We start from the raw sequence: 72,089 nt of genomic DNA on the forward strand, positions 1-72,089 counted from the left end.
TCCACACTTGTAGTTATTTATGAACAAAATAGAATGATCATTTATGTAACAGTTCTTGTACTTTAGCAAATCTGGGTTAGTTCACAGTTGAAGTCAGTTCAAATTTCTTACAGGAAAGCTTTGCTTTTTGTGGCAACATTTTTATATAAGCTTGTGTGAATTCCTTTTTTATTTAATGATCTGAACACAGTATTTTTGCACAATTGTGACCATGTGTAGTGGTGTCACTATAACCAAAGTCTATGCACCAGCCCTTGTGCATTTATTGTTCCCTCTGGTATTATGCATTTAAAATGTCCAAATCCAAACCTTTGTGACTTTCTTTGGAGGACCTGGCAGCACAGCATGCCCCCGTGACCTGCCCGCTGTGGTGTGACCAGTAGCAGGCTTCCTGCCCTGTGACGTCCTGAGTTGCTCTCAGGCAGGGGATTACATTATGAAAACTAACTATGTAACATTAAACCTACCCTAGCAGAAAGAATATGTTTTATGTGAACCTGTACAGTAAATAAAGTGGAAATTATGAGTAATATTTTGACTAGTTTTTCTTAGCAAAATTGACACAGATCAAAAGTACCTTTCCTTCAAATTGTCCTGTCATTGTCTAAGGCCGTGCCATTAATATTCTGTAGGCTCTTTGAACCTCAGTCACTTGATGGCACCTTGGAGCACTGCAGTGATTTTGCAGGGTGAGCTTTTTTTTTTTTTTAGTATTTTTTATATATATGGACCTTTATTTTATTCATTTATTTATATGTGGTGCTGAGGATCAAACCCAATGCCTCACACATGCTAGGCAAGTGCTCTACCACTGAGCCACAATCTCAGCCCAAGGGTGAGCTTTTTTATTTTTATTTTTTTAGTTTTAAGGACACAATGCCTTCATTTTATTTATTTATTTTTATGTGGTGCCAAGTGAGCTAGGCAAGTACTCTACCGCTGAGCTGCAACCCCAGCCCCCAGCCCCAGGGTGATCTTTTTAGAAGGAAGCCATGGTGCTTTCTTGTTGATGAAGGACATAGTATGCATAGTAACTGCTAACTTCCCCTTCTCGTCCTTCTTGAATCCTTTGGGCTCTGTAGTTACTTGCAAAGTTGAGGGAGGAATCTCTTTGCCAGAAAACTGTTAAGCTGGACGAGATAAAGGAACCCCCAAACCAGATTGCCCCCCGCCTCCCCAAGAAAGTAAGGTGATTTGGGCAGTGTGGGCATTTAATTGAATCTTACAGGTATCTCTATAGGGACAGTAGATGCCTCTGGGAAAGGGTCATGCTCAGTGACCACTAGGACCTGAAGTTCTGGGGAGGAAGAGGACCTGTGGGGGACAGTATAAGCCAACTTATCCTATCATCCTGTCATGGAGCATTAACTTTGGGTCCTAGAGCATATTCACAAGCAGAGCACAGCAACACATACCTGTAATCCCAATGACTTGGAAAGCTGATGCAGAAGGACTTTACAGTCCAGGCCATACTTGGCAACAAAATATAAAAGGCTAGGGATGTAGTTTAATGGTATACTACTCTTAGATTCAGTCTCCAGCACCACAATATATATTATACATATATACACATACACACATGTTTATGTGTGTATGTGTGTATATATATATATATTTATATTTATAAATACATATATTTATATTTTTAATCAAAGTGAATTTTTAAAAAATGAATGGTAGAACAGACCATTCCAATAATTCTGAGAAGTTGACATTTGAAAGTCTAATCTTCCATATGTGTCTTTTCAGAGTCAGTTTCCTAACAGAAGTCTTGTGCACCTTCATCAGAGTTCTATACTGATGGTCATAGTGAATGGTTTCTGAGGCTGTTCAGGGGACATGCTGGATGGCTCTGGCCTTCTCCTTTCCATCTGCTCCTGTTCAGTTGCATGTGAACAAAAGCCCTTTGCACGAGTACACTTCCCAGCTGAAATAGGTGACTTCACTGCCCAAGTAGTGAATGCCATTGATTTCCAAAAATGTTGAAGTCCTCGTATGATAAGTATATGACAGATTAGTTATAACAGGCTAAAACTAAGGTATAATAACTTAAATTTAGAGAATCTTACCAACAGCCAAATCCTATGAAATTTCCCCCCACTTCTTCCAAACTCTATACAATAAAATACTTGATCAAACCAAAGATTGCAGAGCCCTGCAGAGTTTGGGCTAGTATTATTTCACACAAAATGGTTGGAATGGTACCAGATCACCTCCTCAATGACTTTTTTTTTTTTTTTTTAGTTTTAGGCGAGCACGCTACCACTTGAGCCACATCCCAAGCCCAGTGACCTTTATTTGACATCCTTTAGAAGCAACTTACATACCAGCATTCAGACACTGTCTTCTTAAATGCTTTGGACTGACATACTCTGAGTGGCCTTGTTTGTACTTAGTGTGGCTATGCTTGGATTGACACAGAGGAGATATCTCCCTCCCCACAAAGTCTTCTGTAGGTATTATGGAGTTCTATGTTTTCACATATCCTATATCCTTCCAGGAAGGGGGTAAAGAAATTTGTGTAGTTAAAAGTCATCTGGGGGCTGGGGTTGTGGCTCAGTGGTAGAGTACTAGCATGCCTAGCATGTTTGAGGCACTGGGTTCGATTCTCAGCACCGCAGGAAAACAAATAAATAAATAAAGGTTCATCAGTAACTAATATAATTTTTTTAAAAAGTCATCTCTAATATCTACTATGATCTATTGAAGAGCTAGTCAACAGGCAGCCTTATACTTATACCTTCCCTAGCAGGACACCAGCTGCTTTTATCTGAGCAGCAGATAGTGTTTCCTCCTCAATTCTAAAGACTATTATGGTATAAAATATTAATTCTTAGACTACTACATAAAGGTTTACACATCCTAATTTCATATCTCATTTGTGCTAAGCAAATTATATTTGTGTCAGTTAAGAATCTTCTGAATATTATTTCTATAGACCCTGTTATAATACAATACACTTAGAACTGCAAAACTACTTTAGCAAAGCAGACATTTATTAACACAACAATTTCATGTAGAACTTCTAAAGAAATTCAAGACAAGAATTCTTCCAGTAGGTAACAAAATAAACTACTTTAAATTCCTTCTCATCAAGATGACTTTATTCCATATACAGTACATGGGCTGAGCAGGTTCAGTCTCCTTCACCAATATTAAAAACAGTTGTATGACAGTCACTATTTTGATTCTGTAAACACAATTAGGATATGATGATGTGGTCATAACTGAGTTTGGAGAATTCAGTCTTGTGACCTTCAAGAGCAGGTGTGAAACAGCGCCTGAACACCCCAAGGTGACTTCACCAGTTACTTGAACATGTTAACACGAAATGAGCAGTGAGGAAGAAACCGTCCCTCAGTTTGTCATAGTGCAGTTCTGTCTTCATTGTAAGAACAAGGTACCTTTCTCTTGGAAAATCAAAATATTTTCACAGTGAATTTAATAAATTAACATCAGGGGTAAAGCAAGTAGGAAATGAGAATTCTCCTTCAAAGTGCTCTTAAAATGAATGTTTAAGGATTACATGGGAAGCAAAGCATTTCACAAGCACACGCCACACACCCAAGGCCCTGGAACCATACGTCAGGAGTAGCAAATACAACAGAATCCTCTTTTCATTGTGAATTTTTGCAAGCAATAAATTAAGTCCAGCATGAGACAGCCAAAGGAGCCTCTAAGGCAGTTAGGGGTTCTGTATGATCTGCTCATTAAGGCATAATCTGAGATGAATGTGCCAAGGCTTTTGGTCCTGTCCAGATTCTTGCATGCTCCCAAGGAAGCAGATTTGTGGCAGTTGTTTCAATCTCCTGATGTGGAAACGATGAAGTCTGGGTTTCTGGAAATTGCAGAAATGGCAGAAAACCTAGCAAAAATACTAATACTCTGCATTCTAAGATCTGCCACAGTCACCTTATTTTGCTATTTGTGAATAACTACCCAATGTTCAAGTGCTTTCTAAGCCTCTTCCTTTTTTTTTCACAACTCTGCAAAAAAATACTACAGTTTGGCTAGACTCTTTGGTAGGATAGCTCTTACCTAATCCAGATTTTAGGAATGAAACTGAACAGCCACATTTCATTTCAAAAGTTGATTTTATGACAAACTCTCTAGCTCTATGTGTGCTATGAGTAGAGAGATATATACAAAGTTTCGTGAGTGTTCAATTTGCCATTCCTTTTTTCGTAGCCTACAGATAGAGGTTTGAGGAATAAATACAATAATCCATTTCTTCGGTCCCATTCAAGGGTCCCCAGAGCAAATCTGATTTGCTTCAACTCAACAAGGAAGAAACAGCTGAAAATAGTTGGTCCCAATTTTATTTCAGTGTAGAAAAATACCTCAAAAGAATCAAGAGAAGTAAACACACATGGAAGTATAAGGCAGGGTGAGACCAGGAAGACCATTAACAGTAATTTCATGAGCTGGATCAATCTCTGTACTCTGCAATTATAACAAGCAGTGGTCTAAATATCAAGAGAATCAAGCATTAGGATGATTAGCGCATATAGCATACACCAGAATTAAGGGAGCTTATGTTAACTGTCTTGTCAACAAAGTGTAGTTGCGATCATGCAGATCAGGATTTTTAAGGGAAAGCTTTTAAAAATGCTGTGATAAAGACGTGCAAGTTAGTAGAAGTTTGGGAATATCTGTAAAAGTCATTCTTGCCCGCATCTTTGCACATACTCATTTATTTTTCTTAGCCCCTGGCATCATCTGGAGTATAACTATCACACACAAAGACTGCTTGGCACACAACTTCAAGCTCCTACTCCATGTTGGTCAATGAGGGAAGCTGTGTGGGCACCGAGTTTGTTTGTGGAGTCAGCTCACTAAGCTCACTGATGGTGGTGGCAAGCAGAGAGTCCTGGGACACCACCGGGTCCTCCACCTTACAGACTATGTCTGCAGAACTGTTCTCAGGCACAGTAGGCACACCACCTTGGACTGTGGCCAGGTTGTGAAAATGGCCATTTTCTGCAAAAGACAGCAATTTATCTGGAAGTTTGGGTGATGCATATTCTTCATCAGGCTGCTCCATCTTGTGTTCTTCATCATTCTTGGGTGAACCATCTACAATAACAAGGAAAGACTTCCATGGAGTATTCTTATCGTGTATCTACAAATCAAACACAAAACAAAAGTCACTTCAGGTGTCTGTACATTTCCCGACTTACAGATACATTGTTAACAAGTGCATCTTCAAAAAAAAAAAAAAATCAAGATTCTCTCCAACTTAAAATATTTAGTTTCTGGGGCTGGGGATGTGGCTCAAGTGGTAGCGCGGTCGCCTGGCGTGCGTGCGGCCCGGGTTTGATCCTCAGCACCACATACAAACAAAGATGTTGTGTCCGCCGAAAACCAAAAAATAAATAAATATCGGGAAAATTCTCTCTTTAAAACAAATAAATAAAATAAAATTAGTTTCCCCTGCAGTTTGAAAAACCTTCTAACTGCAAAACACCTGCTTACCACCAGTGTCACAGTTGGATATTTGCCATGAACTCTGTTCACTCTATACTCACTGCAGAGAACGCCTGAGCTGTTGCCTCCTCTAACCCTTACTGGGAAATGACGTCAGGTATTTATGGCTGTTCAGGGTTATGTATCTAAGGACCAGCAGTGTTTTATTCTCAAATAGGCCATTCCATCTCTTACTGTGGTGTGCCTCCGGAGAGTGGACTTGTCAGTAAATGTCCGTCCACATGCATTACACATGAATGGCTTCTCTCCAGTGTGGATACGATGGTGGCGCTGGAGGGCGTTGAGCTGGGTGAACTGCTTCCCACACTGGTCACAACAATACGGCCGCTCCCCTGAGGCAGGAAGAGAACAAAACTGTTGAGTGATCTCACCTTTTCACCTTCTGAAGTTAATTCTGAATACACTCCAGAAAAGTCTGTCTGCAGACCCCAGGAAAACCTCAACATTCCCACATACAGAAAGCTAGTAATTCCGGGGCTAACCATGAGACATGCCAATTGACTAAAAAATTTATGCCAACATCAAAAACAGACCAGAATTCATTCCTACAGCTGTTATATCTTTAGAAATGACAATTATTTTCCACAGTGAAGAAATACAAAATTGCAAATCCCCTATTAACTGAATTTGTGTACATGTTTGTATATATACACTAATAGATCATTATCCTTATTTATACTAAAATATGAATATCCATATTGAAATATTCATTCATGGGTAAGGTGTCTGCCCTTTCCAGTAAAAACTCCACACAGCAAAGGAACTTGGTTGTCCCCTATTTGCCCATGTAAGTTCTTCTACTTTCCAGTTTCTCAGAACCAGAAATTAGGGGGAAAAAATGTTTGGAAAGATACTGGGGATTGAACTCAGGGGTACTTAATCAACGAACCACATCCCCAGCCTGTTTTATTTTTTGAAACAAGGTCTTACTAAATTGGTGAGGGTAGCCTTAAACTTGTGATCCTCCTGCCTCAGCCTTTTGAGTTGATAAGATTACAGGCATGTACCACCACACCCAGCTAAAAACTCAGTTTAAAAAAAAAAAAAAGAAAATGCTGTGACATAACAGTGTTTGGCCACTTTTCTCCTTAAGATTTTCTAGTAAATCTAAAAAATTACAGCTGTTTTTCTTGCTGAACTTAACTCCCTTCCTTCCCTGGGACCCTGCAGCCATACCTGTATGGACTTTATTATGCTGGTAAAGTGAATTCCGCTGGGCAAAAGTCCTGAAACATACTTCACATTTAAAGGGTTTGGATCCAGTATGGATTCTATTGTGGTGTTTTAAGTACTCCTTAGAAGCAAAACTCTTGCCACATGTTTCACACATAAAAGGCCTTTCACCTATATGAAAAGACAAAATACAATTAGAAACAATACAGGCTTTCAAAATGCATGGAAATAGTTAGGTCCACACTCAAAACCCTTGTTGGGCAGCATGTTACACTTTCTAATTAAAACCATTATAAAACTTTATTCACATAAGATGCTTGCTATTTGCTGAAAGTCAGTATAAAATACCCTTGGAAATCCAAGAAACATTCCACTAGACTGGTTAAAGAGTTACCATTCAGCCAGCTCACATTTTAAAATGTCATTCTAAACAAGAAAATAATTTCACAACTTCTTTAAGTAACAAGTGCAATTGACTGGACTGCAGGACAAGAAAATCTTCAATACCATCTCATTTTTTGTAGTTTAAATTCTTTATTCTTACAACTTGTATTCATCTGTAGGTATGCCCCTGATTTCACAAACATCCAAATTAAATTATTGGCTTTAGTAAAAGCTTAATATGAATAGTCTCATCAAATGACCAATTCTAATTTATTCTTTGATGTGTCCTGACACTGTCCCCACCCAGCTTCCATTAGACACCAGTTCTACTCATTGTACATCATGAAATACCTCATCTCTGTCTTGCGTGCATCTGATCTTGAGGCCTGTATGACAGTGCTTAGAAGTGAAACATGTAAGCCAAGAAGAAACTGGATTACTAGAGTAACTATGGTACACAACAGTTAGATTTTGTAAACATTTGTGTAGTTTACAAAATTCTGAACCTCATAGTCACTGTTAAACCAGAATAAAGCCAATTTGAACTTTCTCCTTCATATGATAAAATCATATCAAAAAGATTTTGGAAAATAGGAGATTATCCCACCGCCTAATTCAACAATTTATCATATTGTAATTTATTTTCTTCTTTTATGTGCAGGTTTTCAATATAGTTGGGAGTAACTGAGTTTATTAACTGAGCATTTTGAAATTCAACAACCAAGTCCATTAAGTCTTTTTTTTTTTTTTTCATGCCATTCAGAGTCCTTATTCTGAATGGCCAAGTTATGAGCCAAGGAATGGATTCACCAGAATTTACTGAACCATTTCCTTACATTAATTTGGACAATCAGGTTGTTTCCAATTCTATGTTATTAAAAAATAGCAAGAGCAACCATAACAGCATATAGCTTTTTTCATATGTTAAGCAATTTCTTCATGCAGATTCTGGGAAATGGAATTTTAGACTATGCCACCAGTAAGAACTGTTTTATACCTCTCAACATCTAAGACCGATATGCCAGATCCTATTGCCTGGTGGTATAGAGGCCATGGCCACAAGCACATGAGCACTGCAGACAACAGGTGCATTTTGATTCATTTTTTGCAGTAAGATGGAAAAACTATAGTGTGGCTTTAACCTGGACTACTTTGGTAGATGCCAACTTCTAGTCAATTGCAGTTCCCTTCTACAGCTAGGAAAGACATTCAATCACAACAGCATGGGTATTTACCTGTGTGGCACCTTTTATGATAAATCAGCATGTGGTTCTGAGTGAATCTTGCACCACATTCATCACAGACAAAAGGTTTTTCCCCTGTATGAATTCTGAAAGTACAACATTCAGATGATAACTTAGGGTGTATTTCAAAGCTCACTTTGCAATACAATTTCCACTCTATCCTGCAAAAATCATTTTCTCCAAGAGACCTGATAAGAATAACCTAAAGGAAAGGTCAAGAACCCATATCGCCATCCCAAAATAAACGCAGTTTCTGTGGAAGGCCAATAGATCAACATATAACCATTTGAGTTCACATCCCAATGTGGAATCACTGAATATCATCCACGTCATGCTATAATGCAAGAGCATGGGGAGCCCACACCTTGGAGTATATTTTAGAACACTAAAGAGTGTCCTCTAATATTGGTAAAACTTCCTCATTCAGAATCCGCCACAAGCACCTTAGGAACTGTTGCTGACAAAATACCACATGATCAGAAATTTTACCATTATTTCCTAATATGACATGACCAGTCTCAAAAGGAGAGCTGTTCTCAAACTGCTTGAAGGAACCTATTTTCTGAGGAGCATACATGAGCATTTTAAGTTTACAACCAGCATGATGAAGCAATCAACCATACTTTACTGAGCACTTCTTAAACAATTATTTTAAACTTATGAGTAAAAGATGACAAATGTCATGTCACCACCCCAAAGACTGGCCTAGGTTTGAAGTCAGACCTAGAACAGGTTAGAAAATTTAACTGCTTGCCTAGATTTTGAAAGTATACATTAACTATAAGGAAACTTATTTAAATACTAACCACCTCCCACCTAGATTTCAAAAACAAACAGGAAACATGGTCTGCCCTGATGTTTGAGTTTAACCATAAAGCACATTTTCCAAGCCCAATGAACTTAATAAGACAAAGAAGAGTTCTGAAGAGATCACCTATCTGAGCTCTTTAATGGGATTGTGGGACGCAGCTGGTCATAGAACCCAGGTTTCAAATGAAGTGTCAGGGAAAGCCCATAAGGGTAATTAGCCCCAACTCTTCAAGTATGAAGGGGACTATAACCATCACAGGAAGGCAGCACATGCCAGGTGAGACTTCCACGTGGGGGTTGTCAATGTCCCCTGTAGCAGTAGGATAGCTCTATTCTGTGTCCAGGATTCTGTGCCTGGACATGTCAAGGCTAACAGTGGAGGGTCTCCACTGGCTCAAGGGCCTTGTGAGTTGAGGAGCCATCTCCCTGAGCCTCTCTACCTCCAAAGAGAATTCTAAACTCTCACACCAGTCTCCCCATTCTTAGAGGAAACCAAATAAGAAATGAACAATCCAGACAGCCACACCACACTGGTCCAAATCCCAGAACCATCTCAGTTTCCCAACACTCATTTCAAGAATGGTTAAGTCCCCACAAAGTCCCCAGCCAGTCCTGCCAGGGGTGCTGGCCCTGGGCAGCCAAGTGGTCAGGTGCCACCTACCTCATGTGGGTCTTGAGCGCTGAAGGTTGTGAGAACTTGGCACCACACTCTGTGCAGCTATAGGGCCTGTCGCCCGTGTGTGTCCGTTCATGCAGCCTCAGCGCTGTCTTGGAGCTCAGGCCCTTGCCACACTGAACACAGCGGTGACGCTCACCACCACCCTCGTGCACCTGAACCACGTGCCGCTTTACATCCTTCTTGCGCTTGAACTTCTTCCCACATAGCTCGCAGGGAAAGTGGCGCTCACTGCTGTGCACATGGCGCTGGTGGCTCTTCAGGTTGCAGCGGTTGGCAAAGGTTTGGCAGCAGGTGTCACAGCGGTACACCACCTCAGTGGCAACGCCATGGTGGTGCTTGATGTGCTTCAGGAAGCTCTTCTCATACAAAAACGCCTTCTCACAGATAGAGCACTGAAAGTTGCTCTTCTTTTTCTTCTCTAACTCTTCTCCCTCTTCCTCCTCTTCCTCCTCCTCCCCAGCTGCTTTTGGCAGCACTTCCTCCAACTCCACACCAGTACTATCACCATGGATTTTTGCAACTGGCTCCATCTCTGGTTCCACACTGTCTGGGCTTTGGTCCTGGGAAAAAGTATAATTCTCAGCTTCATCCTCAGCACTTTTTTGCTGCTCCCGGAGTCTTCTTGTGTACTTCTTTTTAGGGATTTCCACAAATACCTTTCTTCCAGCCAGCCTTCCACTAGCTCTTCTGATTTTAGGGTAAGGAGGCTTAGCTACATCTTTCTTTTTGTCTAGTTTCTCCTTGGACTTCCTCAGTGGCATATCAGGTGACATGCCATTGCTGATTCTCTCCACTGGGGAATCTGGAGAATCCACAAGGCCATTGGAGTGGGCACCATCAAGGCCTGTACTTGCCCTAGAGTCTGGAGCAACACCAACCTGGGAGCCATTGCTCACCTCAGCTTCCTGAGATTCAGAGAAATTCTGCAATTCCAAAAGGACTGACTCTAACATCTGTTTCTTTAACTGGAAACAAGTTTCTGAAAGGTCCAAACATTTTAGCTTTTCAGCCATTTCCAGCATCCGCTGTACCCGATCTTCTTCCACCTGTACCTTGGCAGTGTAGACAAACTCCAGAAATGAAGCAAAGTCAACAACCTGTACTTCATTTAAGTAGACATTAGTTCTGGTACCATCCTCACTCTTCTCATTAAGGAACATTTCCTTAAAAAACTTGCTGGTAGCTGCCAGCACTGCTTTATGGGCCACAAAGTCTTCCCGGACACCTTGATACTCCACACTGACTGTGACGTCACACAGGTGACCCAGAAGGCGGAGCTCATGCATTTCATGAAGAAGGTTAAATGGTGAGGATTTGGATTCCAGCAGAACTGCACCACTTTCCATCTTTCCAAAAACAGCTTTGAAACAAAAGCAAGAATTATTTTATGCATGAGCAACCACTGAGGTAAAAGGACTAGAAATTATGAGGATTATTTCAGTTCTTTAGAGGATATACACTGATTAACATCATAGCTTCTGTTTTTTGAAGTGAACTTCCTGATGCACTTTTGTAAGATAACATTTGCATGAAAAGCAAACTGCCAAGGGCTGGGGTTGTGGCTCAACATGTGAGGCACTGAGTTTGATCCTCAGCACCACATAAAAATAAATAAATAAAATAAATGTACTGTATCCAACCACAACTTAAATAAATAAATAGATAAATAAAGAAAAGAAAAGAAAATTGCCAAGATTTTCCCCAATGATTGAAGTCATAACTAGTGGAATGCACTAAAGCAGTAATTTGCTTATCAAGATCAATGAAACACATGGCTGTCACTGTCTTAAGAACAAACCTTACAGAAACACTACCACTGGAAACAATCGACTAAATAAAGCACTACTTTCCAGGAGGAAAACTTCCTGGAAAAGTAGTTTACAATTTCATCCCCACTTCCAACACCCCTAAACACCTGTTAATTTGCATTACCATTACTCTGCTAAAATAATGCAAGTTCCATAGCTTTTACTGTATTACCTTAAAGAAGTAACTTAACCTCTGTAGCTTAATCTCCTCTGTAGAAGGCTCACAGGTTACTGTAAATCTTCAATGAATACAGTATGTTAAGTCATTACAGTTGTCCTGGAATTTGCTGGCTAGTTATTGCTGGTTTCCTATGTGCAGACAAAGGTAACGCTATGATCCCCATTTCACAGATGAGTAACTGACTAGTTGGTCTGGACTTGAACGTGGGCCCAGTGGGACTCTGAACCCAAATACAACTGCTCAAAACACACTTCACCTCAGTCTCACCAAATAAAATTTTTAAAAAAACAAACAAACAATAAAAAACTTTCCACCATAGCAACATGCAGTCCCAAGCCTCCATGAGACCCCACCCCATCTTCATTTCTTCTGCTACCAGCTCTCTTTCTACAGACTCCTTAAATATGTGCTTTCTCCTCAAGGTTCAGCCCAATCTTCTGCTCTTAAATCTACTTCTTCCTCCAAGTTCACTTTGGTCCCTAGGTCTCCATCACCCAAGGACTCCCCACCTTCCTTCTAACCTTTCACTTAGATATCATCTCAGATTCAAAATGTTTAAAGCAGGACTTGTCCCTGTCTCTGAAAAACCAGTCCCACCCTTCTCCTGTCCCATCAGTGATACTGCTACCCACAGCCACCAGCCCCCAAAACATGGAAAAGACCACCCTCTAAGCGTGCAAATGTAAAAACCAGCACCTAGGATGCTTGTGCAATGACACCTGAAGGAGACTCTATAGTAAACTGAGCATACATAGGAAGCCTAAGGAAAGGACATGCTGGGAATGGGAACACAGTATGTCAAAGGGTCTGGCAGTGACCCCAACACGAGCCTGAGGAGAAAAGGCTACAGATGGCTCTATTAGCCTATGCCCATGTCACCAGACCTGACTTCCCCAAAACTCTTGTCAAAGGAACCTGAGTCCTTACAGGCAGCCTGGCAGCAACTTCTCGATTAACAAGGTGTTTTGAGCCCTATTTCCTAATTTACTTGCGTAATGAAGAGTAGGTACTGGCCATGCATGGCCAGAGACTATCTGCGGCCTAGTGACAGCTGAGTGTCCCACTGCAATTCATTGGTATTCTGGCCACTTCCCAGTGCAGGAACATATGACTCAACGCCGGCAAGTAGACCCCCGAGTCCACAGGGAACGGCCCAGCCCCGGGAGACCCAGCTCTCCGCAGCTGGTCCACAGAACACTGGTTCTCCAGCTACACACAAAGTCAGGAGACAAGAAGCGGGGGTCGCCCTCTACGCTCTGACCGCATCCACCCCCACGCTGCCGGAGCAACCACCACAGCCACCTCGCTGCCCTAGGCACCCCGAACTCCCCGGGCCTATCAAAAAGGACCACACGAAGAATAAAATACTGCAACCAGGGTCGAGCCCCTCCCCCGACAGACGTGCGCCTTGCAACGCACGCATCTGGGGCCGCGTGGATCCGGCCTGTCCCTCAGCCCCAGGCCGCCCCTACCCAGCTCCCGCATCCTCGAGGCCTGCTGCTTCCCGGACTGCAGAGGCGCGGACAGGAGAGAGGCGGTGGCAGACGGAGAGGGTCCGGCCCGGACCCTGCAGATTATACACTCACCTGCCTACCGGCGCCCGCAACGCGGCCACTGTTGGCTGGAACAGGCCCGTAAGGACAGCCTGCCCGGCTGGGCGGGGCGCACCCCCCCCCCCCACACACACACACACACACACACGCACACTGGCGCGGGAGCCGCTGATTGGCTGTGGTGGGGGCTCTTCCCCGCCCCTAACAGACCTCACCTCCTAGCAGGAGGGGGAAAAGCAGTGCGCACGCACGTCTGGCTGCGGTGCCCGTTCGGATCTAGCTACGTGATCCGACGTACGCTGGGGCGGAGCGACTGACTGGCCGCACTGGATGACGTCACCGGCGGCGAGCCAAAACCTGCGCCCTCGCTGTAGGCACTGTAGGTGCTCTGGGCCCCAGGGCCGAGGCAATCGCGGAAGGTCAGATGGACGTCTCCAGTGCGTAATCACTTACCTGTCGATTCCCAGGTGCTGTATCCGCTGCACTTGCAGCTTCCGGGCCCCACAGCTTAAGTACTGCCTGGGGCCCGTGGCTGGTTTCCTACTAAGAAGCGCTCAGGATTACGATGCGAGGTGGCGTTCTTGGGTCGCGGTAGTGGACAGGCCAGCACTGCGCCAGTAGACACGGGGCAAGACACAAACGCACTTAGGTGCTGAGGGGCTCTGCCGGGCGCAGAGTCCTGGACGGGTACCACGGGAGCTGCGACCAGGCAGTGCTCAAGGCGCACTCCTGACGAGCAAACATCTCTGCTTTGTAGTGTTTGCGCGTCTGCTGTCGACCATTGGTGCCTGGGAACCGGGAACCACACCTTAGCATCGGCACTGCTTCGCTTGTTTTTCCAGGAAACTGCAGCCAGGCGAACTGTTTAATTGTTCAGTAGCGGAATTTCCCTGAGGAACCATCCATTCTTCAATGGAAAACACAATTTATGCCCTAAGGGTCTTTGAGTCCTTTAGCTCAAAATCTTGCTGTTTGCACCAGTCCTGAAAACGCTGTTAAGGAAGAACCACCTTAAATCAAACTTGCACTTCTCCATAAATTCTGACCTTGCCTTCCTGTTCTCAGCTACCGTGAAAGCTTTGCGAGGTCGCAATTACCCTTATTGCCGCCAATAGTAAACTCAGTCTTGTCTTACGAATAAGTTGTGAAAGGACAAATACAAACTAAAATATGAGATAATTTTTTCCTATTGAAAATTAATTTCTACCCCTTCAACCTTCTTTGAGCATTTACTTTATTACAACTGATAATTAAGTACTTTTCTCTCTTTGAAATGTGTATAAATCCTTTTGAAGACTGACTAGGCCTTTTGTAGGCTTTATGACTAGAACTACCTTCAACAACATACTGTATTCCTCAGCCATAACCTGTTTTCTGCAGGAGAAATGCAATCCCAAAGGTTTCTCCCTGCAAATAAGAACCCAAGTAGGGCTGGAGTTGTGGCTCAGCGGCAGAGGGCTTGCCTTGCACGTATGACATAATGGGTTCCATCCTCAGCACCACATAAAAATAAGTAAACAAAATAAAGATATTGCGTCCATGTGTAACTAAAATAATATTTTTTAAAAAAAGAAAAGGAAGAACACAAGTTATCTGAACAGGGAACTTTTGTGACGCTTATCCAGGCTAGATTCCAGGACTCAGGGAGATAGGGTAATTCAAAGCAAACTCTCCTAAGAACAGCTTCCAATTAGAGATGTCAGTGGCCGGGGTGGGGGTGGAGGGAAAGAGGCAGGAGGGGTGACCCAGAGTTGCCTTGAGTCTTTACCATGGGGTAAGACAATGGGCAGTCCAGACTTGAAAGTCATGCAATACTATTAGTCAAAACTCAAGAGGTATAACTGGGAAGTAAGTACTCAACGGAAACTTCCCTGGAACCCCTAATAAAACAGGAGAGCAGGAGGAGTTTGCTGTCTCTCCTCTGTAAGACGACTTACTCTCTCCCTTTCTCCTTTGAGAGTATTTCCTTTTTTCCTGATCCTTTCCTGTATAACAGACTCAGGCCTACTACTATGTACAAATTGCTTAAAATTCTGCAAGCTAGATCCCAAGAACCAGTGGTTGCAGATCTTCATGGTTACTTCAGTCTGTGGGCAAATTCCCCTCTGTAACATTGATTTGCTGCTCAGGCTGACCCTGGGTGAAGCATTAATCCTGTCTTAGTTTCCTGGGACTACAAGTACACACCACCATACCTGGCTTCTAGCTTAATGTTTATTCAAAAATTTTAAAAGTATTTTCTTGTGTAGCTCAGGAATAGAGCACTCGCTAGCATGAACAACACCCTGGGTTCAAACCTTAGTACTGCAAAAATAAATAAATAAATACTTTCTTTCTCTACTACCTGTGTGGAGAGGATTTCTGGATTGGAAAAGTATGATTTTAACTATATTTTCCCATTAGGAATTAGGAGGCTGCTTCAATAAATATTTGAAGGAAAAATAAGTAACAGGAGGCATCTTTGCTTAGGCAGATTCTCTTTATAGTATGTATTCCATGATTCCAGGAAATTGGAATAAATACACTTGTCTGTCACTGTGGCTCCAGCAGGCCTGGCCCAGAATTTTTTTTTTTTAATTTTGAGACTTTGGTCTTATAAAAAAGCAATCTGTACTAAGGCATACTGTGTTGCAGAGTGCTTACCTTGTCTTGTATTCAGTGCTCAGTGCTACAAATAACAACAAATAAACCAAAAACTGACCTGCTTCCTTGCTTACTTCAGTGCTTTTGGGCCACTTATATATCCCCTTCGGAGAAATTACTATTCAAATCATTTGCCTATTGGGTTGTCTTTTATTACTAAGTTGTGCAACTTTTTGATTTTTAAATTAAAAGTCCCTTTTAGGTGCTTGATTTATTTATTTTTTTTTAAATTAAGTTTTTTTTAAAGAGAGAGAGAGAATTTTTTAATATTTATTTCTTAGTTTGTTTTCGGCGGACACAACATCTTTCTTTGTATGTGGTGCTGAGGATCAAACCCAGACTGCACACATGCCAGGCTAGCGCGCTACCACTTGAGCCACATCCCCAGCCCAGGTGCTTGATTTATAAGTACAGTCATCCCTCAACCATTCTGGGGGAATTGGTTCCAGAAACCCTCATGGATAACAAAATCTGTGGATACCTCAGATAAGCTCCCTAATTTAGTACCCACACCTTTCTCCCTCTCCTGCCCTGACTTCCCCATGAAATCTTTCCTCTTGCAGTCCTTCCCTGCTCTCAGGAGGATGTTTTGATACCATCTATCTCCGTTTGTCTCTAAGTATCAACTCTTTCTGGAATTTAGGACTGCTGCTATTCATCTCCCTCCTCAAGTCTACCACCTGCAAACACATCTCCTCCCTGCAGCTATCCCCAGACTAGTCCCCATTCTTGGGTTGACTCTAATCAAAACAAAACAAAACAAAACAAAAACATTCATGCTTACAGTAGATAAGACATCATGCTACAGCCTGTCAGTTCTCACAAAACTCTAGGAGGAAGAGGAGGCATATCTGGATTTTACATATGAGAAAGCAGAAGGCACAAAGAGATAAACAAACTCAGCCAAAATCACACAAAGAGCCAGTACAAAGCCAGGATTTAAAACTGCAGAGTGCCAGCTCTGCCCAGATCAGATCAGTTTAGAGCCCAGATAAAAGAAAAAAAAAAAAATGTCTCTTGTCAGGTTAGAAAATTATTTAGGAACTAAAATGAAGTTCTGATCAAGTAACATAAAAGTTCCATGTCTTCAGTTTGCATTAATTCTAAAAGTGATTTGGAAGACAGTGCACAAATGTGGCCCCTTGCCTTTGCCTACCTACTTTGGTTCTTAATGGCTTGATTATGTCATGGTTGTCTTTTACCTCTACACTCCCCTGGCCACTAGGCCACTAGGGTCTGGAAGTGGCTATGTGCTCCTGGGCTCAGGCCATTTGCACATCCCATTTGAATGGCTCCTCTTCCATTCTGATCTTTCCTCTTCCCCAGATAATTCCTAAGTATGAGTTTGGTCTCCATCCAATTGTCTCCTCCTCAGGAAAGCTGACTCTAGCTCCCTTACTAGGATGGAATCCATATAGAAACTTCTTAAATGAATGAATGAATAAATCAAAGAATGGTCACTCGTCTGTCTTCTGCACAGGTCCCCAGGCTGTTGGGCTTCTAACTGCCATCAGGGTAAACAGTTTCCTGGGAACTTCACAAAAGTTGCCATGCAAGTCCCAGTCTTTTCCATCTTCTGAAACCTCCTCATTCCTTTGCCTGAATGCTGATTGATAAACTTGCCTCAATGATCTCCTGTGTTTTCAGGTGGAAATTATGATTTGTACTGGGGATTGAACCCTGGGGTGCTTTAATACTTAACTACATCCGCAGTCCTTTTTATTTTAGTTTTTAAATTTTCAGACAGGGTCTCACTAAGTTGCTGAGGGTCTTCCTTAATTGCTAAGGCTGTCCTCAAACTTTGAGTTCTGGTAACTCAGCCTGTGTCACCAAGAGAACTTAGACTAGTCACATAAAAGTCTGAATGAGGGCTGGGGACACAGTTCAATGGTAAAGCATGTGCTTAGCCTGCCTGATATCCTGGATTCAATCCCCAGCATCCCCCTCTCCCAAAGTATGAAAGACTTCACTGATGATGGACTCCTATAAAAACAATGACAAACCAGTATCTTCATCAAGCAAAAGAGAGAAAGAGAGAGAGTGAATTAAACATAATGTTTGATGTTGAAGAACTAACACAAACAATGCAATTTCAGGGGCAGTTAGAAAAAACTTAAAATACATAAGTGTGTATGTGTGCCCTTGTAACTGTCCCTACCCTTTTGCCATTCTGAAGAAGTAAATGGGAAGGGACAATTACATAGAGTCGTTCACTGCAGTGTGCTTTTTTTAGTGGAAACAGCTGAATAATTTATAATACTTCTATGCACTGGAAAATTATGTGACCTTAAAATAACGTTTTAAAAAAATGTTTAGTAGCTTGCAGAGATGCTCACTCTTTTACGAGTAAAGGCAGATGCACTATATTACAAAGTTCTGATCTGATTTTTAAAAGGACTATACAAAAGAGACTGGAAAGAAAACGTGTAACATATTTTTTACTACATCAATGACAAATGCAGAAATATGCCAACCCCAATGCCCCTCCCACCAACGCCTGCACCTCCCACCGTTGTCCTGCAGGATCTGTCACCCAAATGGGCTGCGCCGCTAGCCAAGCGGCCCAGAACGAGCTCACCACAGGTGCTCAGGCTCGGTTCAGGTTCCTCAGCTGGTGGTACCTATTAGCTATTGCAGACCCCAGTCCCGCCCCTCCGGGTCTGGGACTTCGGGATTGCTCCAGCCTGGGGTCCTTGGAGACAGAGGGCGGAGCTAGGGCATAGGGGTCACGTGGCTCGTACCGCGGGCTCTCCCAATAGACAAGATTCTTGTAATTGGCACTGGGAGGTGGCGGGGTAATGGTTTGGACATCCTCAGGGGAATTGAGGAGTTGGATCTACATACTGAGCCTAGCGTCCTGGCCTTTGGCTGATGGTCGGCAGGATCTGGGGTTGAGGATTCACCGCGTCCCTCCGTGGAGCTGGGGGTGGTCTCCCGAGGTTAGCGCTTGACTGGGGCTGCGCTTCCACTGGCCAGTCAGCCTGCACAGGAGCGGCCTGTGGGGCTATCCGGCCTCCTAGAGCTGCTTCAGGCATGGCATGGGGTCCCGGGCTGCAACAGAGCACGCGGAGGCAGGAGCAGCTTCGCAGGGGTGGAGGTGGCTCTCACCCAGAGCACGGGCGGGGAAGAGGGTGCCTGGGATCGATTGTGGGCTCTGATAGTGGATCCATACCGCTGCCGCCTACGCTTTGGATAATTTTCCTTAATGTGTGGTCTAAAATGCTGCAAGTTGTATAATTACAGTGAATCAAATGAAATGTATTTTTAGATCCGACTAAAGGTCAATTTTAAGTGTTCGAATTTTAACATCATACTTCATTATCTGCCTTATATTTGAGCAGATTATCACAACTTTTAAGATACACCATTTCTACAAACTTGGTTGGAGGTTTTTAAATTTTAAAATAAATATATTTTTTTGTGAAATCCCTACATGTTTCAGTGAAATATCTACCTGGAAGGGTCTCTATTGCTGTGATTGTGCTGATTCTTGCAATCCCCTCAACCTGAATGCCCTTCATTTCTTATCTTAAAACATTCCTACCCAAATCTCCATCTTGTTGGATTAGGCCCCAATTTCCTTAATAAGACTCCTATAGCAGGAGAATTAAAACCAAGAATCAATACATGGGATGGATTCAAACTAAAAAACTTCTTAGCAAAAGAAACAATCAGTAAGATTATGAATAGAGAATCTACTGAATGGGAGCAAATCTTTACCACAAGCACATCAGATAGGCACTAATCTCTAGAAGATATATATATATATATATATATATATATATATTTTTTTTTTTTTTTGGTGTTAAGGTTTTGTTTTGTTTTGTTTTAAATGGTGCTGGAGACCAAATCCAGGGCTTTGTGCATGTGAAACAAGCACTCTACCAACTGATATATATCACTCAAAAACCTTAACACCAAGGGCTGGGGAAATAGCTCAGTTGGTAGAGTGCTTGCTTCACATGCACAAAGCCCTGGGTTCTGTCTCCAGCACCATTAAAAAAAAAACAAAAACTTAACACCAAAAAAATAATAATAACCCAATCAATAAATGGACCAAGGAATGGAACAGACACTTCTCAGAAGAGGATATAAAATAAATCAATAAATATATGAAAAATGTTCAACATCTCTAGCAATCAGAAAAAATGTAAATCAAAACTACTCTAAGATTTCATCTCACTCCAGTCAGAATGGCAGCTATTAAGAATACAAACAACAATAAGTGTTGGTGAGAACATGGAGAAAAAGGTACACTCATACATTGCTGGTGGGACTGCAAGTGGGTGCAGCCAATCTGGAAAGCAGTATGGAGATTCCTTGGGAAACTGGAAATGGAACCATTATTTGACCCAGCTATCCCTCTCCTTGGTCCATACCCAAAGGACTTAAATACTACAGGAACACAGCCACATCAATGTTTATAGCAGCACAATTCACTGTAGCTAAACTGTGGAACCAACCTAAATGACCTTCAGTAGATGAATGGATAAAGAAACTGTGGTACATATACACAATGGAATATTACTCAACAATAAAAGAGAATAAAATCATGGCATTTGCAGGTAAATGGATGGAGATGGAGAATATAATGCTAAGTGAAGTTAGCCAATCCCCAAAAAATCAAATGTCAAATGTTTTCTCTGATATAAAGAGGCTGATTCATTGTAGGGCATGATGTAATGTGGGGCATATTGCATCAGAAAAGAGGAAACTTAACTTGCTGGCTGCTACCAGTTTCCAGTCCTGAGGCCACTTGTGGCTAAGATAGCTCCGGGAGATTAGCCAGAAGGCATTGCCATGGGTTGTGACGGAAATCCCACCACCTCTAGGATAGGCTCAGAACCCTCTGCCCTCAGGGACAGCTCTTGTGTCTCCCCATTACTGCCTATAGGATGGGTGTACTCAAGAACTCTCCCCACCCTGCTGACCTTTACCCTGATTGGTTCTTGTACATTATATTAGCTGTGTGTGTTTTCTCAATAAATGAGATCCTGCTTAGACTGGTCTCCCAGGTTTGTCTGATTGTCCTCCGGCAGGGGAGGGTTGGGTGCCGGCAGTTGGCCTTTGGCCTTTCCTTTCTTGGTTAATCCTGGTCCGGGTGTGCTTTCCCCATCTCTCCTGCAGATCTGGAGAAAAGGGGTGGGGTAAAAACCCTGACAATTCATAATGTGGTTGGGGGGGAGCATGGGAGGATTAGATAAACTCTAGATAGGGCAGTGGGTGGGGTAGAAAAGATGGACATCATTACCTTAAGTACATGTATGAAGACACGAATGGTGTGAATATACTCTTATACAACCAGAGATATGAAAAATTGTGCTCTCTATGTGTAATATAAATTGTAATGCATTCTACTGTCCTATATAACAAATTGGAATAAAAAATAAATTTTAAAAAACGCATTCCTAATTCTTCAATGGATTTAATTGAAAAAGCAAGATATGTATTCTGTAAAATATATAGTGTTGTATATATATATATATATATATATATATATATATATATTAGTACACACACACACACACACATATCAATATTAAAGAAGACATACAATATCGAATGCCCTGTTTCTGCTGGGAGCCATTAGCCAAGTAGGTATGACAATTTCCTTGCCAGTATACCCACATTTTGCTTAGTGGAAGGACTCCTGGAAGGTAACCTTGCTCAAGGACCAGGGTGGATCCATGTTTAGGGTGTTCCCGGTTTAGGATAATCCGAGTTTAGGGCGTTCCAGGTTTAGGAAAATTATTCCTGCCGGGGGAATAGGGAGTATCCTGCTGCCTGAGTTCCTCTTGAGTTCTTAGGGATTCAGACAGTATTTTTGGGAGACAGAAGCCCAGTGGAGTGGTGTAGATTTGGGCAGAGAACGTGGATTTCCCCAGAACGTGTTTGTAGACGGACGGTGTGAGATCGGGAATAAAGAATTGCTGTTTGAATCTACAAAGCTGTGAGTGGCTCGTGATTTGTGCCCAGCCAGACTGCGGCATTTTTCCACATTAAAATCCTAGAAGCCACCAGGCAATGGCCAGGCCTTTGTCCCAGTGACTCAGGAGTCTGAGATAGCCTGGGCAATTAAATGATACCCTGTCTCTAGATAAAAAGTTCAGTGGTGGATCCTGGAAGCTATTTCCCAGATACTTTTTTAAGTTTTGGCCACTACTTTCAGAAAGTCAATGCATATATAGTAAGCCTGTTGAAATGTCATTCTTTTTCTTTTCTTTCTTTTTTTTTTTTAAAACTCACAAATCAACTCTCTCATCTGTAAAATTAGGTTGAAAATCATGCAAAATACTTTGAGCCCTTATTGGTACCTTCATACTGAAGCCAGATTTAAAATTAGGTAGTCAGTGTAGTTAGGTAAATCGGGTCTAATATCGAGTGAAATCTAAAATGGAGGCCATGCTGGGAATGACTCAGGGAAAACGTGGAACAACTCAAGGAATGTTAATGAAGTCCTGAAAAGGCCCTAGGCCAAAGTCCACCTCAAAGAAATATTAATTAAACCCACCTGTGTCCCACCCCTTGGGCTTTCCCACCTACATTCCATCACTGAAAGAACTATAAAAAGGGGAAAGAACAGCCCTTCCACGGATTCCACCTCTTGGGTCCCCTTCTTCCTCCGGGAGAAGTCTTTTCTGCTGTCCTTTAATAAACTTCTAATTTCTATTCTGACCTTGCCTCGGCATGCTTCTTTGGTGTTATTCTTCAACATTGGGGAAGCAAGAACTCGTCACCAGTCAACAGCGGTATCATATTGGAGGTCCCATACCGAGATTCTACACCAAGGTAAGTGCACGCACCCCATGTCTGTTTGAGGTGCATCTTTCTCTCTCTTTCTTTCTGGAGGGTAAGGTGGGCACCCGACGGCTACTTAAACGCAATTAGTGCAGCCGCCACTCTTCAAGACTCGGGTGAGAGGTTTCTTGACCTACGCAGCTCTCAATCACCTGTTCAATACAGAGCAGGCATGTTGGGTTCTGCCAAAGCCACTTCCAACTTTTCTGTCTGGGCCCGGAGAGCAATTGGCGTGAGTACACAGTGTCCCAAATCCTGATCTGCCTCGGATGCGTGGAGGTGGAGGAAGGAGTTTGGAACAACTGCGGAATTCCGGTCTGGGCTACTCTCAGACGATTCTTAATGTTCCTTTCTCTTGAGCCTCCTCCCAACAGCCCTCAGGGGTATCTAGGGTGATCCGTAGATGAATGGCACTGAGGGAAAGCCCCAATCACATTTGCCTCCGTATGGGCTATCAAACACTCCAAACACTCCAAACCCCGCATCCCCCGCTCCTGGATGCTCCCCTTCCTTCGCAGGTCAGAAATATTAGCAATTCGGGTTGTAGGACTGAGAAAGGCATGAGATAATTAGTAAAATCTGCCCAGGTTCCCTAAGGTGCATAGGTAACTTTCAATAGTCTGTTTTACCGCCCAATGTTTAAAATGAGCTGTGTTCTCTTTAAGCTGCTAGAGAGGCATTTTTAGAATCAACTCCTCAGGTAATCTGCTAGTCTACAGAGCAAAGGCAACAAAAGAGAGCATGTTTCTCTTTTACAATGGGTTTTTAGTGGCTAGGAGGATGCAGTAATGCCCTTAAGTCTGAATCCTCCCAGGGTCTCTGGCACAGGGCAAACTGAGACCCTAGCACTTTGCTAAAGGGGACCAGAAACCCCTTGGCAAAGCAAGGTGAGAGACGGGTTTTCTGGACCGACCGTTTAGGAAGCTCAAACTTAGGGAGAAGTCCCTAATGAGAACAGTTTTCTCCGGCGCAGCGTGGGCGCCTGAATCCTGTTTTCTTCTCACTCAGACGGGAGCTTCTCTCTCTCCAATACGCCAGGTGCACCACTAGCCTGAGTATTGAAAAATTGGGATAGATTTGAACCTCAGACGCTCAAGACAAAGCGCCTCATTTTCTTGGCCTGGCCTCAATACAAACTCTCTGATGGAGAAACCTGGCCACCAGAGGAAAATATCAATTTTTTTTTATAATTTTTTTTTTTTTTTTTAAGGAGAGAGTGAGAGAGAGAGCGAAAGAGAGAATTTTTTAATATTTTATTTTTTAGTATTTGGCGGACACAACATCTTTGTTTGTATGTGGTTCTGAGGATCGAACCCGGGCCGCACACATGCCAGGCGAGCGTGCTACCGCTTGAGCCACATCCCCAGCCCGGAAAATATCAATTTTAATACAATTTTACAGTTTGATAAAATTTACAAAAAGGAAATGGTGTGAGGTGCTGTATGTTCAAATTTTCGTTGCTGTAAGGGAAAATCCTAAATTATGCCAACAGTGTAAAGTAGACTTAGCTATGATATCTGCCATGAAGAGAAAAAAAATCTTGGACTCACTGAGAAAAAAAAATCAAGAGAAAAATTTGAGCCGATCAAAGTACATACCCTCTTCCCCCTTCAAGACCTAAGGCAGAAAAGACCTCTTACTGATGGACATTGAGACTCACTGTCATCACAAAGAACGTATGATGAATTGTTTTGTATGAAAATTGTAGTGTGTGCATATAGTCAGCATCCATAACTAAACTTACAGTTTTCTCTCTGAATCAGTGTGAGATTGGTTCTAGGAACCTATTGTATAGCAAAAACCATAGATGCTGAAGTCCTTTGTTACCACTGTTTACTGGTGACAAGCCCTTGCTTCCCCGAATGCTGAAGTATAACATCAGAGAAGCACTCTGAAGCAAGAGTGGAAAGTGGAAGTCTTTATTAAAGGATAGCAGAAAGGACTTCCTCCGGGAGGAAGAAGGGGTCCCGAAAGGCAGAATCCATGGAAAGGGGAGATCTTCCCTTTTTCATATCTAAGGTCTTCTTTTAGTCCTCCCACATTTCTGTCCTTTGTTCCCCTCTATCTTGCAGTGATAGAATGCAGGTGGGAAGGCCAAAAGGTGTGGACTGGTGTGGCAGGGAAGAGTAATCTGGGCAGGAAGGGCCTGGGGTGGATTGTTTAGCACCTCCCTGTTTGCTGGGAGCTACTTCATTAACAGTTCTTTAGGATGGGTTCCAGGTTTTGTTCTGGTTTCCTGAACTCCATTCTCCATATGGTCTCCATTTTCTTTATGGTACTTGATATTAGACCCGATTTACCTAACTACACTAACTACTTTATCTTTAAATCTGGCTTCACCTTTATGTGAAATGCTATAAATATTTGCATATAAACTACCCACATCCTCCAATACACTTTAAATCATTTCTTGATTACTTATAATGCCCAATAACTATAAATGAATTCTATGTAAATAGTTGTTATACTATATTTAGGATTAGGGAATAAGGACAAGAAAAGCACACGTTCAGTACTGATGCAATTTTTAAAAATATTTTCAGTTGGCAGTTGGTTGAATATGCATATGTGGAATCTATGAATTTATGGAGGGCTGACTGTACATAGAAATCGAACCACAGACTAGGCATAATGATGTAGGCCTGTGATTCCAGTAGCTCCAGAGGCTAAGGCAGGAGAATTCCAATTTCAAGTCCAAATTCCTCAATGTAGCAAGACCTTGTCTTAAAATTAAGAAATAAAAGGAGCTGATGGTGTAGCTTAGTGATAGAGCACTTCTCAGTTCAATTCCCAGTACCCCAGTACCACAAAAACAAAGAAACAAACAAACAGAACTTCAGGGACCAAGATTGGTGGGCTTTAAATATTGTTACCGCTGTTGGCCGGTGACGAGTCCTTGCTTCCCCAATGTTGAAGAATAACACCAGAGAAGCACGCGGAGGCAAGGGCAGAGTGGAAATTAGAAGTTTATTAAAGGACAGCAGAAAAGACTTCTCCCAGAGGAAGAAGGGGACCCAAGAGGCGGAATCTTCCACGAAGTGCAGTTGTTTCCCCTTTTTATAGTTCTTTCAGTGATGGAATGTAGGTGGGAAGGCCCGAGGGCTGGGACACAGGTGGGCCAAAGAAGTAATCTGGGCAGGAAGGATTCATTAACACTTCTTTGGGATGGGCTATCTTCAAATCTGCTGGGGCTGTTCATTAACATTTCTTTGGGATGGACTTTGGGCCTAGGGGCTTTTCAGGGACTTCATTAACATTCCATGAGTTGTCCTGCGTTTCCGGGAATCATTTTCAGCATGGCCTCCATTTTAGATTTCACTTGATATTAGACCCGATTTACCTAACTACACTGACTACCTAACTTTAAATCTGGCTTCATTATGTGCCCTAGGAAGAACCCGCACCAATCAAAATTCCCAAATTGAACAGGAATGATCATTTTCTGGCAGCTGGCAACATGCTGTACAGCAAAATATTTTGGTCCATTATCAGTAGGGTAAGTGAAAGTGGTGATTCATTCCACTTAGATGACTTTGATTGCAATATACAGAAGGGACAATCAAACTGACTTACACATTAAACAGGATTTAACATTGGCTTCCTTAACCCCACGATCTGGAGTTCTGCCCATGGATTGGTCCCACATATCAAAACCACTAAGAATCTCATTTCTGGGGCTGGGGATGTGGCTCAAGGGGTAGCGCGCTCGCCTGGCATGCGTGCGGCCCTGGTTCAATCCTCAGACCACATACAAAGATGTTGTGTCTGCCGAAAACTAAAAAATAAATATTAAAAAATTCTCTCTCAGAAATGAGGTTCTTTTTTTTTTTCTTTTTTTTTTTTTCTGCTCTGCTCTTCAATTGTTTGCTGTGCCCAGGTTCCTGAATTGGACAATATTGAAGGGGCAATGGGATTGATTATTCTAACTAACTGGGACCATTAGGAGGTGTTAGGTCAGTGGTGGCGACTTAGTGGCAACTTAGAACAAAGCAGCCCCGCACTGGAAAAGAACATCAATCAGATGCCAATGGAAATGCCTGTCAATCAGCCAGATCTCCTGACTAACACCTGTCAATCAGCAGGATCCCCCGGCCAATCCTGGAGTTCAGCCAACTCCCCTGACCAACTCCAAGGGGGCAAGGGACCCTAGAAACACCTTTTCCTGTCCCAAGCCCTTCCCTTCCTGCTGTAAGCCCCATAAAGTCCAGTCCGGTCGAGCTTCCACGCGGTTTCTCCTCAGACCCTTCCCCTGTCCCCTCTGTGGGTCTGATGAGTTCCGCCCGGGAGTGATATCTCAATAAAGCCTGTTCATCGGCCCTTTTTGGTCGCTGCCTACCCCGCCTGATCTGACAGGAGGTACACCTTGGAGATAAGTACCCTGAAAACCTGGTACAGAGTGGGAGTTGAGCAAAATTGCCCCAACATCCACTACAGTCTGTATCTTTGTTTTATTTTTCTTTTTTTTTTAAAGAGAGGGAGAATTTTTAATATTTATTTTTTTTAGTTATCAACGGACACAACATCTTTGTTTGTATGTGGTGCTGAGGATCGAACCCGGGCCGCATGCTTGCCAGGCGAGCGCGCCACCGCTTGAGCCACATCCCCAGCCCCAGTCTGTATCTTTGTGATATGTATTTTAAAAATGAGGTTGGGAGGCACACCTTGTCTAATAATTGATAGTATTATCAATTATTAGACATCTGTACTTCAGTATATACAAAAGTTTTCCATTTTGCTAGTGAAGCTAGAATTAGACAGGCAGTCAGTAAAAATAAGTAAATGGAGTTAAGTTGAATCAAGGAGGCCAATTTTGTGTGAGTCCAGCAAGTTGGAGACTGTCCCCTTGATATCACCAGTTATCAGTGACAAGTTCTGCTTCCTCACGTGTTGAAGTTTGAACATTAGAGAATCATGCCGAGGCAAGCATTGAAAAACTAGCCTCTACCTCAGAGCAAAGCCTATCCAAGGAAGAGACATGACCTTTGTCCTTGGAAAGACCCACAGAGCACTTCTAGGCACATTCCCACCCTGCTAAGTTGTTTATCTACAAATAACAAAGAGAGATCTGCTGCCCCAGGTGTCCCTGACTCAGTCAGGCTAGGTGGAGACCCATAGTAACCCCCTAGCAGCCACCAATCAGCATGAGACAGGGAAATACCTGGGATGCCAGATAACCCTCCCAGCAGTTTATGGTGTTGGGAAACCATGTAGTTCAGCACGAACACCCCTCTTGGCTTAAACCAATCAGTTCAAATGAAACGCCCTCTTGTAGTAACCAATCACCTTTACCCAACTTGTTCCCACCAGTGAAAGTGCTAATCATGTTTTAGAGTTGCTATTTGATTTTCCTGTGGTGTGTGATGATTTGCTAAGAGATGCTATGGTGAATGTGGGGGTCCCTGCTTTCTCCAAAGAGTGTATAAAACTCCTGCAAACCCTGGGCACAGGGCCTCTCAGCGTCACCAGTTGCTGTGCGCGCCGAGGACAGAGGTAGCTCGCAATAAACACCTCTTTGCTGTTTACATCGATCTTGGTCTCTGGTGGTCTTTTGGGGGTCCCGAATTCGAGCATAACAGCATATGAAGCACAGTTTATTCAAAAAGGGGTAACATAGGGGCTGGGGATGTGGCTCAGTGGTAGAGCACTTGCCTAGGATGTGTGAGGCACTGGGTTTGACTCTTAGCACCATATAAAATAAGTAAATAAAATTAAAGGTATTGTGTCCATCTATAACTAAAAATAAAATTTTAAAAGCGGGGGGGGGGGCGGGTAACATAGACTTCCCCGGAGAAGGAGAAAGGGGCCATAGCTGGTACCTGGTATCTCAAGAAATACCAGGATACCAGCTGTTCCTGGTATCCAGAGTACCAGGCATTCTGCCCTTTTTATGTGTCCTAGGCTTCCTTTGTTCTCCTGACCTCTTCTCCTTATCTTTCTCCTTCCTGCATGCAAGACTAGGCCCAGGGGCTGGGGATGTGGCTCAAGCAGTAGCGTGCTCCCCTGACATGCATGCGTGGGGCACTGGGTTCGATCCTCAGAACCACATAAAATAAAATAAAGATGTGTCCGCTGAGAACTAAAAAATAAATACTGAAAAATTCCTTCTCTCTCTTCTCTCTCTCAAAAAAAAAAAAAAAAGACTAGGCCCAGGAATACTCAATGGGATATGGGATGGCCGAAAGGTGGGAAACAGGTGGACTGAAGGGGGAAGGGCAGGATGAAACAGCCAATGCCACATTAATTAACAACCATTAGTGAGAAACTAATGTGACTCCATTTTTAAAAATAAATAACAGCAGCTTCTATCTCAAGGCCTGTCCTAAGGAAGGGGGTGTGACCCTTGTCCTTGGAAAAACCCATAGAGCACTCCTAAGCACATACCCACCCTGCTGAGTTGTTTGTAAATAACAGGAGAGGTCTGAGGCGTCAGGTGTCCCTGACCCATAACAACCCCCCTAGCAACCTCCAATCAGCATGAGGCAGGGAGAATACCTGGAATGCCAGATGACCCCCAAGTAGTTTATGGTGGTTGACAACATGTTGGGAAACCATGTAGTTTAGCATGTATACCCCTTGTGGTCTAAAACAATCAGTTCAAAGGAATCCCTCTCTTGTATTAACCAATCACCCCTACCCAAATTGTTCCTGCCATTGGATGTGCTAATCAATGTTAAGAGTTGTTGTTTGATTTTCCCAGGGTATGGAATGATTTGCTGTGTGATGCTGTGATGCATAGAGTATCCCCTCAAAACCTATAAAATCCCACTAAACAAAGGACCAGGACTCACTCCCTGGGACCGCTGAGTCGGGAACAGTTGTGAGTCCAGGCTCCAGCTTGCAATAAAGACTCTTGTGTGATTTGCATCGGATTTGGCTCCTGGAGGTCTATTGGGGTCCCACGAATCTGGCATAACAATAGCTTGATGTAGGGAGGGGCAATTCCTAGGACTGGTTATTTTGGCAACAGGTTGGAGCAGAGACTGGTTCTTGATAAGGGCTCTGAAAGAATTAACATTTCAGTCCCTCAGGGGACAGTCTCCAACTTCCCAGACTCACTCAAAATTGGCCTGTTAATCAGACCTGACTGGATTTGCCTATCTATACTGACTTCCTGTCTAATTCTGGCTTAGTAGTGGCGGTGATGGTATTCAGGATGAGACTGTAGATGTGGGTCTTATTTATTTGCTGCTGATCTCCTTTACTTGACTTACACCAGAGACCCTTCCCTAATACCAACCCCATGGCATATACCTGTAGTCCTAGCTATTTGGGAGGCTGAAGCAGAAGGATCACTTGAGCCCACAGTTTAAGAACAGCCTGGGCAACATAGCAAAACTTCATCTAAAAAACAAACAAAAATCTAATAACAACATCAGCCTTAATGTTTAGAAGGGCAGCAAGGGGTGGGAAGGGACCAAAATCTTTCTTCAGGGATACATTTGTTAGCTTACTCCATTTTGCCCCTGGACACTGCAGAGAAAGCATCCTTAAAGTCTCCCTACTGCCATCATGTCCAAATCAGAGTCCTCCAAAGAGCCCAGACAGCTACAGAAGCTATTCATTGGAGGGCTGAACTTTGAAACAACTGAGTCTGAGAAGCCATTTTAAGCAATGAGGGACACTCATGAACTATGTGATAATGAGAGACCAAAACACCAAGCGCTCCAGGGGCTTTGGGTTTGTCACTTATTCAGGAAGTGGATTCAGCCATGCAAGCCCCTACAAGGTGGATGGAAGAGTTAGGGAGCCAAAAAGAGCTGTCTCAACACAAGATTCTCATAGACCAGGGGCCTTCTTTACTGTAAAAAAGATCTTTGTTGATGGCATTAAAGAGGACACTGAAGAACATCGCTTAAAATATTATTTTGAACAGTAAGGGAAAATTGTAGTTATTAAAATTGTGACTGAGGCATTTGAAAGAAGCAGGGCTTTGCTTTTGTCACTTTTTAAAATTTGTTCCAATTATTTATACATAACAGTAGAATGCATTTTGACTTACATAAATGGAGGTAACTTCTCATTCTTCTGGTTGTACATGATATAAAATTACAACAAATGTACAACAGTTGTGTAATCATAGCATATAAGGTAATAATGTCTGATTCATTCTATGATCTTGATCCTTTCTACCCCCATAACCCCTCCCCTCTTTTCACTCCTCTCTATCTAATCCAAAGTATCTCTATGCTTCCCTAGCCTCTTCCCCTTATTGAGAATTAGCTTCCGAATATCAGAGAAAATATTCAGCCTTTGTTTTTTTGGAATTGGCTTATTTTGCTCAGCATAATATTCTCCAGTTCCATCCATTTACCTGAAAATGACATAATTCATTCCTCTTAAGGTTGAATAATATTCTATTGTGATTTTCTTTATCCATTCATCTGTTGAAGGGCATCTAGTTTGGTTCCATAGTTTGACTATTGTGAATTGAGCTGCTATAAACACTGATGTGGCTGTGTCCCTGTAGTATGCTAACCTTAAGTCCTTTTTTTTTTAAATTTTAATATTTATTTTTTAGTTATCGGCGGGCACAACATCTTTGTATGCGGTGCTGAGGATCGAACCCAGGCCGCACGCATGCCAGGCGAGCACGCTACCGCTTGAGCCACATCCCCAGCCCCAACCTTAAGTCCTTTGTGTATAAAAAATAAAGAGTGGAGTAGCTGGGTCAAATGGTGGTTCTATTCCAAGTTTTCTGAGGAATTTCTGTAATACTTTCCAGAGTGGTTGCATCAATTTGCAGTCCCACCAGCAATGTATGAGTGTACCTTTTCCCCCACATCCTCACCAACATTTATTGTTTCTTGTATTCCTGATAATTGCCACTCTGACTGGAGTGAGATGTAATCTTAGTGTAGTTTTAATTTGTATTTCTCTAATTCTAGAGATATTGAACTTTTTTCATTTTTTGTCGATCAATTGTATTTCTTCTTCTGTGAAGTGTCTGTTCAGTTCCTTAGCCCTTTTGATGACCATGACTCCATGATAAGATTGTCATTCAAAATACCATACTGTGAAAGGCCACAAAACAAGAGATGGCTTTGTGGAAAGCCCTATCAAAGCAAGAGATGGCTAGTGCTTCATTTAGCCAAAGAAGTCATAGTGGTTCTGGAAATTTTGGTGGTGGTTGTGGAGGTGCTTTTAGTCAAAATGTCAATTTTGGTCATGAAGGAAACATCAATGGTTATGGTGGCTTTGGTGACAGCCATGGTGGTGGTGGATATGGTGGCAGGGGGATGGCTACAATGGATTTGGTAATGACAGAAGGAATTTTGGAGGCAGTGGAAGCTAGAATGATTATGGCAACTACAATAATCAGGCATTAAATTTTGGACCCATGAAGGGTGGAAACTTTGGAGGCAGAAGCTCTGGACCTTACAGTGATAGAGGCCAGTACTTTACCAAACCACAAAACCAAGGTGGCTGTGGTGGTTCCAGCAGCAGCAGCAGTTGTAGTTATGGAAGTGGGAGAAAGTTTTAGTATTGCTAGGAAACAAAGCTTAGCAGGAGAGGAGAGCCAGAGAAGTGACAGGAAAGCTCCAGGTTACAACATCTTCATGCACTCAGCCAAGCACAGTGGTGGCAGCGCCTAGCCACTACAAAGAAGACAAAGTTTAGACAATATTCATGTTTACAGGAAAAAAAAAACCCTTGAGTACTGTATTTGTGACTAATTGTTGCTAAGAGCCACAGCCAAGTAATAAGATGCATGGCATTTTTGGTTGAAAGGTGAGGCCAGCAAGCCATTGAGATGATATGATTATGTTAAGATTTGCATTCATATGGATATTGGACTCCTGCTGTCCACCTCGGGCCTGCTACAGGACTCCTGGAGAGTTCCCATTGGTTGGGGAAGTGCGGTAGGAGGGAATTCCGGAGGAGGACCTTCCTCTTGGGATGGGGAGAACGCGGCGTGGGTTGATCTTCCCTGATGCGTAGGGAGCATTGGCGGCAGTTTCAAAAAATAAAGTTTGTTTCTGCTTGAGTGGCTCGTGATTTTGTGCCCAGCCAGACTGCGGCAAATTGTGTAACAGGTTATTTTGGTTTCTGTTCTGTGGAAACTAAAGTTTTCCAAAGATTTTAACATAGACTTTTTTTTTTTTTTTTTTTTTTTGCACCCATGCTATTAATAGAAAAAACGTAATAGTCTGATCATGATGCTGAACAAATGTGTCTTAAGGGCTGGGGTTGTAGCTCAGTGGTAGAGTGTTTGCCTGGCACGTGTGAGGCACTAGGTTCAATTCTCAGCACCACATTAAAAAAATAAAATAAAAAAGCAAAGGTACTGTGTCCATCTACAATTAAAAGATATTTTTAAAAATGTGTCTTAAAAAAAACAGAACAAAAAAGAAACAACCTTTCTGCAACTGATCTCCACTAACCCTTAAAATTACCCTGGGCGGGGGTGCTCTTAGTCCTGCTTTATAAATCAGAAAGCTGAGACCCAGAGGTGGTCAGAAACAGGACCAATGTTACATGATTTGTCTGTTGGTTTATTTTTTGGTACTAAGAATTGAACCCAGGGGTGCTTTACAATTGAGAAACATCCCAAGCCCTTTTTATTTTTTATTTTGAAAGAGGTCCTCGCTAAGTTATTGAGGGCTTTGCTAAGTTGCCCAGGCTGGCCTTGAACTTGTGATCCTTCTGTTTCAGCCTCCTTAGTCACTAGGATTATAGGTATGTACCACTAGGCCCTGCTAAAGCTTAAACTCACTCCAGATTATATCCAAACTGGCAAAACTGGGTGTGTATCTACCAAGTTTAAAACAGACCATATTCTGAAACTTTCTGATTTCTTGGTGTTTCAGGAATATCTGTATCAGTGTTAACATGGTTCACAAGGACCCTCAGCTTTGCTAAATGTCCATTTCACACCCCCATCGAACCCCATTTCTCTTCTGCCAGAATCCTCCAAATCACTCCCCTTCACTTACTCTCTTTCTAACCCAGCTTTTTCTGGACCTCCTCCCCTACATCAACATACCCTTTTCAGGACCACTCCTGTTCCACCAGAGTGGACTTTTTCAAACAAACTGCAGAAACAAAGGACCTTGTTCTGTTACCACCTGACTGGCCTTTGCTGCCATACCCCTGAGCTGATCAGCAGGCTTGGGGACCTAAAGAATGAAACACAGAGAAACAAGGATGCCTTCTATTTATTTTTCTATGTGATAATCTTTGTTTGTTTTGGAGCAGGGCAAAAAATGCACTTGAGGTTAGTCCTCATTGACCTTTTTAACCAAAATCACAAATCTTCATTTGTGTAATCTGTACTTCATGTTCTGTATTGTAGTATGTTAGCCAAATTCAGGATTATTGATTCTGCTATAACGTGCATTGTTTTATCGAAGACATAAAATGTTTTAAACTGCTGCTATGCTACCTTGTTGGAAAAGTATTTTTTTAGTTGTAAACTGACACAAAATACCTTCATTTTATTTATTTATTTACCTACCTATCTATATATCTATCTGTCTATTTATTTATTTATATGTGGTGCTGAGGATGGAACACAGTGCCTCACATGTGCTAGGGAGACACTCTTAGAAAAGTTTTGAGAAACACTATTTACTTTTTATTTTAACTTGGGATAGAACCCTTGGCTTTGGGTATGCAAGGCAGGCACTTTGCCACTGAGTTAAATCCCAGTCACATTATTTACTTTTAACAGTGAGACTGAAAGTAATTCTTTGCCCAGTTGTCCTTAATCTCAGCAAAGAGGGGTACAAGATCAATAAACTAGACACATACAAACTTCTGGGACTCTCCAGAATCCTCAAGGACCCTGTTCTGTCTCTTCCTCCCGAAGACCCCATCCTCTGGTAAGGTATTAGCCTCTGTCATGTCTGGAATGCCTTGAAGGAAGCTCTAAGAGTCAGTCCTGCCGCCTGTGGGACAAAGCCATAGTAATCAGTGGGCTGGCTTGATCCTTCCTGGTTTTATGGGCATACCTGATGCTGGAATTTTCAGTCACCAAACTTTAGTTATGACCGTAGATGTCATCCCTCCAGTGGGAGGGTTTAGGGGAGGCGTGGTGACCCCAGCATTGCCTCTTGGCCATGGCCAGCAGGGTTGGGGGCGCCCACCAAGGAACTCTCCTAGCTGCTTGATGGCTGCAGCTAGCGCCTGGAAGAGCTGCCGGGGTCCGTGGCGTCTGTTAAGCGGGATTCCCCCACCCAACGCTCCCCATCTGGCGTCCCCTACGTGATCAAAACACAGAAGACCTTGCCCTGTTGGGTCATATTATGGCCAGGGTGACTGCAGCACCATGAACAGGGACAATAAGAATAGAAGGTGATGCCCGCAAAGGACGAAATGAAGAGCAGTCAGGTGCAAGGCAGCCAAGGCTGATCCTATTGAATAAAGCTCCCAGGAGGTAAGCGAAGCAAAAATTAGAAGGGGTGAAAGTGCAGCTTGGGGACATTTGGGAAAGTATCTCCGGCTAGAGGGAATGCCCTGTGCAGGGCCACATGCAAGAGGAGAAAGCCCCGCCCAGATGAAAGAGGAGGATGACCTAGCACAGATCCAGAGGACCCTTGACCCCTGGCCTCTGGCGCTCCTCAGGCAGTCCCCCACATGAGGAGGCCTGGTATATCCCCACTCCTCACTGAGCCAGGGGTGCAGGAGGGAACGGGAGCAGATTTACCTTAGACCAACAGGGAAGGTGGGAGAAGCACCCTCCCTACCTTGGTCAGGCCCCTGGCCCCTCCTCATCCCCAGACCCTGGGAAGATGAAGACTTGTGTGAAGGCTAGCTGCTTAGGCTCAGGAACTCATCCAGACAAGTGCGGGGTGGGGGGGTGGGGGGGTGGCTGAGGAGGAAGTTTCAGAACTTGGTGGAAGACCTCACCCCTCCCATTTGTCGGTTCAGTGCCTCCAGGCCAAACCCATCAGAGGCACTTGCCTCCCAGACTTCCTGGAGACAGAGACCAAGCTTGAACTGGGGAGAGCCAGGTGATGGGAGGAGAGCAGTTGGGAACTAGGAAGTGGTCCTGAGAGAAGCAGAGCTGGTGACTGGGAAGGAATCTTCATTGGGACCCCAGTATTCCTTCCTCCTTCACCATTCCTGACATTTCAGGACCATGAAGTGAAGTTTTTTACCAAGTTGGGTAATTTTGAAATTTGGAAATGTTTTCTTCCCTTTCTCCACTTATTGTTTTCATCCCTGCCATAAAAGCTTGACATTATTTCAGTGGACACTGTTTATATTTGAAGTCTATTAAGACAGATTAACAAGGAACAAGATTTAGTGTAGGAAATTAAATTTTACAAAAAGTTGCAAAAACAAAAAAATAGTAAAATCTTCACCTAGATTTGTCTTACAATTAAATTCTCCTAAAACAAAACTTTTAAAAACTAACTGGCTGAAGAATGATCACAAACACCTGGTGCATGTTCTTGTTTATTTTGGCTCAGAAACCCTGTGGTGGGTTGAGGAAAAAAGAAAAGGGAAGGCTTCTGGCTTTTTCTGTCTCACCCTCTCCCTTCACTTCTACTTCCTCTTATTTCTGTGGTGACAGAACAATGTCTGTTAGTTCTTCAGTTTGTTTAAGTCCACTCTGGTGGAACAGGGGTAGTCCTAGAAAGGGTGTGTTGAAGTGGCGGAGGAGGTCCAGACAGGGATGGGGTGGAGGGAGTAGGTGAAGAGGAGTGATCTTGAGGATTCTGGCAGAAGAGAAATGGGGTTGAGTGGGGATGTGAAATAGACATTTAGCAAAGCTGAGGGATCCTTGTGAACCATGTTAACACCGATACAAATGTTCCTGAAACACCAAGAAAACAGTTTCAGAATATGGTCTGTTTCAAACTTGGTAGATACACACCAAGTTTTGCCAATTTGGATATAATCTGGAGTGAGTTTAAACTTTAGCAGGGTATACTGGTACATATCTATAATCCCAGTGACTCAGGAGGATCACAAGTTTGAGGTCAGCCTGGACAACTCAGGGAGACCGTTTTTTTTAAAAAAAAAAAGCCTGTAATCTGGAAACTTCTCTGGCCTAAACAATGATACAACTCCAGGGAGTTCATGTCAAGCTCTCTGAGGGATTCCTTTGAAATTCAGGCCACTGACCAGGTCTGAGATGAGGGAGATAGCATTCCACTTGACCTCCTGGCGTGAGGGGCTTTGAGATCTGTAGTACAGCAGCATGCCCCTCCAAATAATTCTCCCCACAATTCCTTCCCCATTCTTCTTTGTTTTGTTTTCCTATTTCCTATTCAGTGTCCCAGGGCATCAGACAACTCTGCATGTTTGTTTGGAACTTCACTTTGGTTTCTCCATGTTTTACTAGCATCTCAGCTGAATTGCTTGCTCAGCTTGTCATGTGTGAGTCTGTAAGACCTGTTTGACCAAGCTAGATGTGGCTTTGAAGCTGTAATTATAGTCACATGTTGCTTGATGACAGGAACAGGTACTAAGAAATACTAAGAAATATATTGTTACTCAATTTCACTGTATGAGCACCAGAGTGTGACATATAAACTAAGACCAGTCAAGAAAAATATGGCATATAATCTTATGGGACCAGCCAATATACATGGTTATATGTGGACTGAAATACTATTACAGAGTACTTGACAGACTTAATTTGCTATTTTAATTCACTTGATTAGATTAGAAAACCCTTGAGTGCAAGGAACACAACCCAGCCTACTCTGATCCCATGGCAGAGCCACCTGTACAATAAACTAAAACTACGGTCTGCTGTTGCTGCAAATCTTTTTCTTTACCTGGGATTATTGCTACAATCCATGACTCACTCATATCTCATACTGGTAATGGCTAAGAGAACTGGAGCTATTTTGGTGGTTCCACAAAGTTACTAGGGAGCCAGCCTCCTTGTAGCTTTACATGATCCTACCTTTGGGGTGTAGCTGACCTATCCTTGTTGCCTGAAAGAGAACTGGGGCCAGTAGTCTGCCAATAATTACCTGTTCCTAGGCAGCAGGTTACAGAGGTAAGGAAGAAGGGTCTATTGAAGCAAAATTCCCAATAATCCAGTTCTTCAGCTTCTACATCATTGGCTAGAATTTAGTCACATCAAACCTAGCTATAAATTGAACTTTAACATTAAATCTCTAAGGTGGGTTCCTAGTCCCTCAAAACATTGAGCTTTAGTACTTAGTAGAGAATGGGGTACCAGGTAAACACTGCCATCTGTGTCACTCATGATTCTTTCCCTTTTCACATTTTCCAATTCTGAATTACTGTTACATAATTCTAATTTACAACCCTATCCAAGATCTAGCACACAGTTATCAAAAAAAAAAAAAAAAAAAACTTGACTGGGAAAGCTGCTTGAGATGTCTGTCATCTATTGATCAAGGAGTGATGGATCCTTTAGAGTTTTTTTTTTTTTTCTTCTTTCTTTATATTGGAAAATACAATTAGGGTTGGCCTAGAGTCAGTAAAAGTAGCTTCTAATTCTATTTTTTAAAAGAAGTAGTTATTTTCTCATTATGAGAGTTTAATGTATCCACTCACATATATAACAGTTATTAGCTAATTCTAGTATTTCATCTGTTCTCACCATTTAACTGTCAGCTCAGGTGCTAGGGTAGGGCCCAGTTATCTCTCCTGGGTAATTCTGATGTGCCCTCAAGTGAATCACACATTGAGAGAGTTTGAAAAATGCCAATCCCCATCACTAAGTCAGAGGTTTTGGTGTAGTTGTTCTGAGGTGTGTCCTGGGCATAGGTAATTTTCAGTGTCCCAAGGAATTCTAGTCTAACCTCAAGTTGGGACAGGGGGCATGAGTTTCAAATGAAACCCTCAGCTTGACATGAGGCTCCCTGGATACTGCATTACTGGCCACCTGTGTAACACAGTTGCCTCTGGTAAATGCTCAGCCCAGGAATACACACCTCCACAGGCACCTTCTCTTATGCTTTCTGTCTTTAATCCTCCTCCTGCATCCTCAAAACCTAGTTAAATTCATCAGGCAAGGGGAGAAGAAGCAACATTTGTATTATTTTATTTGTCAGAACTTCCAGAATCAGGGTCTCTACTGGACAAGTAGAAAAATAGAAAAGTTTACTACTTTTAAAAGGCAACTATGACAAATATTTACTCAGGAAAAGGGCTCCTAGAGCTGCAAGAAACACAAAAGAGTTCAGCCTCAGCACAATGTTGTCTGCAGTATTGCTGCAACAATAGAAATTAACTCATGTTTTCCATATCCTGAGATTTGAGACTGGTGTTTCTTAGAGCTGGGGCTGAGCAAGGGGGCCTTTCTTGCCCCTACTAGCTAGCCCAGTCCTGGAAGCGAAAGCAGTCACTTGCTATTTTCCATACTGTGTTGCTGGGTGAGGCTTGAGCAGACAGGATAAAGTTCTGATTGAAGTCCCGTTGTTTATTGCCCTCAAACTTCACTGTTCCACAGATCACAACAAGGACTGTGGTTTGGCTTGGTGTGGCTTCATCATGAACAGGCTGGCAGTCTACCACGTTGATTTGGAATTCACTAGAAGGCAACATTTCAAAAAACTCACTCAAGGACTCTTGTCCTGAAACGGCATTTCCATTCCATACCAGGGTGGCTGTGCCCATGTACAGGCGGGACAAGAGACGTCGACGCTTATCCATGGTAGTATAGTAGACATTGACAAACTCCTCAGCAGCTCTGCAGGCCTGATCCACATAGGTCTTAAAATCGACGGATGCCATCTCTGGATCTGTGGAAGGTGGCCTCTGCCAGGGTATCCCCTCTGACTTGGGGGAGCCAGGGGCTGTAAGATAGCAAAGTTGAAAAGAACTTATGTGAATGCCAAAGTTCATTTTGTCCTGACCATCCTCCTTTCCTATTGGTGGCAAAACAATTACAAAATGCAGAGAGATGACTTTAGGCTCAAACTATATAGCCTTTTATTTAATAAGCCTCAGTTTACTCACTGTAAAAATGTAACTATCACAATTGTCACAATTGGCATAGTTGTATGAGAATTAAATAAGACAGCATACATCAAGTGCTAAGAAGCTTGATACTTCCGTGTTTACACTATGAATTTTTTAAAATCCTGTTTTATTAAATAGAGTACCTTTAATGATGGAAGGTTACTCTATTGGAGGCTTGAAACAGATACAACTGCCCCCAGAAAATTAGGGTAACTGTTTATCTATGTAAAGAGAATGGATCATGTTGAGGAGAAGAGTGGTCACTGTCCACAACCAGAGAGACAGCATATGCCCATCAGCTGATTAGTCCTTCATTGAGTTTTTCTGACAAAGGCCATAGTGTAAAGAGAAAACAGGTTCCTTGAGAGCATAAGAGAACAAATGCCATGAGGACAGCACCAAAATGGTGGCCACAATCAAGCTATAAGGAGCAAACATAGAGGGTGAGCAGAAATTAAAAGGGATTGTTAACCTCTGTGGTACTAATATCTAACATATATGTTGCATAAAGCCACAATGGAAAGATGTCTTAGAATTTATAGAGGTTCCTGGGGGTCAGGAGTAAACACAATAAATTTTAACTATAACTAAAATGTCACATTTCCTTAAAAACAAAACAATTCCAGAATCACACAAAAATTCTGAAGCTTGGTTTTTACTTAACTGGTATGCTTTTCCCCTGTGATTACATTCCACTAAAAAAAGGCATTACAATAGTGGACATGTTTACATTTAAAAACTTAAATCATAAATTTTTCCATTTCAAAGACCTTAACATTTTTAAAAATAAACATCATCTTATCAAACAATCAAGACTCAAAGTAAGGCCCAGAAAAAGTTGAGTACTCTTCAGGACAAAGAGCTGGGGGGAACTGGCCCTAGAAAGTAGCAGTTAAAAGCCAACCCAGAACATTGCTCTTTCCACTTTTTCCATGGGCCTCAAAGTTAAGCCTCAACAAACACTCTGAACTGTTACTTGTTAAAACTTCTACGCTCATTAATTTTTAGAGAAATTTTATCAAGACCACGCTTTTTGTTAGTTTGTTAACGCCTGCACTTTTAAAATCAACTTCATAAGAACATAACTCCAGGATTGCTGGCTTGGAAATTTCCTCTTAGAAACCCACATTTCTCATTGGTTTTAATTCCCAGCCAATAACCTCCACATCACTCCTCCCTAATAGTACCAGTCCCTTCCTCACCTCCACCCCCGCTTTTGGCTCCCATTTTCCCTTCACCGGTCTTTCCAACACAATCTAATAATCTGCCACGCCCCCTCTCATCCCCAAAGAAATGACCATCTTTGCTTTCGGTGCTCAGTTACCTACGGAATCTGGTCATTTCACTTATCGACTCAGAAAGAGAAAAGGATAAGAGTGAAGCAAAGTGGAGAAAGTAAGAGGTTGTGAAGATTCCCTATCATCCACACAGTCAACTTCTCTGAGGCTGGACCAGTATAACTGTGGCACAGGCCTTATTTCCAGCGGGGAGTCGCTTCTAATCAAACACTTGACAAATGCACGCTCTTCCAGGCCATCTTCTGGCCGCAAAAACTACTCTCTCATAGCAAGGCAAATTTACAGCCGCTTGTCTTGAACAGGCAAAAGCCTGATGGAGAAGTGCAAAGACACCACGTGGAACAAGGACAACACCCGGGTCTTATTCTTGACAATGGATGGAGGGCGAGAGACGCACGTGGGAGAGGTTTGGAGGTCCCTACTCGTCATTCGTGTGGCCCCGCGGGTAATACAACCTACCTGCGCCGTGACGTCCTAGTCCGTGGCGACTTGCGTACCGGTGCCCCCCGCGCGGGCCGCGCTCCCCGGAGGGGGCAACCCCGGAAGGTCACGGGGTGGCTGGTAGAAAGACCACGCTCCTCCGCCGCTAGCCTTCGGCGGGGGCGCGGAAAGAGTCGCTCTTCTCCCCTCCCCTTCCTCCGGGAGGCTCCGCCCGGTTTGCCTGAGTCTCAGAGGCGGGGAACGCTTCCGCGCTCTCCGCGGCTTCCCGCGCGCGGCCGGCTGCGCTCTGCGCAGATGCGAGTGTCCCGGTCCCGCCTACTCTCACCTCCCAGTTACTGGCAGTAGGTCGGCCAGTGGGAGGGCGGGCCGGAAAGCTAGCTCCGCCCAGGTGTGGCTGGAAGGAGCGGTGGCTTCCGGGGTGGTACATTCCCAGAAGACAATGGCAAATCCGAGCTCGAATTTTTATTGGTCCAACCGATTATCAGAGTGATTAGGTGAAACGTCCCAGATCCCGCCCCCGGAACTGGTGGTGGGGTCCGCTCTCGCTCAGCGCGGTTCAGGTTGCTTGGCAGCGGAGACCAAGGAGGGTGTGCTGGCTGCGGTGCGGGGAGAATTCTGCTCCTCATCTTCCACGCAGCCATATGGAGTGATTCCAGTTAAGACTCGTAAAACGCCACGGCTTGATGCCATCCAGGGAGTCGGCAGCATGACCTCAGTAAGGCTCGCAAGCAAAACAGGTGTGACTCCAGGAATGTAGAAATCTGCCGACAGTGGGAAGCCGGCGGGGCCCCTATGGAAGGCTGTAGGATCCAGAACTTGAGCCGATCGCTCCGTTTATAGTTTAAGTCACTTAGAATTGGCATCCCAATGAGTACAAAGAGTTAACCATTTTTAGTCAAGTGAGAGGAATTGATGGTTAGGGACGAGGATGTGGGTGAGTCTATACAGTGACAAAAGTATGCCAAAGGGAAAAATGTCTTGTGAATTGAGCGGCTCCTGTGAAACCCGCCTGACTTCGGCTCAGAGCTTGCTTGTTACCATAATTCTGTTTTATCAGCTGCATATTGGCTTATCTGGAACCAGGGCTAAACCTTTATTGAATGTTAAGAACAACACGCTTAATAGAAAGGAACCATTTAGTGTAAGGACTTAGGAAACTTTAAAGTGAAAATTAGAAAAGAAAAAACTTTTTTTTTTTTTCTTCAGACATAATTCTCAAGTTTTAATTCCTGCTCTAAGAGTTTTAACAATTCCTTGCAAAACTAGGAGAGAGCCCTCTGGATGTGGTTAGCCTAAATGAAGTAGTTTAACTTCTACTTTCTTGGTGTCTCTTTGACTCCCTTTGCTTGCGTTCCTGGAAGAACCCTTGCTCTCAGATTTATAAGGACAACTTTAGAAACCACGTAGGTTATTTAATATAGGCCACCACCCCCGCTTCAACCAAGTAGATGAAACATTTGCATTATTTAATAAATGAGAAGGTGAATGAGCATCTTCAGAGCAGAAGTCACACAAAAATGACTTTATAATCTCCCAAGGCATTGATTTTAGGATTTTCCTATGTAATCTTAATTATAGCGTCAATGGAATGAAAATGAAAGGGTTGACTTACTTCATGCCCAGTAGGTTGTATGTTGTGTTGCTTTAAATTTCCTTTTATGTCTCTTCCCCTTTTCATTTCTTTTTCATAATTCTTTGGGAGAGCTATGGTTACCACTGATTTTATTGATCAGTAAAAGCTGAGAGAAATGTAATAATCAGCCTGGAGTCACAGAATCAATTTAAACTAGAAAATCTGGTTGGGAGGGTGGGATTGTGGCTCAGCACTAGAGCGCTCACCTTGCATGTACAAGTCCCTGGGTTCCATCCTTGGCATCACATAAAAATAAAAATAAATATTAAAAAAAAGCCAGCCTCAGTTATTTAGCAAGGCCATAAACAACTTAGAGAGACCCTGTCTGTAAATAAAATTTATATATATATGGCTCAGGAAATGCTGTTTGAATGAACACAAGGGCCCAGGGCCAAGTCAGTGCTCTATCACATTCTAGCTGAGATGATCCTTCCCCAGTAGCCACTCCCCCTTCTCTTGGAAGAAACCTGTTTTTTTTTTTTTTTTTTTTTAATTCCCTCTGTGGTTCTTTAGTCTGGGGAGGTTGGAGACATCCCTGTCTCTAAGAGATATACCACTATCAGTGTAGGCCCTGAGCATAGTAGAGGGTTGTAAGAGGCCCAGTAATGACCACTGAGTCTGGAGAAGATGTTTGCCAGGGAATTCTGGGAAAGGAGCCTTTGTCTCTTCCCTTCTGGATGTGGTATATGGTCATCTGGCCATCCTGAAGGAGAACCCTTTAATTATGAGGCAGATAGGAAAGGTGAGATCAGGCCTTTGATGACCGTTGAGAAACAGATCTGCCCTCAGTTTTTTGTTTATTTTCTTGGGGAGGTACTGGGGTTGAACTTGGGGGCACTCAACCTCTGAGCCATATCCCCAGCCCTATTTTTGTATTTTATTTAGAGACAAGGTCTCACTGAGTTGCTTAGCGCCTCGCTTTTGCTGAGGCTGGCTTTGAACTTGAAATCCTCCTGCTTCAGTGTCCTGAGCCGCTGATATTACAGGCGTGCATCACCATGCCCGGTTTAGCCCTCAGTTTTGGATTTTGCAGTTTCAAGAGCTGGTGTTCCAAGTTAGGCATAACCATATTCACTTGCAGCATAACTAGTGTGGCTTAAAACATTAGGGTGACAGAGCCAAGTGCATTTACCTTTCTGGGGCTCAGATATCTTCTTTGTATAGTAGGGACAATAATAAAATCCATTTTCCTTGGGCTGATATGCAGAGAAAGGATCATTTGGGGAGGGCTGAGCCCAAAGTAGCATCCAGAAAACGTTAGTTAGGCAGAATTACGCTTTGACATTTTGCATCAACAGCAACATCTTCATTTGCCAACAGCTCCTCCAACAACTGGCTTTTAATCTTGGGACAAGCTTATCGATAAATTGGTAGGATTTGTCACCAAATCACATGGGCATCTTCCGAAGATGAGCCTGGTTTAAGCAACTGTGGAGCCAGTGGTCTTATTTGCATTGTGGAGCCTATCCAGGGAAGGAAGACACATCTGGTTATACAAGCAGAGTCCCTGGCAGCTCTGAAGATGGGCTTGACTTAAGGATCTTTAAGTCTGTAAACACAGGATTGATCTTCCCCACTGTCAATGTCATTCTCTGGGGCAGATCTTAATAGCAATTGTTTGCCGTCAGAGTCTACATGACTTGGAACCTATTGATCCACAGCGATGGCTGAGCCGTCCAGCCTCTAATGCTCTGCTACCACATCTTTCTCTTTCTGTCTCTGCCCTAGCAGGAGTGCTGGTGTGGACCATATTGAGCTGGGGCTATATTTCTGTGAGCTCAATTGGGGACTCAACTTTTGGGGAGACCCCTGGGGGCCATGGAAGAAGCACATCCTATGGGGTAAGATGATGATTTTTGAAATCTGAATTCTGATTTCTGTATCCTTGAGTTACTGCATCCGTAAAATGGTAGTGTGGCCTCTAGATATTAAATGGCAGTGTATTGGAGAGGTACCATTTGTGATGTGTGCCCAGCCTGTGATTATGCACTTTGTCCAAGAAGGTTATAGGGATTATTGCTGACTAGTTCTCATGTGGCCCTCTCCCCAGCTTAGCCACCAGTCATCCGGGATTTTGGTAGGGATCAGACAGGGCTACGTATCCTCTGTGTGGGATAAGAACTATATACTATTAGTATTTGAAAGGAACATAAACCAATTTTGGCTGATTTAAGCCAAAAGGTCTTTATGAGAAGACTGCAGGATGTTTGCAGCATTGGTAAAGTGGTTTCTGGGATCTCGGGAGAACTGGGCAGCAGGAGCTTCAGGGCCTATGATGGACTGACTGAGGTATGACCAGTTTCCAGCCCCTAGGATTCCTCATTCAAATCAGATTTCTGGAAAATAGAATTGGATTGGCCTAACCCCAGCCATGTGTCATCTACCTATAGAACACTCCCACTGAAACCACATGTGGGAGGAAGTTTCCCATGGAAAAAAGGGAAAGGGATTTAGGGAAGACAGGAACAACTGAGGCCCGTAAACTTAGATATATGGCCATAAGCACAGACAGGATAATGGAGCAGAGATGAAGGCCAGTGATCAAAGAGAAGGGAGGATTGGAGTAGAACATACATGCTCATGCATAAGCACTCACACACTCATACTCTCACATGAATAACATACACATGCATGCTCACATGTGCTCATACACGTGAACATGTTCTTGTGTTCATGCTCACATGTGCACACATGTATATTAAAACATGCACTTCTGCAAGCGCATGCATACAAGTCTCCCCCCCCACGTGTAGAATGCAGCTGCCTTGATTCCTAGTTGTTTTTTCCTTTATTTCTTTTTTTTCTCTCTAGTCCTTAATTTTTATTATGTTTTCTTAAAATTTTGTTTTAATTAGATACACGTGACAGTACAATGATCATGACATATCATACATTTGAATCAGATGGGGTATAGTTTCTCATTTTTTTGAATGTACAGGTTGCAGAATCACATTTCTTTTGTTTCTTATTGTGACATATTTTCCATATCTGCTCACAAAGGTATTTCTGGTTTCACCTGCTCTTCTGGAACCTTGCCTAGTCAATCCCCTCCCCATCAATAGATTGTGTTTGGCCTCCCCCTTGAATTAGGCGGGCCTATGTGAGTTCAGAGGAAATGATACTACATAACTGCTCAGGTTGGGCCATAAAAAGATACAGTCTGTCTTACACTTGTTAGACATGTGCTTAGAACCCAGCTGCCAGCTGAGCTACCTAACAGTTGGTGCCCAGTGGCCAGTTATATTACTGAGTCATCCTGGTAATAGACCTCTGGTCCCTGCTTGGGCAGCCTCAGCTGCATGGTATGGAGCAGAAATGAACCCACTCAAATAGCAAATTTGTGAGCAAAATAAATGACTGTTGTCATATCAGAGCTTTTATTTATTTATTTATTTATTTATGGTGGTACTAGGGACTGAACCCAGGGGTAGTGTTCTACCTCTGAGCTATATTCCAAGCCCCTCTGCCCCTACCCCCCCTTTTTTAAAATTTTGAAACAGGATCTTGCTAAATTACCAAGACTGCCCTTGATCTTCCTGCTTTAGCCTCCTGAGTTGCTGGGATTATAGGTCTGCATCACCACGCTAGGCTAGAACTGTTGTTTTATAGTGGTCTGTGATGCAGCAGGAGAGCCAGAAGTCTTACTTGTTACTGTTTTTGTTTGACTCTTTTAACGTTCCCCCAAATTTCATGTTTAAAATTTTTTGGGGGGGTGGGTACCAGGGATTGAACCCAGGGCTGCTCAACTACTGAGCCACATCTCTATCCCTTTTAAAATATATTATTTAGAGACAGGTCTTGCTTAGGGCTTTTGCTGAGGCTGGTTTTGAATTTGTGATCCTCCTGCCTCACTCAGCCTCCTGAGCCCCTTGGATTACAAGCGTGCACCACTGCACCCAGCCTTCCTTAATTAATTATTATTATTTTTTGGGGGGTACCAGGGATTGAACTCAGGAGGACTCGACCACTGAGCCACATTCCTAGCCCTATTTTTTGTGTTTCATTTAGAGACAGGGTCTCACTGAATTGCTTAGTGCCTCGCTTTTTGCTGAGGCTGTCTTTGAACTCTTGATTCTCCTCCCTCAGCCTCCTGAGCCGCTGGGATTACAGGCATGCACCAGGCCACCCAGTTCCTTAAGTTATATTTGTTTGGTATTTTGGTCACAGTGATGAAGAGCTGATGAACACAACTGACCTTCAACTTCCTGCTGTGGTCCTCCTCCCAGGCTCCAGGAAAGAGCCTAGTGCCCACAGTATTTTCTTTTAAATTTATGTATCAACTGGGTTTGTCACTTGCTAGTAAAGAATCCTTGAGAACAGGGTCTCATGAGATCTTACAGAGTGATGCCACCTCAAAGAACTCATTTCTCTTCTGAGGCTTCCTGATATCTACAAATGGGTCCATTGAGCAGGGAGAGCCACAGGAACCAGCTCACAAGGCTGCACTTCAGATAGGTGTCGGTGGTGCATACCAGAGCCACCCTCCCAGGGACTAGGCAGGTATGTTCTCTCTGTGAGTAGGTACAAGTGAAGCTGCAACACCACTAGAAGCTGACTCATGTTATTCAGCTTCCTGTTATTATAACAAAATACTGAGGATAACCAATTTATAAGAAGGAAATATTTATTTTGGCTCAAGGTTTCAGTCCATGGTAGTATATGACTACCATGGAAGGAGTGTGTGGTGGAGGAATTGCTCACTTCAAGGCAACTGGGAAGCAAAAACCAAGAGGAGGAGCCAGAGTCCTGATGTCCCCTTCAAGGGCATGGCCTCAGTAACTTAATTAAGCCTGGGTGCTCAGATGACATAGATGGGACAGAGGGAGAATTAAGATTTTGAGTGATCCTTGTTCTCAGTGAGCTGAGGGCAGGATGCTTTGTTTCCTTTACCAAGGATGCCTTTCCTTGTACATAAAAATCAAAACCTTAATGAGGTGCCACTTCCCACCCTCTGTAATGGCTAGAATCAAACAATGCAAAATAACAAGTATTTGCAAGGAGGTGGTGAAATTGAAATCTTTGTTCCCTGTTGCTGGGAATGTAAAATGGTGCAACCACTATGGAAAATGGTATGGATGTTCCTAAAATAATTAAACAGAATTACCATGTATGCCAACATTTCTGCTTCTGGGTATGTACCCCCCAAAATTGAAAATAGGTACTCAACAAATATTTGTATATTAACCTTGAAGTAGCCAAAAGTTGGAAACAACCCAAATATTAATCAACAGATGACTGAATAAATAAAATATGGTCTGTCATACAGTGGAATTTAATTCAGCAAAAAAAAGTGAAAAGAGTACTGATTCATGCTCCAATGTGGATGAACTTTGAAAAGAAGGAAAGTGAAAGAAGTTAGACTCAAAAGATCAGTTAGTGTATGATCTTGTTTATATGAAATATCCAGACTAGAAAAATCTATAGAGACAGAAAGCAGATCGTCATTTTGCAGGGATTGTAGGCAGGGAGGAATGGGGAAGAACAGCTTAATAGGAACAAGGTTATACTTTGGAATGGAAATGCTTTGGAAGTAGTAGAGGATGAACAACATGGTGTGAATGTACTAAATGTCACTGAATTATTTTCTTCAAAATGATTCATTTCTTATTATGTGACCTTCATCTCAATAAATTATTAAACAGGGAAAAAAACAAAACCCTTTTCTCGGCTCAGCTCAAATGCCACCCACTCTCAGACATTTCCTTTGATTCTGGCAGCTGGAGGTGGCCTTTGTGACTTTCTCGGTTCACCTTCTTGGGCTTCCAATGCTTTGTCTCCTGTGTGTTGTCCTTCTGTCCCTCCTGACACAGAGCATGGGTCCAGGGTCTGGATCACCTTCCCATGCTCTGGGGCCCACACTTCTCTTTAGCCTTGCTGCTCATGCCCCTGCAGCTCCTACTATGGGCCTAGAGTTCAGATTTGATTGTCTTTTTGCAGCCATTAAAGTAAATCTGTGAATGGAGAAACAAAGAACATGGGAACTTACTTGGAGCCAGCCAGACCTGCAAGACCTTGTGTGTATTACTTAACATTTTGAGGGCTAAGATTTTTTTGTCTGAAATTGGAGTGCCTGTGCCATAGTGCTGACATGTTAGACAGGCAAACCAGAGTAGTGTGTGTTACTCTTGATTTGTCCAGGCAGCATCCCCAAACTGCCTCTGTCTTCCCTTCCTTTTCAAACTGTGATACAGAACCCAAGCATGCTCTCCAAGGGATTTACCCAGGACATGGCTCTTCCTCTAGATGTGGTTGGGTTTATTACTGTCTGCCCCTGAAACAGACTTGATAGCAGAGGTACTGACCATTCATGGGATAGGATATCCCTCATGGAGATTCTATAGTTTTAATTTGAGAGAAAGTTCATGGGCCCAGGCTGGATCACCAGCAGCAGCCCCAAGACAATCATGGTGGTTCAATGCACTTATTTAGGAGGAATACATGTTGGAATGTGGGGATGAGAGGGCAGGAGAGAAGCTAACAGAAGCTGTTGGACTCAATCATGGGGAGTTCGGCTAGTGTAGGGTATGCCTCAGACACCTCACCCAGGGATGCAGAAGCTGGGGTATTTTTAGGCTTCTGTTCTTATCTGCCCTTAGGATAGCTCTGGGATGCTAACCACAGGTGTTCTCACCTAGCCCTGGGTGAGGCTGTGGCCAGAGCGCAGTAGTTCTCACACTTGAGGGAGGGTCAGAATTCTCTGGAGGCCTTATTAACACAAATTCCTGGGTTCTAGCCTCAGTTTCTGATCCAGCAGCAGTTTCCGTTTCTAACCAATTCCTAGGAAATACTAGTGCTGCTGTCTGTGGATCACACTTCGAGAACCACTGCTCTAGACTAGAGAATGAAATCTTTCAGGGCCCCAAAGTGCTTCCAGTCTTGTTTAATAAAGTAAATAATTATTTTTACACCCTTTGGCAGTTAGTTGAGGCCTGACCTTAGAGGTTTTCCCATTCTCAAAGGCATTTAGACCCTGGCCTGCTTAATTCTGAGTTGCTATTCAAAGCACTTGCCACATGAGGGTGCTCTCACACTTGTAAAGAGAGATGCTCTGTTCAACTTAGAATCTGAACATTAGAAACAAACAACAAAAAAGAAATCATTGCTTCCTTTGCTCAACATTTGAAAATGGAAATGTAGAAGAGTATCTCCTGTGTATTGATGGGTGGCTGCACACAGGGGCTTTTACGTTCTTCCTTTTCCCTAGGAGAAAGTTTTTGTGTTGTTCTGTGCTGTTTAGCTTCTCTAAAGTGCTATTTTCAAAAACTTCTTATTTAGCATTTTGGGCAAATGGTTGGCATGTAGAACTTTGTCACAGGGATGGTTTTGAGGTGATGGAAGAATAGTGTGCAGTGAGACAGATATCATGAGTGGGGTGAAAGGATTGCCCCTGAGTACTGTCATATGTCCCCCAAGGCAACCAGTTCCTATCAGCCTGGTCCCACCAACCATGGAAGAGTTATTGAGAAGATACTTCCTTACAAAGGTCCCTGGGCTTCTGTCTGAAATAACAGACTATGGTATGAGTGGAATATTCCCATTTTCATCTTATTCCTAGACATGGGCCTCTGGAGGGTGCCCAAACAGTGAGAAATCCCATTTCTGTTGAAGGTCACAGGGAAGCTCTGGCCATGTCCAGAGGAACTGGCCATGTCCTAAGCTAATGAAATTAGCTAAGAGACTTTCTTGTAATTGAGGTTTTCTTATAATGGTGTTATTGAAGATTGCCTAAAATGTATAAATCAAGAAATTTAATTATAAACTCATTTAGAATTTAGAGGTAACTTGCTTAAAAAAAAAAAAAAAAACAGAAATGGCATAAGTATATGCTGTCCCACAGGGACCTGGGCTGGGAGGGAAAGCAAAGGGCTAGATAAGAAGCACCTGCTCTTCCCTAGAAACCTTTCTACACTTTTGGTGATTGTACCATAAGCCAGAATTTTGGCTTAACAATTTAAATGAAATTAAAGGCTTCTACTTGGGGTGGACAATATCACCTTGCTAGGTGCTCCATCCCCATGAAGCCAGGTCCTTTCAGGTGAGTGAGAAATACAAGTCTATTTTGCTTACATCATTTGGGCTATTTGGTGAAATGCCATCAAAGCTGATTTTAGCTGATATGGTCAGGACTGTCTGCATTCACAGTGTCAAGGCCAACATTTACCTTCTGTTTGGCATAGCGATCACACTTATCCTTTGTCTGGATTGAATCTAAGTGCTGAAAATGAATAGATAGCAATCACCTCACTATGCTGCACTGTTCATCTCCACAGAGCTACAATCTGTGGGACTCAGTCTGCTTTCTCCTTGTGACATCTGTACCACTTGTAGGGTGATGTTCCAGTTTTAAAGTTCTGTGTGTTCCTGTGCTTCTTAAATTATGCTCACTTTACTTTGCTTCCTGTTTAACTATCTTTCTGGGGTAGAAATTTGTTTTTCTTAGATTTTCTAGTTTTTCTTTTTTGATTTTGATGCTGCTGCTGCTGATGTGCCTTAATCCTATCCTCCACTCAACCAGCATTTCCAGAGCATTCACTTGGTATGCCCTTTTCTCCTGGAGTCCTTTTGGATCTTTGGACCTTCCAGGTCTGCACAGATTACCTTCACTGGTTTAAAAGTTTATTCCATTCTTTTATTGAGTAAAATAATTTTATTCTATTTTTGGATGGTTTTCTCCCTCATCTACTTTCCTCTTCTTTTTCTTTTATAATTTTGATATCTCTTGCTCTCTCATATGTGCCCTGGGGTAATTAAAAGAAAACAAAATCAGGGCTGAGGATGTAGCTCAGTGGTAGAGCACTTGCCTAGCATGCATAAGGCCTTGGGTTTGATCCCCAGCTCTGGGGGAAAGAAAATCAGTTACTCTATTTTGTAATCATTCTATTGATTTTTAATATTTGCCTTATTGTACCAATTACACCTGCATTTTTTTTTAGATTTCTTCCACAATTTCATGTCCTGTGATCCTTTTTTTTTCTGGTAACTTGTTCTTTCTTCTGTATGCCTTTCTAAATGTGTAGTTGATGCAGTTGCCTTTCAAATTTCATCAGGTGGCATGTCCTGCAAACTCCATTTTGTTGCTGTTTGAGGGCTACTCCTGTGATATCACCTTCTTAGCATTTCTTGCCCTAAGCTTGGCCCATCATACTGAAGACCAGAATCACCTTCAGGTAGTCCCAGATACTGATGGTGGCAACTTTAGGGTTTTAGAAATAAGTCAATGGGAGAATTTATGCAGGTCTGACCCCAGAGTTCATGAGAAGAACCCACTCACCATATGGAAGAGATTAGGAGGAAGTAATTGGGACTGCTTCCTCAAGAAAGTGACATTTCAGTGGACTTTGAAGGTAAGTGATAACTCACAGTGTGAAACACAGAAGTTGGTGTACATTTCATAGAAATGAGAAATGTTTGAGGGGATGGAAAATGCTAAGTACCCCAACTTGATTATTAGTCATTGTATAAATGTATGGAATTATGTGCAAATATTCTGTCAGATAAAAATAAATTTTTTAATTGAGAAAAAAAGAAAGTTGATATGTATTCATTTGTCAAACATTTCAGGACTTCCCACATGCCATGTGTACCTTACTCAATATAAACATGTCAATTACTTTTCCAAGAACTTGCAGTCTAGAGGGACAGATAGACTTGGTACAGATGAATGATCAAGCTTGATCATCAGCTTCCCTTCTGCTGCATCATTATATGGGGGTGGTTAAAAAGTTTGGTTCTTGGGGACTGGGGTTGTGGCTCAGTGGCAGAGCGCTTGCCTAGCATGTGTGAGGCACTGGGCTCGATTCTCAGCACCATATATAAATAAATTAATAAACAAAATAAAGGTCCATTGACAATTAAAAAAAAGTTTGGTTCTCTATAGACTCCTCATCTTGGGAAGAATGTCACACTCTACAAAGAGCATGTGGGACATGATATAAATTTGAAGGCCATCTTTGGAAGTAATCTGCTGTAAGTTACGAGGCCTGAGTATCGCTGGCTCAGGCCAGTGTCAAGGCCAACACTGTGGAGGGTACTTTGGGGATGCTACAGGAGGCAGGAGGACAAATCAAAGACCAGGGCTCTTTTGAACGTGTAACAGTTGAGGGTATATAACACAGATTACATAGGATTGGAAGAGAAACATGTGAGACTTGGGGACTGATTTCAGGTGGTGGTGAAAGAGAAGAATGAGGAAAAAACTAGAGTTTTTACTTTGATAACCTCATGCACAGTGATTCTACTTGATCACAAGGGAAATATAGAAGAAGGGGTGGACTTGGGGAGAGATGGATGCCACTTTGAAATCTTATTGGGGGCAGTGATGCATGGCTTGAGGCTGAGCATGGATTACATTTGGGCTGAAGGTATAGATTTATAGGTCTCATTGAAGATGGAAGACAAAGCCACAGTAACAGCTGGCCCATTGTTCTCACTTTGTCCTATGGATACAACCAGAAGCACAGGACCTCAATTTAAAAAAAAATATTTTTAGTTGTAGTTGGACACAATACCTTTATTTATTTATTTATTTTTATGTGGTGCTGAGGATCGAACCCAGTGCCTCGCTCATGCTAGCTGAGTGCTCCACCACTGAGCCACAACCCCAGCCCAAGACACCAATTTTTTATATGCCTAACTTAGAAGAGGTTTTTAATAAATGGTAGCTATCATAATGATATTGTATGTTTTTCTGAGGCGTCCTTGTGCCAAATTAGCCATATTTTCCTTGTTTTATAGTTTCTTATGTGTCTGTTGAATATTGAAATTTATTATACTTCTATAGGAGGGGAAAATGGAAATGAGAAGTTGCATGGAAAAATAGAGCTATTTTCAGGGCTAAATTGAGCTCGGGAAAGATTGCAAGGATGCAGTGAATCAGAGCTTACACAATCACTGGGGATACTTAAATGACTTAAGTACCTGGAAATACAAAACATGTGGCTGATTCCTGAAGCAAAATTGTCAGGGAGATTTAAGGGGACACTGAAAGATTAAGGGTTGTTGGGGCCTTTAGTTGAAGTTCCAGGGAAGGGCAGTGGTTGGGATCTTTTCCTCCGTAGACTCCCTACACTCCAAGAACTGAGAACTCAAACCACTCCAGATATGGGAAGAAGCACTGATCCAGTTACTATAGCAATTTCAGTGTGGGACTCCGGAGGAACCCAGTGGTGCCATCAGGTTTCCTAGGCTGGAAGTGTCCCCTTTAGCCTCCAGCTCCAGAGATTTCTCAGCCCTTGGTATTATCCATCCAGAACATTTTCTGAATCATTTCTTTCCAGGCCCATCAGTCAATTTTCATTAAGTGACCGACAGAGATGCACAGAAAGGCAAGCTGGTCACCTCTAGGACCCTGTGCCCTTCAGTGTAAGTTCATGAGAGCAGTAGGCCATTGCAAGGTGGAGACTGAGGAAAGAATGTGTTTTGGGTGGTAATGTTATTAACCAAGGATTGATGGAAAACAAAAGAGAACTCTGGTTCTGTGAGGGGGAGGTCAAATGAAAAGGAAGGCTGAATTATTCATTTTTATTTACCTCTCTGGAACAGACTGAAAAGGCTTATTTGGTAGAGGAATGAAGACAAGAAAAATGGGACCCATCTGGCATTAGAGGGAGGCAAAGGCAAATGACATCAGGGTTCTGAATTATTTATTTGTCTATTCATATGTGTTGGTTGTTTTGGTTCTTTTTCATTGATCAGAGCTCTTAAAAGTACATACTAGAAAGTACATATTAGGAAGATTCAAAAAATGTACAAAAATATAAAGTGGAAACCAAGGGTATAAAATAGCATATATTTAAGAAAAGTGTTGTTTTGCCAAAATGGGCAGAAATTAATAATTAAAAAAATTTTAAGGATTAGCTAGATGGTGATGGAGTTGATGCTTCTCTTAATGACTACCACCTACCAACCACTCAGGACTTTGTTTGCAAATAGGCAGTGCAAGAGAGGAATTCCCAGAGACGACTAATGCCTATGAAGCATCATTTATTAAAACAGAAGCCGAAACCAGTTACATGATGAACTGCCGTTTTTTGTGCTCCATGATATACCAGGGAGGAAGATCTGAGTCCCCAGGCTGTATATCTGGTTTGTAGGCACCTCAAATAAGCTGTCATACCTCCTTCATATTGCATTGCATGAACAGTTTCAAACCAAAAAGGGATATGCCTGACTGTGCATAGATGAATGGTTGAGGGAGACACTTGGTATTGGTGGGGGAAATGATTCTTTCACCCTAGGTCTGGAGTTTTATTTAAGAATGAGAATGATTTTTTAGAAATTATTTCCAAGTTTTTTTTTTTTAAACCAAGGGAACTATTGTGCAAATGTTAACAAGTACCTCACCCTTACCCAAAGAAGATGAAAGATTCTATGGAGAAATGAACAGGTTGAGTCTTGCAGTTTTAAGATTTATGCTGGAAGGTAATGGGGATTCACCAGAATTCTATTGTGATGGCTTTTAATGAAGCAGTTGGGAGGGGACCATGAATTGATAGTCCGGGGGTTGGGTTCCTGGAGAAGGACTTGGTTGATCAGATATGGTTTTATAGAGTATCTGAGATACATAAAAATATATGAGGGGGTTCATTTCTCTTAATCATACTATTATGGTATAGATCTGGAATGTTCACAAAAGGCTCATGCTTGGTCCCCAGTGCAACCATATTCAGAGGTGGGGATTTGGGAAGTGATTGGATCATTAGGGCTTCGATATCATCAGTGAATTAGACCATTGATTCATACTACTATTGGGAGGTTGGTTGAAACTTTCGAAGGTGGGACCCCATTGAAGGAAGTGGGTCCTTACGGGGTGTGCACTTGGGAACTATCTTGTCCTCTACTTCTTCATCTCTTTTTCTGTTTCCCTTCTGCCATGAGGTGAGCAGTTTTTTCTACCACACCCTTCTGCTGTGATACTCTGCCTCAGAATATTTATCTCAGGCTCAAGGAATGGAGTCAACTGTGGACTGAAACCTCTGAAACCAGGAGCCAAAACAAATGTTTCCTCCTTTAAGTTGATTTTCTGATGTATTTTATTACAGAAGCAAAAAGCTGACTAACACACATACTTTATCTTCCCAGTTAGTCACTGCCTAAAACACGATCTGATGGTGGAAAGCGCATTTCATTTTGAAGTCCAGAAGACCAGGAGCACTGTGGCTTGGGCAGTCAGGTGAAATGAATTCGAGGCCTTCAGCAGATTGGATGACACAATGGGGAGGGTCATTGTGGGCTAATCAGTATACCAGTTCAAATGCTAATACTTTCAGAAACACAGACACACTTGGAAATAATAATAATAATTGCTGCTGCTGCTACTACTATTTCTACTCCTCGCTATCTGGGCACCCTGAGATCCAGTCATGTTGACCATCAAGTGACCATCACATAAGATGATGTTTTATTGTATCCTTGATCTGTGTGTATCAGACTATTGAGAATAGGATACAGCCATGTGAAAGCAGGCGTCATCTCACAGATTTTTTTTGATGGAAAAAAATTTTCTCAATTTCAAACCATTGATGGTAGCAACAAATAATAAATCCAAGATGTATCATGGAGCCAAGAACAGCATCTTAAATTTTTTAGATAAAACTATTCAGCAAAGGTAGTAATTTCGACTCTCCAGGACCTAAGCTTTTTAGAAGGTGGTAAATAAATACATTGGTGTAGGTGGTGGGTCAGCAAAAGAGAGGATATTAGTTTAACTCAAGGAAACTGAAATTAGATTTCATCTAATTTTAAAAAATGGATACAATACACTCTTGACAAGCACTAAGGAGCCTCAATGGGGGTCTGCTTGGCTTCAGGTGTCATTAGTGGGCCATGCAGGGAGGAAGAGGACTGATGAGATTTGTCTGTGTCTCCTGAGATGGGATGGATGAAAGCTGAGTTGGCATCTATAAGGGATTGGGAAAGGCTGAGATCCTCAGGGCATGAAGAAGGAACAGGAATCACCTCAGGTGGATCAAGGCCCATTGCTACTATGTATCAGGAGGTCAGCTTGGTTTGGGAGGGTGATGAGCCTTGGTAATGATGGAGCCTACAGCCTCTGGATTGAGGAAACACATAGGGCAGGGGTGGGTGGGCCGCTCACTCATGGATGTGTGTGGAACAGAGGCCTGGGCAAAGCAGAGGTTGATACTTGGTAGGGACCTACAGAGACTGTGATCCTGGCCCTGAGTAACCATGTGGTGTTTGAACCTTGGGGATTTGTAGCAGGAACAGTGACTGGTAGCTATAGGGTTATGTTGGGCCTAGAGCAGGACAGCTGGGGTGACCTGTGGACTTAGCACATTGTGAACATGATATGAATTCCTACGGTAGCTTGGATATTAAGCAAATGATCCATCAGGACTGGGGCCTACCTCAGGGGCCCCCTGTCCCCACTAAGGAGGAGGAGACCACTTTCTCCATGAGACCCCTGAGGCTGAGGGCACATGGTAATGGAGGGGCAGACATACTCATCATCACAGCTTGTTCTCAGCCAACACAACTGCTGCTAAAAAAGGAAGCCTGGATTTTCTCTGTTCTTGTCAATATTTCTTAAAGCCTGTGCATGTTGCTTAGGAACAAACCCTGTAATTTGGAAATCAGATCAGATGATGTTTTACTTTAAAGAACTTGTATAAAACAATTGCAAACTTACCATTATGCACTATCAGAATTTATGACTGGCAGCAGTTCCCAAATTAGAGATTTTTTTTTGTTGTTGAAAAGAAAATTGATGCTTCAAACTGAACATTGTTGCTCCAGATGTTGAGTGAAAAGCTTGTTTTATTGTCTTAAATGGTGACGACTGCTTCCGACTATATGGCTTTGTAATTTGCAGAAATTTTCACAATAGTCCTATGAGGAAGGTTTTATGATTTCATCGCACAGATGAGGAAATCAGGGTGAGGAGTGAGTTTGCGTCCCTGTGTAGAACAGTGCAATGGGAGCAGGACTCCAGTCGAGAGGTCATCAGATCTGATATACCAGCTAGTTGTTCAGTGAATCTGTGCTGGGCTTGGGTGGTGCGCATAGATCTGACCAAATCCTGAGACCTGAACTCCTTTTACTTCTGTCTCCAGGTTAGAATTGGCCCAAGAGGAACTTGCCTCAGATTCCAGAGAACACAGCGAGGCCAGTCATCACTCTTGAGCATCCTTTCATCAAATACAGTGATGGACTGGTACAGAGGTGTTTGGCTTGCTCCAGTGTGGCCTCTTCTTGCTCCATTTAGCATTAGTCCATCCTCCTGACAACCAGCTCTGTTGACTAGCAGCTGCCCAGGCTTGGTTGTGGTCCCTCTGAGGGGCCATTTGAACACTAAACAGTTGAAGGCTATCTGCTGATTAGAAAGGCATTTTGTTTTGACCCCGACTGTCTGATATAAGAAGTGGATAATCACATGAAGAACTCTTTGGTCTATAGGTTGTGGCCATAACTCTGTCTTTTTGCCAAAAAGGAGAAAACAAAATCTCCAACATTCATAGAGGTCCAGTGGCTGGCACCAGCCTGGTGTCTCTCTGCTCCCACTTCAGTTCTTTTTGGTATAAACATTAAGTCTCCTGTGAACCCTGTGTGGAGCAGTGAATATATAAACAAATCCCTGAGTCCTCAGAGCATCCATGCTGCTACCGTCATCGGTATAAGAAAAGCCTGGTTCTGCTGAGAGGATGCTGTCCATTTCTCTTGCATGTGGGATGGGCAAGCTCTGGACTTCCACCAGTTACCTTGGTGGACCTTGGAGTCTGGAAATGAAGGCCCTCTGGTCTACCTCCCATGCATAGCCTCTCTGCCAATTCCTTATATTCTCTATACATTGTGCCAAGTTTCTGCAGAATAAAAAATAATCCTGGTTTTGGTCTAACCCTTTCAGTATAGGAGCTTTGCCAGGGATCCATGGATCTCACCTGCATAGGGGTCAGAGGATCAGTTTTCAGGAGTCCAGATCTCATTTTGACTTATGCCCAATAAGTCCAATGGTGCCAAACTGATCACCAGGCCTTTAACAGGACAGCATGTATGAAGCTAAGCACTATTTAGGTTGGGGGCATCAGAGCAGTGTTGTAGGTAGGTAGGGCCCTATGCTCATGTGGATGGGAACCTCTGTGGTGCTGAGTGAGAGGAGAAAAATGAAGCTTGGGAGGCTGAGCAGGGTGGGGGGGGAGAGAGAGAGAGAGAGAGAGAGAGAGGGAGGGAGAGAGAGGGAGAGGGAGGGAGAGGGAGGGAGAGGGAGGGGCTGGAGGTTGTATACAGTGAGAAAGAAGGGGGTCAAGAGATGGGGCGGGTAGAGGAAAAGATGGAGAGAGTAGTCCTGATTCAGGTCTCTCTTTCACCTTTAAAAGAACCTATATGGACATCACACTCATTCAGATGGAAAATAGTTCTTTCACCTACAAAAGTTCCCAGGACCCTTCCTGGTTCATTCTTTTACCAAACAGCTCCAGACAATCCTGACCTGTTTTTGTCCCTATGGATGAGATGAACCTCTTTCCAATCTTTCCATGAATGGAATCATATTGCATGACGTCCTTTGATCTAGTTTCATTTGTTCTACTTAACATCTTTGAGATATATGAAACTGTTGGGTGCATTCATGGTTTATCCCATTTTTTTTTTTGAATAGTGTTTTCCCATGGTGTGGATGGTCCACAGTCTCTCTGCCCATATAACTGTAGGCTATTTTCAATGTTGTTCCATTACATATAAAGCTTGTAGGGAACAATTGTCTAGAAGTCTTTTTGTGGCGCAACCTGTTCATTTCTTTTGAGAAATGTATTAGCTTTTTTGCTGTTATGAGTAAAAGATCTGACCAGAACAATTTTAGGGGAGGAAAAGTTTATTTCAGGACTCATGATTTCAGAGGTTTTAGTCCATAGAAGGCTGGCTCCATTCCTTGGGGCTTGAAGTGAGGCAGGACATCGTGGCAGAAGAGTGTGGCAGAGGGATCCAGCTCACATGATGAACACAAAGCAAAAAGAAACTCTCCACTCTCCAGATACAAAATATATACCCCCAATGATCCATTTTCTCCAGCCACACCCCCCTGCCTCTAGCCAGCACCCAGTTAATCCCATCAGGTTTTAATACACTGATTAGGTTAAGGCTATGACCCAATCATTTCTCTTCTAAACCTTCTTACATTGTCTCACGTGAGCTTTTAGGGGACACCTCCCATCCAAACCATAACAAGTAAAATTCCCCCTAGGAATAGAATCACTGTCTCATAACTGAGTATATATTTTACTTCATAAGTTACAACACCATTGATTCCCAAAGTGTTTGCACCATTTTACATCTCACCAGCACAGTGTGAGGATTCTTGTTCTTTCTCACTAGCATGTGGTAAGAAAAGTGAAAGCACAGGAGGTCTAGCTAGCAAGGTATGAAAATAGTGAAATAGCCTTGTGCTTGGCTGTGTTTAGTGGAGGGTTTGCTGGAGGTGGAGGGAAGGATACAATCTTGGTATTACCAGGAAAGCTTTTTAAGCTTGCTCTGTCCAGGCCTCACTCCACATTGATTACATTTGGAATTTCCAAGTTAGTTCCCAAGCATTAGCATATTTTTTTTTTCAAATCTGCCCAGTAGGGATTGCAGAAAACATGACATCAGACAGAGAGAGACTCTGAAGAGAAGTGAGGGACCTGGTGCAGTGAATGTGCTCTTCTTTTCTGGAAAGTAAGAGGTGTTCCCAGAGAATCCTGCTATTCTTGCTCTCTTTGGATTGTTCTGCCCTCCCAGGCGCCACCCTGTGCTGCTCCCTCTGCTTCACCCAACGGCAGGCATTGCTCCCTAACAAGAAATGCCAAAGTTAGAAAGGGAGACCTTCTCACAGTGTTCAGTGAAACTCAGAAACAAGAAACATTGTGGGCCTGCTTCCCTCCCCAGAAGCCCCTCCTGGCTCTCCTGTGCTGGTTCATACCCTCGCTTCTGTCTTCTCAGTACTGCATGCACTTCCTTACTTCCTGTACCTGATGTCATCAGTGCCAGTCCCATGGTTGCACCTTCCGTTCAATCATTGCTAAAGCTCCAATTTATATTTCCTGCTCAGATTCCAGAATTTCAGATTTAACTACCTTACCAGCCATCTCCACTTCTTATGGGGTGTGGATTAGGATATCTCAACTCAATATGGCCAAAACCAATGCTTGACTTTCACCCCGCTCTAGAAACTTTCTCCTCCATCTCACCAGAGGACAAGTCTAGTCTCCTTGTTGCTCAACCAAAACTTCTGTTTCTACCACTCACCCCCCAATCCAGGACTCAATCTATGAAACTTGTGAATATGTCACCTTAAGTGGTGAAAGTTTATAGTTGTGATTAAGATATGGTTTGGAGATGGGATGATTTCTGGGGTTGTCCACACAGATGACCAGGTGCAATCACAAAGGTCCTTATAGGAGGAAGGTAGAAAGGTGAGAGTCAGAGAAGGATGTGGGGAGATAAAAGCAGAGGCTACAAGGATGGGGCCATGAGTTGAGAGATGCAGGTGCATCTAGAAACTGGAACAGTCAAGAAGCAGATCTTCCTGAGGGAACACAGAAAGATCACAGCCCCGTTGACAGCTGATGCTAGCTTCATGAGATCTATGCCAGACTTCTGACCTTCAGAAGAACTGTAAGGTGATATATTTGTGTTGTTTTTAGCCACTAGTTTTTGGTAATTCATCATGTAGTAACAGGAAACTAATAAAATCCTGAAGGCTTCTGTATTCTTATGCCCATACTAATCCATCCATGAAACCTGTCAGTTATGCCTCCAAAGTATTTCCAGAATTGATCACTTCTCAATTACTACCCCTACTCCCCCATTCCTGGATGGGCGTGGGAACCTCCAAGGTGAAAATGACTAGAGATTCCCCTCCTCCATCGTCATTTCCCCCAATTTTTTTTTCTTTTTGAATTGAATCCAGGGGAACTTAAAAACTGAGTCTCATCCCTAGCCCTTTTTTGTTTTTATTTTGAGACAGGGTGTCACTAAATTGCTTAGAGCCTCACTAAATTGCTGAGGTTGGCTTTGAACTTGTGATCCTCCAGTGTAAAGACCTGAATCTGCCAGGCTCTTCCATATATACTTCAGGTCAATAGGAAATAAGAAGAGTATCCTATATGACTTAAAGGAAGTATGCTTGAAGAGACTGCATAGGCCCTGCATCCTTCCCTCCCAGTGGTTGGCTGGATTGCAGATGTGCTGGATGGAGCTGTAACACCACCTGGGATCATGAGGCAACAACTTAGAATGTCAGGGGAGCAAGCTACAAGGGAATTTGGAGTGGTCATGTCACCTTTATCTCCCTATCTCTATTTGGTTTACATGGGAGAGAAGAATGTCTATGTTACTGAAATCACTGTTATTTGGGAACTCTGGCCATGTGCAGGTGATTATAACTAACACACACCTTCTACAAGATTTTGCTGCTCTTGCCCCTGCTCCAAATCCCTCACTGCTTATTCCTAACAAACCTGCTGAAACCCTTCTATAATCAAAAGGCAAAATTGAATCAGTTAAAATCTTGAATTATGTGTTAAGTTTTCATCAGTGTGACCAAAATACCTAACCAGAACAACTTAGAGGATGAAAAGTTTATTTTGAGTTCATAGTTTCCATGGTTGGCAGACTCTATCACTCTGGGCCCAAGGTGAGTTGGAACATCATGGCAGAAGGGCATGGCAGAGGAAAACTCTCAGTTCATGGCAGCCAGGAAACCTAAGGATAGAATGGAATAATCCAGGGACAAAATATATAATCCCCAATGCTGTTCCACTTCCTCCAGCCACACCTCACCTGCCTGGTTACCACCCAGTACTCCATTCAAATTATTAACTCATCAAGTGGATTAATCCACTGATTTTGTTGTAACTCTTATAATCTATTTTCATCTTCTGCATTAATACAGGAGTGTTTGGACAACATCTCATATTTAAATTATAGCAAGTGGTATACCCCTTCTACCTCATCTCTTTCCTCTTGTACCCCATTCATTGCTATCCAGCCACAGTGGCAGCCAGGATTGCTGTGTTTGTTTCTGCCTCAGGATCAAGAGCATGTGCTGCTCTTACATCTTGAAGGCTCTCCTCTAGACAATAACAGGGCTGATTTTCTCTCCTCGTCTGCTCTCTGCTCAGATGAGAGAACTTCTATGTAAAGGACCCTTCTAGTGAAAATAGCTCATGCTTTACCCATTCCTCTGGGTACCCCATTATCTCTTCATGTTCTTTCCATTGTAGTCGTATGAATACACCTAATTTACTTGTGTGCTGTTTCCCTTCCTGGCCACTAGAGGGATAGGCTTGTTTCTCTGCTGTTTAGTTTTATTCTCATTATTGGACCAGTGTCTGCATGCAATAGGTGCTCAATTGTATGAATTAACAAATGGATTAAGCTGTGTTGAAGGGAGTTCCTGGCTTTTCTAGGGCAGGGAAGGATACAAACTTGATGCAACAAACTGGAGACCCAGGGTGCTTGAAACAGACTGCTGTAGAATCTAGGATTTTGTTTTCTGCTTACCAGAAACAAAAGGAGGGACAGCAAAACCTTGTAGGGTCAATTCTTACTGAAATAGGATCTTGGAGAGCAGAGTCAGATAAATCAGGGTTATCCCCACCAAAGAAATAGTTCTTTTAGGTCGTCACTTTAAATTAGAGGTTCTCAAGGTGGTTGATTCTGCCCCCAGACTATGTTTGGCAATGTCTGGAGATATGTCTTTGCTTGTTACATCTGGGGTTGGTGGTGCTACTGGCAGCAAGTCGGGTGAGGTCAGGGATATTACTGAAACAACCTACACTGCACAGGACAGCATCCCCCCTCCCCTGCAAAGTATATCCAGCCCCAATGTCAAGGGTATCGAGATTGAGTAACCTTGATTTAAACATACCTTGAGGGACAGCAGCATTCATGTCATATTTTATTCTGATGGTCATGGATACCGGATTTTTTTTTTTTTTTCTGTGAGACACTTCAAGTTCAGGAGACTTTTTTTGTTTGTTTTTTTGGCAGTGTAAGGGGAATCTTTTTATTTTTTAGTTTTCGGCGGACACAACATCTTTGTATATGGTGCTGAGGATCAAACCCGGGCCGCACGCATGCCAGGCGAGCGCGCTACCGCTTGAGCCACATCCCCAGCCCAAGTTCAGGAGACTTGAGGGGGAACTCTTTTGCTTCCAGGATAGTCAATCCTCAGTTCCTTACAAAGGTTTCCACCAGTAGATCAGAAACCCACTTAGTGAATACTCCATGTGTGGAATGCTCTGGTTAATTACATTCTTAATTCTTTTTCTTCCCACCTTTGTTTCCTTCCGTTATCTGACCTTGCCCCTTGTTACTGAATTTTGTATTTTTAGTATACAATGGAGTCTCTTGAATGAAAGGAAAAAGAAAAAAAAGAAAAAAAAAGGAAGGAGAGAGAGGGGGAGGGAGGAAGAAAGGAATAGGAAGGAAGAGAAAGAGAAAAGCAAAGGAGAGGGAGGGAGGGAAAGAAAGGAGGAAGGAAGGAAAGAAAAGAAGGAAGGAAAGAAAGAAGGAAAAAAGAGAAGAAAAAGGTAAGGAAAAAAAGACCTAGGAGGGTTCAGCAGAGACCCTTGGCAGCCAGCATGGGCTGCTGAGGAAGGAAGGCACCTGGGGGCACAACTGCCACCATGCCATTAGAGTTTATTTACTTACCACTCCATTCTCTTATTTTATGGGGGAAAACCCAACATGAGTTGCTCCCGATTAATCTCAGATATCAACTTCTCTTCTTCTGTTGGACTTTAACCCTAAATGATGAGTACTGAAGAAGCATATAATTGTTTGAAAATTGTGATTTCTTTGGTTCTGATGAACAAAGGTCTTAGATCCTATGAAAATCAAGAATTACAAAACCCAAATTGCCAGGAATGGTGCGGAGAATGGAGGCTGGGGGATTTCCTTAAACGCATTGTGCTTCCTAGTGGGATTGCTTTAAAGGTCACCATCTCCAGCACCCCATGAGTAAACCAGTTTGCCACAACTGATTTTCATGTGCTCTTGGAGTAAGCCAATTACCAGGTTTTCCTCATGTTTTTTATTGGTGCTTTATAATTAGAAATGATGTGGAATTTGTTATTACGTAGTCACACATGCACACAATATAACAATATGGTTTGGTGAATACTGTTCTCCCATGTCTTCCCCTTTCTCCCCTTCCTCCCTCCGCCTGGTCCTTTTCTTTTACTCTACTAGTCTCCCTTCTAGTGTCAAGAGATCTCAATCACATTTCCTCCCTTTTTTCCCCTCTAGTTTCTGTATATGAAAGAAAACATACAACTCCTGACTCTTTTTTAAATTATTTTTTTAAAGAGAGAGAGAGAATTTTTTAATATTTATTTTTTAGTTTTCAGCGCACACAACATCTTTGTTTGTATGTGGTGCTGAGGATCTAACCTGGGCCACACGCATGCCAGGCGAACACACTACTGCTTGAGCCACATCCCCAGCCCCAACTCCTGACTCTTTGAGTTTGGTTTTTTTTGCTTAACGTGATGGTCTCTAGTTCCCTCCATTTTCTGGCAAAAGACACAATTTAATTCTTCTATATGACTGAGTAGATCTCCATTGTATATATATATATACCACATTTTCTTTACACATTCATCTGTTGGTGGACACCTAGGCTTGTTCCATAGTTTGGCTATTGTGAATTGTGCTAGCATAAGTATGGGTATGCAGGATTGCTATAATATGATGACTTTAATTCTTTATATAAGCACCAAAGAGTGTTATAGTGGTATGTGTGTATATATATATATGTGTATGTATGTGTATGTGTGTGTATATATATATATATATATATATATATGTGTGTGTGTGTGTGTGTGTGTGTGTGTGTGTATGTGTATATATATATATATGTACATATGTATATATATGGTGGTTATATTCCTAATCTCCTGAGGAACCTCCATACTGATTTTTATAGTGGTTGTACTAATTTATAGTTCTATCAACAGTGTAAAAATATTCCTTTTATTTCACATCCTCTCCAGCATTGATTATTGTTTGTAATCCTGGTAACTGCTATTCTGACTGTTGGGAGATGAAATTCCAGTACAACTACTGGATTTATTTTTTATTATTTTACTTTTCTTTTTTAAAAAAATTTTTTCTAATTAGTTATACATGACAGTAGAACACATTTTGACACCTCATACATAAATGGTGTATAACTTCTCATTATTCTGGTTGTATGTGATGTAGAATCCCATTGGTCATGTAGTCATATATGTACATCATGTAATAATGTCTGATTCATTCTACTATCCTTCCTACCACCAAACCCCCTCCTCTCCTTTCACTCCCCCTCTGCCTAATCCAAAGTATCCCTATTCTTCTGTAGCTGCCCCCTCTTATTGTTAATTAGCATCTATATATCAGAAAAAACCTTTGGCCTTTGGATTTTGGGAATTGGCTTATTTTGCTTAGTATGATATTCCCTAGCTCCATTCATTTACCAGCAAATGCCATAGTTTCATTCTTCTTTAAGGCTGAATACTGAATTTTTATAACAAACTATTTTATCCCTTCTTCCTCCTTCCAGTTACTTCTAGATACATAATGCAACTCCGTACTCCTTTAAAGAAAAGAGTGTCTGAAATTAGCAGGAAAGAATATATGTTTTTAAGTGTGCCTAAACTTAATAAAATCCAGAATCCATCTGGTGCTGACTGCTGCCTTCCACACAACTCCTTGTATGGGCTTTATATCGCCTTTGGCCCTTTTAGACAGTGGGTCCTCACCTTGGGGGATTGAGTGTGCAGTTGGCAAATTTAAGGGACAGAATGAAGCACAGTCTCCCAGGCGCCATGCTGGCAAGATCTGGATGCAACAAGAATGTAAGAGAGATTATTTTGATTTTATCCTCTCACTGATGTTAGTTTAATTGTTTATTTAGAAGAATAGAGCAGACAAACAAACAGAGATGGAATTTACTCAAATACGAGCACTTTGTAAAACAAGCCTATCAGTGAGGGGTTTCCTCCTGTTCCAGTGTGATTTGCTCTCAAGACTTCTCACAACAACAGCAACAAACAGGATACCAAATAAATGACACACACAAAAAAGCTTCTAACAAAGGCCTTGGTTTTGATTGGACACAGTCACACAAGCAGAAATATTGTAGAGAAATCATTGGCGTCCTTCCAAAAATATCCTTCCTATGGGGGTGGGGAGGTTGGATGGTGGGTAGTTTGGCTTTAATGTTCATTTCTGTTGGTCTCACTTTTAAACTACGATTTCAAATCTGAGAGTCTGAGTTCTGGTTCCAGACTTTCTGGGGATTTTTTTTTTTTTTTTTTTTTTCTGATTTTCAGTTGAGTACAGAGAGGTCTGGAACCTGGTGAGGACATTTGCAAAAATATTTGAGAGAAGCTCAGTGAGCAGGGTGGGGCCTGAGTTCCCTAGCAAGGGTGAAAGACAGTCACTCTGACCTAATTATAAAATGAACATGATGCTGTTTCCTCAAGCAAACAACTCCCACAGCGTGGGTTTGGCCGTTGGGAAGGGTGGAAACAGTGAAGAAGGAGCCAGAAAACCCCCGCACCCATCCTGATTCTGCTGCCTTATTGGTTTTTCCCTTCCTTCCTTCAGCAATTGTTAAATTCACGTGCTGAGCACTTAAAAATATTATTTGTTTTAAAAATCTTTTAAAATTACATTAGTGCATTATAATGATATGTAATAGAGGAATTCATTGTTGCATATTTGTACATGCACAGAATATAACAATGCAATTTGGTCAATTTTGTTCCCCTGTACCTCCTCCTTTCTTTTCCTCCTCCTTACCCCCTAATCCCCTTCCTCTACTCTGCTGCTCTCTCTTCTATTTTTATGAGATTCTCTCCACCCCCACCTCCATACACTTTTTCCTCCTTTTTTTCCTCTTTAGCTTCCACAGGTGAAAGAAAACATATGACCCTTGACTTTCTGAGTTTGGTTTATTTTGCCTAACATACTGCTCTCAAGTTCCATCCATTTTTCTGCAAATGAGATAATTCCATTCTTGTTTTGTGGCTGAATAGCACTCTATTGTGTGTGTGTGTGTGTGTGTGTGTGTGTGTGTGTATGCCACATTTTCTTTATCCATTTATCTGTTGACAGACACCAGAGTGGCTCAATAATTGGATGATTACAAACTGTGCTTTATAAACATGGATGTGCATATATTGCTAAAGTATGCCAATTTCAACTTTAACTCTCTCTTTTTTTTTTTTTTTTAGTACCAGGGATTTAACCCAGGGGTGCTTAACCTCTGAGCCACATCCCCAGCACCCCCCGCCCTTCCTTTTTTTTTTTTTTTTTGAGAGAGAGAGAGAGAGAGAGAGAGAGAGAGAGAATTTGAATATTTATTGTTTAGTTCTAGGTGGACACAACATCTTTGTTTGTATGTGGTGCTGAGGATCGAACCCGGGCCGCACGCATGCCAGGTGAGCGTGCTACTGCTTGAGCCACATCCCCAGCCCATCCCCAGCCCTTTTTATGTTTTATTTAGAGACAGGATCTCACTAAGTTGCTTAGGGCCTTGCTAAATTGCTGAAGCTGACTTTGCACTTATGATCCTCCTGCCTCAGCCTCTGGAGCCATTAGGATTATAGGCATGTACCACTGTGCCCTGCTCTGACTTTAATTCTTTAGGATAAGTACTGAGGAGTGGTGTAGCTAGGTCATGTGATGATTTCATTCTAATTTTATTTTTAAATGGACTCATAATAATTGTATAAGTTAATGGGGAACAATAAGAAATTTTGACGTAAGGTATGGTAATAAGCAAATGTGTAATAACCAAATAAGAGTAATTAGCATATCTGTCATCTCAATATTATCATGTTTCTTTGTGGTGATACAATTCAAAATTCTCTTAACTATTTGAAATTTATAATATATTATTGTTAACTTCAGTCACCTGACTGCTGAAGAACACTGGAACTATTCCTCCAATCTGACTTTGTAGCCATCGACTAACCTCTTCCCCTACCCACTCTTTCCAGCCTCTGGTAACCATTGCTCTACTCTGTAGTTCTGAGATCAATGTTTTCAGATTCTACACATGAGGGCGAACACACACTATTTGTCTTTTTTACACTTGACTTATTTCACTTAATGTAATGTCCTTCAAGTTCATGCATTGTTGTGAATGATAAGATTTCATCTTCTTTTATGGTTGAATAATGTTCCATTGTGTGACTCTCTTCCATTTTCTTTATCCATTCACTTTTGAGAGGTGTGAATAGAAGAAAGCTGCATAGACATAGAGCTTCTCAGTTTTCCCCTTTATGTGTCTCAAGTCTTTTGTCTCAGAATTGCCCTTGAGAGCCTCTTTACCACCCATGGATGCCCGTTCAGGTGCTCAGGTCTGAGTCCAGCTTTTTGGGGTGTTAGCATATATAGTCACACAGTGCTTAGAAAGCCCCTGAACTAGCTTTAATAATTTCATCATCTTGAAATTTTTGATAATTTTTGAACAAGAAACCTTGCATTTTATTTTGCACTGGGCCCTGCAGATTATATAATTCATTCTGCCTGGGACCTGAGTTTTTCAACCAGGGGAGGAAGGAAGACAGACTGGGCTTATTGGTCCTTAGAGAAGAGGATATGACATCTGAACTCTGTATACTGGATGGAACTGGACAAAAGCCAGAAGTCAAAGTGCAGCAGTGTGTGGGGTTGGGGAGCCATGTGGAATCTTCTCAGTAAAGGCCAGGCTGCCTGGGATAGAGGGATCATGGGCATGCTGGAATTGGAGAGAGGAATCAGTCCTACTCTGGCATCCAAATAGCAGTGGAACCCGGGATGTTGATTATGGTATACCTGTGGCAAGAACTTTCCTGAGTAGCAGATGAGGCTCCTCAATCTCCACAGCAGCCCTATTGTTAAGTTCATTGGGACAAGGTCTAGGGCTGAAGAGATGCTCAGTAAATGGTGGCTTCCTTAAGAATACTCTGCAAACCATGTTATGATTTTATAAAACTGGAATTAGTACATGGAGGAACTGGGATTCTTTGCTGCTAAATAGAACATAAGAATGGGTAGCCTTCAATGTTACAGACTTGAATGCTTTTCTTATCTGGAAAGAACTAAAATCCAAAGCTGGATCATGTCATTCCTGAGGTCCTGGGCCAGAACAAAAATTTCCATTTCCCGACTACCAAAGGAGTACTCTTTCTACCAGACCAGACTGGGAAAAACCCAAGTCAATTTGGGTCTGGAAATCTGGTATCTATGGTTTTAAAAGTCTAGTACAAGAGAGCTGGTTAGAACTGAAGGAGACAGAGGAAGAAAAGGAGAATATCTACGTGATCTTCCTGAACTCCTGTACCTAAGGATTCTTGTTCTTCCTCAAGTTTCAGTTTAGATGCCATATAACTGGAAAGGCTTCCTCAAGGCCTCTTATCACAGTATCACAGGCATGTGGTATACCCAGAGAAGCATGATAAAAATATGGTTATCAGACTTCCAATCAGTTCTCTTAGCTCTGAGAGCTTTCTATCAAATTTCCTTCTTCCTTCCTTCCTTCCTTCCTTCCTTCCTTCCTTCCTTCCTTCCTTCCTTCCTTCCTTCCTTCTTTCCTTCCTTCCTTCCTTTCATTCTCATTCATATTCATTCTCTCTCTCTCTCTCTCTCTCTCTCTCTCTCTCTCTTCCTTCTTGCTCAAGTTAGCTGGCTTTAGATTCTGTTACGTGTGAATGAGATAGCCGTCTGTCCCATGTGGACTGGAATGGTCCACGAGGGGATGGGGATTACACGGGGTTGTGATTATGGGGAAGACACATAGAAATTATCTTGCTGGGTTTGGATCTGTGTCTGGTTGGCATGCATTGAAATCTTGCCAGTAATGGTGGTTCAGGATGACTGAAACATCTGCTCTTTGTGACTTGCCAGAATATTGGTGGATTTGGTGGGCTTGTTTAGATCAGGGATAATGTCCCTAAGCTGAAGTGCTGGTTGTCCGGAGAGGGCCTGACTGTCAGGAGACTGAAGCTGCTTCCCAACATGCTGCACAGACTTTTCCAGGTGAGCTCACATTCTTAGGAGGGCTATATTTTGTGCTATAAAATCATGACATGGTTTTCAGACCTTTGGATTTTCTGCAGGTTTCCTCACATAACTGAAATGGAGTATGAAATGCTGCAACTCCAGATAAAAGTCTTATAGTGACAGGTGTTTTTGCTTTGCAAAGAACAGCATGTTTGTTTGGGTTAGCCAGAATCTGGAGAAGCCTTGGATGACTTGATTCTCTCTTGGAATAGGACTGAATGATCTTACCTTTGGCCCAAAGCGAGGCCAGGAAAATACGTTTTCTCATAGTTGTTTTTTGCTAAATGAGCAGCTGACCCATAAGGGTGGGGTTTGGAATCCCTGGATGAATGTTTGTTTGCAATTGCATTTCTGAGTAAGAAAGCCCCTTAGGTGAAGGTTACAGGGAGATGCTCCCAATGATCATTTTCTCCAGAGTTTGAAGTCAGCACCTTAATAGCCTGAGACATATGTGGCAAAGGTGCAGCTTTGACAGCAGTGCCAGAGGCCCCTCTGGGTCTTTAGTGTTAGAGGGGAGCATCTACCTTCCTTTAAATCTTTAGCAGATTTCAATATCTTTCCCATTCTGAAGTTCATTTATGCTTTGCCTGACACTGTAATAGAAGATATAATAGCCCCAGTGCATTCCATCTCCCTGTAGCTTCTTTTTTTTTTTTTTTAATATTTACTTTTTTAGTTCTCGGCGGACACAACATCTTTGTTGGTATGTGGTGCTTGCTGAGGATCGAACCCGGGCCGCACGCATGCCAGGCGAGCTCGCTACTGCTTGAGCCACATCTCCAGCCCCCCTGTAGCTTCTTTAACATGTGATATTGCTACTTTTTCCATCAAAGAATGGAGCCTGCTTCTCCACCCTCACATTTGGACTGGTCTGTGAATTGCTTTGATCAGCACAGTATGGAGGAAGTGATGACGTTCAAGATACGGAACCTCAATGCCTTCTCAGCTCCCACTCTTCCTTCCTCAGGGCCTGAGACCTCCGTGGTGGGTGGAAGTCTGGTGCAGTCTACAGGAGCACTGAAATTCCTC

At 42.6% G+C, this 72,089-nt stretch overlaps 2 protein-coding genes across 5 annotated transcripts; both read right to left on the reverse strand.

The window, feature by feature from the left end:
* Positions 1-3,057: 3,057 nt before the first annotated feature.
* Gzf1 (GDNF inducible zinc finger protein 1) lies at positions 3,058-13,592 on the reverse strand. Of its 4 annotated transcripts, none has more exons than XM_076851448.2 (7): positions 13,535-13,592; positions 11,758-11,894; positions 9,760-11,137; positions 8,280-8,374; positions 6,664-6,831; positions 5,662-5,819; positions 3,058-5,122 (listed from the first exon to the last, which is right to left on the reverse strand). In XM_076851448.2, the coding sequence occupies exons 3-7, from the start codon at positions 11,121-11,123 to the stop codon at positions 4,772-4,774; spliced, it is 2,136 nt and encodes a 711-aa protein (XP_076707563.2). In that variant the 5' UTR covers positions 11,124-11,137; positions 11,758-11,894; positions 13,535-13,592; the 3' UTR covers positions 3,058-4,771. The 4 variants fall into 4 exon arrangements, with proteins under 4 accessions (XP_076707563.2, XP_076707562.2, XP_076707561.2 ...); XM_076851447.2 differs by lacking the exon at positions 13,535-13,592 and adding an exon at positions 13,353-13,417; XM_076851446.2 differs by lacking the exons at positions 11,758-11,894; positions 13,535-13,592 and adding an exon at positions 13,353-13,429.
* Positions 13,593-38,748: 25,156 nt separating this feature from the next.
* Positions 38,749-41,564, reverse strand: Nxt1 (nuclear transport factor 2 like export factor 1). Its single transcript, XM_076848904.2, has 2 exons — positions 41,414-41,564; positions 38,749-39,490 (listed from the first exon to the last, which is right to left on the reverse strand). The coding sequence occupies exon 2, from the start codon at positions 39,426-39,428 to the stop codon at positions 39,006-39,008; it is 423 nt and encodes a 140-aa protein (XP_076705019.1). The 5' UTR covers positions 39,429-39,490; positions 41,414-41,564; the 3' UTR covers positions 38,749-39,005.
* Positions 41,565-72,089: the final 30,525 nt, after the last annotated feature.

The sequence above is a fragment of the Callospermophilus lateralis genome, chromosome 3, assembly GCF_048772815.1.
Source record: "Callospermophilus lateralis isolate mCalLat2 chromosome 3, mCalLat2.hap1, whole genome shotgun sequence".
Classification (NCBI taxonomy): domain Eukaryota; kingdom Metazoa; phylum Chordata; class Mammalia; order Rodentia; family Sciuridae; genus Callospermophilus; species Callospermophilus lateralis.

Excerpts from the sequence above, each read along its gene's own strand:
- Gzf1 (XM_076851448.2), bottom strand. The coding sequence starts at position 11,123 with ATGGAAAGTGGTGCAGTTCTGCTGGAATCCAAATCCTCACCATTTAAC. Across the intron at positions 8,375-9,759 it reads GCGCTCAAGACCCACATGAG|AATTCATACAGGGGAAAAAC; the intron begins GTAGGTGGCACC and ends TTGTACTTTCAG. Across the intron at positions 5,123-5,661 it reads CTCTCCGGAGGCACACCACA|ATACACGATAAGAATACTCC; the intron begins GTAAGAGATGGA and ends TTTGATTTGTAG.
- Nxt1 (XM_076848904.2), bottom strand. The coding sequence starts at position 39,428 with ATGGCATCCGTCGATTTTAAGACCTATGTGGATCAGGCCTGCAGAGCT.